At 42.6% G+C, this 72089-nt stretch overlaps 2 protein-coding genes across 7 annotated transcripts; both read right to left on the bottom strand.

The window, feature by feature from the left end:
- Positions 1 to 43114: 43114 nt before the first annotated feature.
- Positions 43115 to 52150, bottom strand: LOC111835581 (HMG box-containing protein 1-like). 6 transcript variants are annotated; one of them, XM_023796040.2, is made up of 11 exons: positions 52100 to 52150; positions 50459 to 50639; positions 49945 to 50152; positions 49617 to 49704; positions 49403 to 49514; positions 46570 to 46685; positions 46328 to 46484; positions 45937 to 46081; positions 45535 to 45828; positions 44570 to 44711; positions 43115 to 44215 (listed from the first exon to the last, which is right to left on the bottom strand). In XM_023796040.2, the coding sequence occupies exons 1-11, from the start codon at positions 52112 to 52114 to the stop codon at positions 44198 to 44200; spliced, it is 1476 nt and encodes a 491-aa protein (XP_023651808.1). In that variant the 5' UTR covers positions 52115 to 52150; the 3' UTR covers positions 43115 to 44197. The 6 variants fall into 6 exon arrangements, with proteins under 6 accessions (XP_023651808.1, XP_023651810.1, XP_023651811.1 ...); XM_023796042.2 differs by having other exon boundaries at positions 50480 to 50639; XM_023796043.2 differs by lacking the exon at positions 52100 to 52150 and adding an exon at positions 51426 to 52089.
- Positions 52151 to 54312: 2162 nt separating this feature from the next.
- On the bottom strand, positions 54313 to 70798 carry LOC111835583 (cAMP-dependent protein kinase type II-beta regulatory subunit-like). The gene is made up of 11 exons (XM_023796046.2): positions 70249 to 70798; positions 64288 to 64323; positions 61393 to 61445; positions 60041 to 60124; positions 59394 to 59500; positions 58965 to 59118; positions 58575 to 58676; positions 58409 to 58483; positions 58165 to 58233; positions 57741 to 57876; positions 54313 to 56332 (listed from the first exon to the last, which is right to left on the bottom strand). Exons 1-11 carry the CDS (start codon positions 70511 to 70513, stop codon positions 56199 to 56201), a joined length of 1215 nt encoding a protein of 404 aa, XP_023651814.1. The 5' UTR covers positions 70514 to 70798; the 3' UTR covers positions 54313 to 56198.
- Between the last annotated feature and the right edge of the window lie 1291 nt (positions 70799 to 72089).

Here is a 72089-nt window from a genome sequence, read left to right as displayed (position 1 = left end):
TTCTGACATAGTGACATCAGACGGCTTAGCCAATCGGACTCCTACCTGTTACATTGTATCACTAACATTAAGAGACCTTTTACACACGCATTTACATTTCCAGACAACAGATATTACTGTTAACCGGGTCATCCAAAATCACACTAAGAATGGCGTTCCCCATTCGCTCCTCCTAATTAAATATATTTATATATATTTTTAATGAGACATGGTCCACCCAAAGCTGGAGCAGAATATGAGCAATGGAGACTGGGAATTAATAGAGCAGAGCCAGTGCAGACTGCTGCCAGCCATGCACTGCACTTGGCTTTCTCCGTCGGAGGAGGTGTTGTGGAGTGGGCGTCACCCTGACTGGAGTGGGCGTCGCTCTTTTGGTGTGATCGCAGGAGTGCTGAGCTTATTGGCTCGATTCACAGGTTCCAGCATGGATGTATAATAATTATTCTTATTTCGGAATAAGGGGGGTTTAGCCGGAGGTGGGGCTGCATGTTTATTGGTACTTTCAATTACCCTACATCTCTGTGGTCTGTCTCACTACTGCAGTGTTTTCCCTATTCATCCATACCCAAGGAGGCAAAAATACAAGCAACAGCCAAAGTCTCAATGCCGCAGGAGGGATTTCCAACGGTTTCTCCGTAATCAAGAATTCACCCAAATTACAACATTTCAAGTCAACTAACTTAATTGTCATTTCTAAAAACATGGAATGAAATTGCAATTCTACAGAGCATCAGAAAGCTCGAAATAAGTGTTGGGAAATAAATGTAAAAATTTTAAAAATGAAACTATCCTAAACAACAACAATGACTAATAGTGCAAGTAAACAGTAGTGCAAGTGCATATTGAGAGTAGATAGTGAAAAATGTAGGACATTGTCTCTTATGGGCTTTGGGGAATGAAAGGTGGGCCTGGGGTGTACAATGCTGCCCCCAGCCCCCTTAGTGCAGAGTTCTCGTGTCCCCCCCCCCCAGGTGAATCGGTGTCCCTGCATTAGCCAGTGGTGTGTCATCACGTGTATAAGTGTGCGCGCCATGATGGACTGGAGTTCCATCCAGGCTGTTTCACTTCCTTGTGTCCCCTCGTCTGGCTCTGGGCCCATTGCCACCCCGATTGACAGGGACAGTTACCTTTGGCAGTCGTGGGTCAGAGACCCATCTGGAATAAGCCCAGTAGGAGGCATTTGCACTGCAGAGGGTAATAGCGATGCGTATTCCTTTGCTGCTGCTGGAAAAAGGTAACTGAGGTTACTGGACAGCCTGAGCTGATTGTGAGGGGGGGTTTGCTTAGTACATCAATCTGGCTCTTTCTAGAAAGCGATCAGTTTCTCTCTTTAACACGTGCTAAATGCAAAGCCATGGAGTCCCTAGCGAGTCCATCTTTGACTTTGTGTACAATCCCATCCCATGCAGCCCACTCCTGGATGCAGATTTCACTGCCTCCTCCTCACGGTTTCTAGTCCAAAAACATTACATCACCACTAATACGACATCAAATGCAAACATAATAATCCAAGCCAAATATCTCATTTTATTATGAAGCGCTGTGCCGTGTGTGTAGACAGATCGTGTTTGTCAATAACCACTCATGCATTTGCATGCAAATATCATCCTGAGCTTTTGTATTATGGGATGTCCTACGGGTGGCATTGTTACTGCGGCATTCAAAAGGTGAAATTTTGTGTAGAGGGTGTAAATAACGGTTTGGAATATTAATGTGGCATTTGCGCGATTATCCGAAGGGCAGGCGTCTTCCGACACAGCCGGCTTAATCAGGAATGTTGTACGGGCCCCATTAACGCACAGATCAATCTGGCAGGATCATTTTTCGATGGAGAGGACACGATGCGGTGTTTGTCCCCCAGCCAGTGTTCAAGAGGGCGATGGCACTGCTCGGGGGGGCCGGGGGGGGGCTGATTAATGCCACGTTGCCCTTGAGTGTTTCAACCAGACAAAGGTGAGGCTGCATTGGAATTCTGTGCTGCTACGAAACACTATGGCCTTTTCTCCTCCGGAAGCCATGCTGTCATCCTTATCTGCCCACTATTGTCCACAGCTCAACAACCATTTCCATTTATTCAAGCAGTCTGGGTAACCATTCAGCAACAGCTATATAATCTGGCTGTTTATTTATGGTCTGCATGTTGACACTTTCACCGTGGGGATCAACAAGCCGCACACAGACTACAGTATGTTAATACTGTCTACTAGAGTGAATTCTGCAAAATGACACGTGCGAGTCTAACAGATTTGGGGAGACACCTTCACCTGGAGACAATGGCTCACTAACTCATCGATCATAGCAGAGAATGCATTTCCTTTTTAAACTTGAGTAATTGTTCCTCCGTAGGTGTGGACACTGAGCACAGTCTGAGCATTTTAACGTCAGACTGAGTGGCCACACTCGGCTAGGCAAAGCCGGCGAGCTTTTCCATTTAGCACCCACTCTCGGCTGACGTTTCTTCACACATTTTATATTGTTCTTATTGCTGGTGGATGATTCTCATGCAGACACTGAGCATGTGCGCTAGTCCGGCCTTGGAGCTGTCAGTTTTTCCTGGACATTGCGTGTAGAAAATAACAACAAAGAAGTACCCTCAGGAAAAAGTACTTTTTCAAAGAAGACTAGAACAAAGAATCTCGTGGGAATATCAGCACTCCAAAGTGACTCTGAAGCCAACGTTAACCGACAGTATATTGAACTTCATTCAAAGCTTACTGTAAATCTAAATCCCATATCCACATTCAAAGGTACACTATAGCCCCGGGAAATTTAATGTATGCACACACATGTGTGATAAGAGAGATGGGATGTGGTCTGTGCTGTGCAAAAGTGACTGAGCAAGCGCTACGGCAGCCTTGCTGGTGTATGGTATCCACTGACAGGTGGGGGGATGGGGGGTGGGGGCAGAGCATGAAAGCCCTCCCCGGCAGCTAAATGGCAGATTAACGAAACGCACTTCACAATCCACTTCGAGTTTCCGCGGAAGAACGGCGAGATGACAGAACGGTTTTGTTCAAAAATTAAGCGTCTTTTCGTTATTGTTCAAGTCGTCATAAAAATAGAACTGCTCCTTTGGAGGACTGAAACCCAGCAGAGAGCGACTGTTATTGTTTCTATGGAAACGACACCTTATTCCCCTCCAACTGTGACATCTGTGGGTTTCTACACAACAGCTATATTTGCAACTAAGTTAGCACGCCTCTTTAGCTGGAGACAGGTTTACCAGGCTCGATAAGTCCATATATAGGAGAAATATTACAAAGTATAAGTAGGTGGGAAGAAAGTGGAACTGTTCACAAGAAGGATGACATAGCACTTAGTTTATATGGGTGTTTATAAAATACGAAAGTCACAGTGTTCACCATTAAAAAATCACTGCACCTTGGTTAACGGAATAGCAAAGTCTCTTCCGTGGCAGATGCTGCCATCTTCATTAATTTCTCTGATCCTCAAACAATGCTTTCGTTTGTATTCGTAGAAGAAGCGACAATCTCCTGACATTAGAGGGAAGGCAGCGTAGAAATGTGGAGTCCATTAGTGGCTAAACTTTGCGGTGGCAGGTTGGGAGTTAAGAGTGAACGTTTATCACGTGCCGAGTCGGGAAACTGCTTGTATTACCCATGTTCCAGGGTATGCTGTGTGTCTCTCAGATAAGGCCCAGTCTGGAGTGCGGATCGAAAAACGCCCCTGCTGAATAACTTACTAATCACTGTTCATGTCTCTGCATCTCTTGTTTTTGTGTCGTCCCTAGACTCACAACAACGTTCAATACCAAGCATGATTCTAGGACATTTGAAGGTGTGGGGCAAGAGTGGGTTCATAATTCATACAGAGGGGCCAACCGTAGCATTAGCTAATGATATGCTTTGAATTGGTGAGGGGCAGTGGCAGAAGCCCCGCGGGGGCCAATCAGCTTTCAGCTGGGGCCAGTGCCTCTGAGGTCCCGCCCCTATACACATCCCTGCTCAGCGCCTTTGGTTAGTACCGTGTTTCCCTGTCAGGGGATGCTGGGCCGCCTGTACATGTGTAGTTATTTTTGCCCCCGCCTCAGGTCATATATCGAGCTGAACCCAGCCATAATAACACCCCACCTCCCACCCCTTCTGCCTGTCACTCGAGTTATTAAAGGGCCGGATCGAGTCAGAACACACCAGATCTCTCCATGCTCTTGTTCTTCTTCCTTGGGCCAAAAAGCTGCCAGGACCCACTTTACTCTGTAATAAGATGGAGCATGACCACAGCCATCCACATGGGGGGGGGGTCATAATTCAACCTGGCACATAAATGCCTAAACGGGCCCTGTAGTTCAAACGTGAGTCCTCATGTCGGCCTGGAATCTTCCAAAGGCTTTCACCGAAACCATATCAGCTCCGGCTAAATCATGCTAAAAACGAGGGAAAAACAGAAGAGCTCTTTCCTGATTCTTTCAATTCAGAAAGAGCACAGTAAACTCTGAGTTATGACAAGCGTGAGAAAAGTCCCCAGTGAGTGATTGGCACATCGTTCAGAAACCGCGGCACGCTTGCCGATGTAGTCCGATGACAAATGTGGCGGTGGGCATGGGGGCAGCCTATCTCAGAGCGTGCTGTCACAGGGAGAGAGAAAGGCCACTCTGGGAACAGGTGAATTCTCATTGAAAGGCACTCGCAAGAACCATTGCGTGATCAACAGCATCGTCTTTTCTGACGAGGTAATTGTCGACCGAAAACTGCATCTGTTACCAAAACCCAAGTTGGCTGTATCCCGGTGGGGCCGGAAACTGTGGCACGACGTGGGGACACTCATCTGATCTGGTACAATGTGGGGACTCTCGTTTTAGGTACTATGGCGAGACATGGGGACTTTCATCTGATGCACCGTGGCACAACGCGGGGACTCTCATCTGATGTACCATGGCACGACGTGGGGAGTCTCATCTGAGGCACTGTGGCACAATGTGAGGACTCTTATCTGAAGTACCGTGGCAAGACGTGAGGACTCTCGTCTGATCTACTGTGGCACGACATGGGGACTCTTATTTGATTTGCCGTGGCAAGACGTGGGGACTCACCTCTGATGTACCACAGCAAGACGTGGGGACTCTCCTCTGATGTACCACGGCAAGATGTGGGGACTCTCATCTGATGTACCACGGCAAGATGTGGGGACTCTCATCTGATGTACCGTGGCACAATGTGGGGACTCTCATCTGATGTGTGGCAAGATACGTCATCAATGAGAAATGGAATAGTGTATATTTTACACAGGCGCATACCCATAAACGGAGAAATGAGTGAAGCTTAAAACTTTGCTATGGTCTCTTAATTTTTTCCAGAGCTGTATATGTGCATGAGTGTATATGAATGCGTACATATCTATAAGTATTATATATGTATATGTTCCTGAGTGTATATGAATGCGTACATATCTATAAGTATTATATATGTATATGTGCATGAGTGTATATGAATGCGTACATATCTGTAAGTATTATACATGTATATGTTCCTGAGTGTATATGAATGCGTACATATCTGTAAGTATTATATATGTACATGTGCATGAGTGTATATGAATGCGTACATATCTGTAAGTATTATATATGTATATGTTCCTGAGTGTATATGAATGCGTACATATCTGTAAGTATTATATATGTATATGTTCCTGAGTGTATATGAATGCGTACATATCTGTAAGTATTATATATGTATATGTTCCTGAGTGTATATGAATGCGTACATATCTGTAAGTATTATATATGTATATGTTCCTGAGTGTATATGAATGCGTACATATCTGTAAGTATTATATATGTATATGTTCCTGAGTGTATATGAATGCGTACATATCTGTAAGTATTATATATGTATATGTGCATGAGTGTATATGAATGCGTACATATCTGTAAGTATTATATATGTACATGTGCATGAGTGTATATGAATGCGTACATATCTGTAAGTATTATATATGTATATGTTCCTGAGTGTATATGAATGCGTACATATCTGTAAGTATTACATATGTATATGTGCATGAGTGTATATGAATGCGTACATATCTGTAAGTATTACATATGTATATGTGCATGAGTGTATATGAATGCGTACATATCTGTAAGTATTATATATGTATATGTTCCTGAGTGTATATGAATGCGTACATATCTGTAAGTATTATATATGTATATGTGCATGAGTGTATATGAATGCGTACATATCTGTAAGTATTATATATGTATATGTGCATGAGTGTATATGAATGCGTACATATCTGTAAGTATTATATATGTATATGTTCCTGAGTGTATATGAATGCGTACATATCTGTAAGTATTATATATGTATATGTGCATGAGTGTATATGAATGCGTACATATCTGTAAGTATTATATATGTACATGTTCCTGAGTGTATATGAATGCGTACATATCTGTAAGTATTATATATGTATATGTTCCTGAGTGTATATGAATGCGTACATATCTGTAAGTATTATATATGTATATGTTCCTGAGTGTATATGAATGCGTACATATCTGTAAGTATTATATATGTATATGTGCATGAGTGTATATGAATGCGTACATATCTGTAAGTATTATATATGTACATGTGCATGAGTGTATATGAATGCGTACATATCTGTAAGTATTATATATGTATATGTTCCTGAGTGTATATGAATGCGTACATATCTGTAAGTATTATATATGTATATGTGCATGAGTGTATATGAATGCGTACATATCTGTAAGTATTATATATGTATATGTGCATGAGTGTATATGAATGCGTACATATCTGTAAGTATTATATATGTATATGTTCCTGAGTGTATATGAATGCGTACATATCTGTAAGTATTATATATGTATATGTGCATGAGTGTATATGAATGCGTACATATCTGTAAGTATTATATATGTATATGTGCATGAGTGTATATGAATGCGTACATATCTGTAAGTATTATATATGTATATGTTCCTGAGTGTATATGAATGCGTACATATCTGTAAGTATTATATATGTACATGTGCATGAGTGTATATGAATGCGTACATATCTGTAAGTATTATATATGTATATGTGCATGAGTGTATATGAATGCGTACATATCTGTAAGTATTATATATGTATATGTTCCTGAGTGTATATGAATGCGTACATATCTGTAAGTATTATATATGTATATGTTCCTGAGTGTATATGAATGCGTACATATCTGTAAGTATTATATATGTATATGTGCATGAGTGTATATGAATGCGTACATATCTGTAAGTATTATATATGTATATGTTCCTGAGTGTATATGAATGCGTACATATCTGTAAGTATAATATATGTATATGTGCATGAGTGTATATGAATGCGTACATATCTGTAAGTATTATATATGTATATGTTCCTGAGTGTATATGAATGCGTACATATCTGTAAGTATAATATATGTATATGTGCATGAGTGTATATGAATGCGTACATATCTGTAAGTATTATATATGTATATGTGCATGAGTGTATATGAATGCGTACATATCTGTAAGTATTATATATGTATATGTTCCTGAGTGTATATGAATGCGTACATATCTGTAAGTATTATATATGTATATGTTCCAGAGTGTATATGAATGCGTACATATCTGTAAGTATAATATATGTATATGTGCATGAGTGTATATGAATGCGTACATATCTGTAAGTATTATATATGTATATGTGCATGAGTGTATATGAATGCGTACATATCTGTAAGTATTATATATGTATATGTTCCTGAGTGTATATGAATGCGTACATATCTGTAAGTATTATATATGTATATGTGCATGAGTGTATATGAATGCGTACATATCTGTAAGTATTATATATGTATATGTTCCTGAGTGTATATGAATGCGTACATATCTGTAAGTATTATATATGTATATGTGCATGAGTGTATATGAATGCGTACATATCTGTAAGTATTATATATGTATATGTGCATGAGTGTATATGAATGCATACATATCTGTAAGTATTATATATGTATATGTTCCTGAGTGTATATGGATGCGTACATATCTGTAAGTATTATATATGTATATGTGCATGAGTGTATATGGATGCGTACATATCTGTAAGTATTATATATGTATATGTGCATGAGTGTATATGAATGCGTACATATCTGTAAGTATTATATATGTATATGTTCCTGAGTGTATATGAATGCGTACATATCTGTAAGTATTATATATGTATATGTGCATGAGTGTATATGAATGCGTACATATCTGTAAGTATTATATATGTATATGTTCCTGAGTGTATATGAATGCGTACATATCTGTAAGTATTATATATGTATATGTGCATGAGTGTATATGAATGCGTACATATCTGTAAGTATTATATATGTATATGTTCCTGAGTGTATATGAATGCGTACATATCTGTAAGTATTATATATGTATATGTTCCTGAGTGTATATGAATGCGTACATATCTGTAAGTATTATATATGTACATGTGCATGAGTGTATATGAATGCGTACATATCTGTAAGTATTATATATGTATATGTTCCTGAGTGTATATGAATGCGTACATATCTGTAAGTATTATATATGTATATGTTCCTGAGTGTATATGAATGCGTACATATCTGTAAGTATAATATATGTATATGTGCATGAGTGTATATGAATGCGTACATATCTGTAAGTATTATATATGTATATGTTCCTGAGTGTATATGAATGCGTACATATCTGTAAGTATTATATATGTATATGTTCCTGAGTGTATATGAATGCGTACATATCTGTAAGTATTATATATGTATATGTTCCTGAGTGTATATGAATGCGTACATATCTGTAAGTATTATATATGTATATGTGCATGAGTGTATATGAATGCGTACATATCTGTAAGTATTATATATGTATATGTTCCTGAGTGTATATGAATGCGTACATATCTGTAAGTATTATATATGTATATGTGCATGAGTGTATATGAATGCGTACATATCTGTAAGTATTATATATGTATATGTGCATGAGTGTATATGAATGCGTACATATCTGTAAGTATTATATATGTATATGTTCCTGAGTGTATATGAATGCGTACATATCTGTAAGTATTATATATGTATATGTGCATGAGTGTATATGAATGCGTACATATCTGTAAGTATTATATATGTACATGTGCATGAGTGTATATGAATGCGTACATATCTGTAAGTATTATATATGTACATGTGCATGAGTGTATATGAATGCGTACATATCTATAAGTATTATATATGTATATGTTCCTGAGTGTATATGAATGCGTACATATCTGTAAGTATTATATATGTATATGTTCCTGAGTGTATATGAATGCGTACATATCTAAGTATTATATATGTATATGTTCCTGAGTGTATATGAATGCGTACATATCTGTAAGTATTATATATGTACATGTGCATGAGTGTATATGAATGCGTACATATCTATAAGTATTATATATGTATATGTTCCTGAGTGTATATGAATGCGTACATATCTGTAAGTATTATATATGTATATGTTCCTGAGTGTATATGAATGCGTACATATCTGTAAGTATTATATATGTATATGTGCATGAGTGTATATGAATGCGTACATATCTGTAAGTATTATATATGTATATGTGCATGAGTGTATATGAATGCGTACATATCTGTAAGTATTATATATGTATATGTGCATGAGTGTATATGAATGTGTACATATCTGTAAGTATTATATATGTATATGTGCATGAGTGTATATGAATGCGTACATATCTGTAAGTATTATATATGTATATGTGCATGAGTGTATATGAATGCGTACATATCTGTAAGTATTATATATGTATATGTGCATGAGTGTATATGAATGCGTACATATCTGTAAGTATTATATATGTATATGTTCCTGAGTGTATATGAATGCGTACATATCTGTAAGTATTATATATGTATATGTTCCTGAGTGTTTATGAATGCGTACATATCTGTAAGTATTATATATGTATATGTGCATGAGTGTATATGAATGCGTACATATCTGTAAGTATTATATATGTACATGTTCATGAGTGTATATGAATGCGTACATATCTGTAAGTATTATATATGTATATGTGCATGAGTGTATATGAATGCGTACATATCTGTAAGTATTATATATGTACATGTTCATGAGTGTATATGAATGCGTACATATCTGTAAGTATTATATATGTATATGTGCATGAGTGTATATGAATGCGTACATATCTGTAAGTATTATATATGTACATGTTCATGAGTGTATATGAATGCGTACATATCTGTAAGCATGGGCGACATTAGGGGGGGGCAAGGGGGGGCATGTGCCCCCCCTATATCCCGATCATGGAATTTTAGAATTCACTGTTAAAATACTGTTTCAGAATATGTATTTTATGTGTTGTAGGTCTCCGTGTTGATAGGGGGCGACACAGCAAATTAAGCAATAGGTTGCGTCTTTATTTTTTAAGTTAGTTTGTTGTTGGTATGAAAATTAGAGAAAACTAGACAATCGATCGGGCAAAATGGCTAAGTGCCAAAATGGCGAGTGCAGAACTTTCACTTTTCAACGCTATGTCAACAGGACAAGCGAGTTTTGATGAACGATTGTCACTGTTCAAAGAGTCAAAGCTAGTCCACAGTCTTGTCAACGTTGGCAATCTCTTTAAGCTCTTCTTAACTGTGCCGATGAACAGCGCATCGTGCGAAAGAAATTTTTCTTGCTTGCGCCGACTGAAAACTTATATGAGAAACACAATGTGCCAGGAAAGACTCTCGGACATTGCAGTACTTAACATTGAATGGACCATTCACGTAGATTTGTATAAGACCGTTAATCGCTTTGATGCCGCGCCTGGTGGACGACGTTTAGCCCTTCACTATGGTAGGATGTTGTTTTGATGCCTACTCGTTAAAATGTTTTTCTTGCCCCCCCTGACTCAAGAGTCAAATGTCGCCCATGTCTGTAAGTATTATATATGTACATGTGCATGAGTGTATATGAATGCGTACATATCTGTAAGTATTATATATGTATATGTTCCTGAGTGTATATGAATGCGTACATATCTGTAAGTATAATATATGTATATGTGCATGAGTGTATATGAATGCGTACATATCTGTAAGTATTATATATGTATATGTTCCTGAGTGTATATGAATGCGTACATATCTGTAAGTATAATATATGTATATGTGCATGAGTGTATATGAATGCGTACATATCTGTAAGTATTATATATGTATATGTGCATGAGTGTATATGAATGCGTACATATCTGTAAGTATTATATATGTATATGTTCCTGAGTGTATATGAATGCGTACATATCTGTAAGTATTATATATGTATATGTTCCAGAGTGTATATGAATGCGTACATATCTGTAAGTATAATATATGTATATGTGCATGAGTGTATATGAATGCGTACATATCTGTAAGTATTATATATGTATATGTGCATGAGTGTATATGAATGCGTACATATCTGTAAGTATCATATATGTATATGTTCCTGAGTGTATATGAATGCGTACATATCTGTAAGTATTATATATGTATATGTGCATGAGTGTATATGAATGCGTACATATCTGTAAGTATTATATATGTATATGTTCCTGAGTGTATATGAATGCATACATATCTGTAAGTATTATATATGTATATGTGCATGAGTGTATATGAATGCGTACATATCTGTAAGTATTATATATGTATATGTTCCTGAGTGTATATGAATGCGTACATATCTGTAAGTATTATATATGTATATGTGCATGAGTGTATATGAATGCGTACATATCTGTAAGTATTATATATGTATATGTGCATGAGTGTATATGAATGCGTACATATCTGTAAGTATTATATATGTATATGTTCCTGAGTGTATATGAATGCGTACATATCTGTAAGTATTATATATGTATATGTGCATGAGTGTATATGAATGCGTACATATCTGTAAGTATTATATATGTACATGTGCATGAGTGTATATGAATGCGTACATATCTATAAGTATTATATATGTATATGTGCATGAGTGTATATGAATGCGTACATATCTGTAAGTATTATATATGTATATGTTCCTGAGTGTATATGAATGCGTACATATCTGTAAGTGTTATATATGTATATGTTCCTGAGTGTATATGAATGCGTACATATCTGTAAGTATTATATATGTATATGTGCATGAGTGTATATGAATGCGTACATATCTGTAAGTGTTATATATGTATATGTGCATGAGTGTATATGAATGCGTACATATCTGTAAGTATTATATATGTACATGTGCATGAGTGTATATGAATGCGTACATATCTGTAAGTATTATATATGTACATGTGCATGAGTGTATATGAATGCGTACATATCTATAAGTATTATATATGTATATGTTCCTGAGTGTATATGAATGCGTACATATCTGTAAGTATTATATATGTATATGTTCCTGAGTGTATATGAATGCGTACATATCTGTAAGTATTATATATGTATATGTTCCTGAGTGTATATGAATGCGTACATATCTGTAAGTATTATATATGTACATGTGCATGAGTGTATATGAATGCGTACATATCTATAAGTATTATATATGTATATGTTCCTGAGTGTATATGAATGCGTACATATCTGTAAGTATTATATATGTACATGTTCATGAGTGTATATGAATGCGTACATATCTGTAAGTATTATATATGTATATGTGCATGAGTGTATATGAATGCGTACATATCTGTAAGTATTATATATGTATATGTGCATGAGTGTATATGAATGCGTACATATCTGTAAGTATTATATATGTATATGTGCATGAGTGTATATGAATGCGTACATATCTGTAAGTATTATATATGTACATGTGCATGAGTGTATATGAATGCGTACATATCTGTAAGTATTATATATGTATATGTGCATGAGTGTATATGAATGCGTACATATCTGTAAGTATTATATATGTATATGTGCATGAGTGTATATGAATGCGTACATATCTGTAAGTATTATATATGTACATGTTCCTGAGTGTATTTGAATGCGTACATATCTGTAAGTATTATATATGTATATGTGCATGAGTGTATATGAATGCGTACATATCTGTAAGTATTATATATGTATATGTTCCTGAGTGTATATGAATGCGTACATATCTGTAAGTATTATATATGTATATGTGCATGAGTGTATATGAATGCGTACATATCTGTAAGTATTATATATGTATATGTGCATGAGTGTATATGAATGCGTACATATCTGTAAGTATTATATATGTATATGTTCCTGAGTGTATATGAATGCGTACATATCTGTAAGTATTATATATGTATATGTGCATGAGTGTATATGAATGCGTACATATCTGTAAGTATTATATATGTACATGTGCATGAGTGTATATGAATGCGTACATATCTGTAAGTATTATATATGTACATGTGCATGAGTGTATATGAATGCGTACATATCTGTAAGTATTATATATGTATATGTGCATGAGTGTATATGAATGCGTACATATCTGTAAGTATTATATATGTACATGTGCATGAGTGTATATGAATGCGTACATATCTATAAGTATTATATATGTATATGTGCATGAGTGTATATGAATGCGTACATATCTGTAAGTATTATATATGTATATGTTCCTGAGTGTATATGAATGCGTACATATCTGTAAGTGTTATATATGTATATGTTCCTGAGTGTATATGAATGCGTACATATCTGTAAGTATTATATATGTATATGTGCATGAGTGTATATGAATGCGTACATATCTGTAAGTATTATATATGTATATGTGCATGAGTGTATATGAATGCGTACATATCTGTAAGTATTATATATGTACATGTGCATGAGTGTATATGAATGCGTACATATCTGTAAGTATTATATATGTACATGTGCATGAGTGTATATGAATGCGTACATATCTGTAAGTATTATATATGTATATGTTCCTGAGTGTATATGAATGCGTACATATCTGTAAGTATTATATATGTATATGTTCCTGAGTGTATATGAATGCGTACATATCTGTAAGTATTATATATGTATATGTTCCTGAGTGTATATGAATGCGTACATATCTGTAAGTATTATATATGTACATGTGCATGAGTGTATATGAATGCGTACATATCTATAAGTATTATATATGTATATGTTCCTGAGTGTATATGAATGCGTACATATCTGTAAGTATTATATATGTACATGTTCATGAGTGTATATGAATGCGTACATATCTGTAAGTATTATATATGTATATGTGCATGAGTGTATATGAATGCGTACATATCTGTAAGTATTATATATGTATATGTGCATGAGTGTATATGAATGCGTACATATCTGTAAGTATTATATATGTACATGTGCATGAGTGTATATGAATGCGTACATATCTGTAAGTATTATTTATGTACATGTGCATGAGTGTATATGAATGCGTACATATCTGTAAGTATTATATATGTATATGTGCATGAGTGTATATGAATGCGTACAGATCTGTAAGTATTATATATGTACATGTGCATGAGTGTATATGAATGCGTACAGATCTGTAAGTATTATATATGTACATGTGCATGAGTGTATATGAATGCGTACATATCTGTAAGTATTATATATGTATATGTGCATGAGTGTATATGAATGCGTACATATCTGTAAGTATTATATATGTATATGTTCCTGAGTGTATATGAATGCGTACATATCTGTAAGTATTATATATGTACATGTGCATGAGTGTATATGAATGCGTACAGATCTGTAAGTATTATATATGTACATGTGCATGAGTGTATATGAATGCGTACATATCTGTAAGTATTATATATGTATATGTGCATGAGTGTATATGAATGCGTACATATCTGTAAGTATTATATATGTACATGTTCATGAGTGTATATGAATGCGTACATATCTGTAAGTATTATATATGTACATGTTCATGAGTGTATATGAATGCGTACATATCTGTAAGTATTATATATGTATATGTTCCTGAGTGTATATGAATGCGTACATATCTGTAAGTATTATATATGTACATGTTCATGAGTGTATATGAATGCGTACATATCTGTAAGTATTATATATGTACATGTTCATGAGTGTATATGAATGCGTACATATCTGTAAGTATTATATATGTATATGTGCATGAGTGTATATGAATGCGTACATATCTGTAAGTATTATATATGTATATGTGCATGAGTGTATATGAATGCGTACATATCTGTAAGTATTATATATGTACATGTGCATGAGTGTATATGAATGCGTACATATCTGTAAGTATTATATATGTATATGTGCATGAGTGTATATGAATGCGTACATATCTGTAAGTATTATATATGTATATGTGCATGAGTGTATATGAATGCGTACATATCTGTAAGTATTATATATGTACATGTTCCTGAGTGTATTTGAATGCGTACATATCTGTAAGTATTATATATGTATATGTGCATGAGTGTATATGAATGCGTACATATCTGTAAGTATTATATATGTATATGTTCCTGAGTGTATATGAATGCGTACATATCTGTAAGTATTATATATGTATATGTGCATGAGTGTATATGAATGCGTACATATCTGTAAGTATTATATATGTATATGTGCATGAGTGTATATGAATGCGTACATATCTGTAAGTATTATATATGTATATGTTCCTGAGTGTATATGAATGCGTACATATCTGTAAGTATTATATATGTATATGTGCATGAGTGTATATGAATGCGTACATATCTGTAAGTATTATATATGTACATGTGCATGAGTGTATATGAATGCGTACATATCTGTAAGTATTATATATGTACATGTGCATGAGTGTATATGAATGCGTACATATCTGTAAGTATTATATATGTATATGTGCATGAGTGTATATGAATGCGTACATATCTGTAAGTATTATATATGTATATGTTCCTGAGTGTATATGAATGCGTACATATCTGTAAGTATTATATATGTACATGTGCATGAGTGTATATGAATGCGTACATATCTGTAAGTATTATATATGTATATGTGCATGAGTGTATATGAATGCGTACATATCTGTAAGTATTATATATGTATATGTGCATGAGTGTATATGAATGCGTACATATCTGTAAGTATTATATATGTATATGTGCATGAGTGTATATGAATGCGTACATATCTGTAAGTATTATATATGTATATGTGCATGAGTGTATATGAATGCGTACATATCTGTAAGTATTATATATGTATATGTGCATGAGTGTATATGAATGCGTACATATCTGTAAGTATTATATATGTATATGTGCATGAGTGTATATGAATGCGTACATATCTGTAAGTATTATATATGTATATGTGCATGAGTGTATATGAATGCGTACATATCTAAGTATTATATATGTATATGTGCATGAGTGTATATGAATGCGTACATATCTGTAAGTATTATATATGTGCATGAGTGTATATGAATGCGTACATATCTGTAAGTATTATATATGTGCATGAGTGTATATGAATGCGTACATATCTGTAAGTATTATATATGTATATGTTCCTGAGTGTATATGAATGCGTACATATCTGTAAGTATTATATATGTATATGTTCCTGAGTGTATATGAATGCGTACATATCTGTAAGTATTATATATGTATATGTTCCTGAGTGTATATGAATGCGTACATATCTGTAAGTATTATATATGTATATGTGCATGAGTGTATATGAATGCGTACATATCTGTAAGTATTATATATGTACATGTTCATGAGTGTATATGAATGCGTACATATCTGTAAGTATTATATATGTATATGTTCCTGAGTGTATATGAATGCGTACATATCTGTAAGTATTATATATGTATATGTGCATGAGTGTATATGAATGCGTACATATCTGTAAGTATTATATATGTATATGTTCCTGAGTGTATATGAATGCGTACATATCTGTAAGTATTATATATGTACATGTGCATGAGTGTATATGAATGCGTACATATCTGTAAGTATTATATATGTACATGTGCATGAGTGTATATGAATGCGTACATATCTGTAAGTATTATATATGTATATGTGCATGAGTGCATATGAATGCGTACATATCTGTAAGTATTATATATGTACATGTGCATGAGTGCATATGAATGCGTACATATCTGTAAGTATTATATATGTACATGTGCATGAGTGTATATGAATGCGTACATATCTGTAAGTATTATATATGTATATGTGCATGAGTGTATATGAATGCGTACATATCTGTAAGTATTATATATGTATATGTGCATGAGTGTATATGAATGCGTACATATCTGTAAGTATTATATATGTATATGTGCATGAGTGTATATGAATGCGTACATATCTGTAAGTATTATATATGTATATGTTCCTGAGTGTATATGAATGCGTACATATCTGTAAGTATTATATATGTATATGTGCATGAGTGTATATGAATGCGTACATATCTGTAAGTATTATATATGTATATGTGCATGAGTGTATATGAATGCGTACATATCTGTAAGTATTATATATGTATATGTGCATGAGTGTATATGAATGCGTACATATCTGTAAGTATTATATATGTATATGTTCCTGAGTGTATATGAATGCGTACATATCTGTAAGTATTATATATGTATATGTTCCTGAGTGTATATGAATGCGTACATATCTATAAGTATTATATATGTATATGTTCCTGAGTGTATATGAATGCGTACATATCTGTAAGTATTATATAGGTATATGTTCCTGAGTGTATATGAATGCGTACATATCTGTAAGTATTATATATGTATATGTGCATGAGTGTATATGAATGCGTACATATCTGTAAGTATTATATATGTATATGTTCCTGAGTGTATATGAATGCGTACATATCTGTAAGTATTATATATGTACATGTGCATGAGTGTATATGAATGCGTACATATCTGTAAGTATTATATATGTATATGTGCATGAGTGTATATGAATGCGTACATATCTGTAAGTATTATATATGTATATGTACAGTATATATGTATATATTGTCACTGTCTAATGAAAACCACTTATGTCCATTTTTTTACGACTTACGGTATACCTTTTACTGTAGACGAGAATATGCTCATTCTCCACTGTCTAATGATAGCGTTTGACATCTAATTGACCAATGAACAGATGTTTCATGAAGTCACATTTTTAACTAGTATTAATGTTTGTAACAAGTTAATGTTTTTATTCGCAATGCTGGTTTGTATGCATTACTTTATATCGCTAATTTTAACAACATAACGTTGATAGCTAGATAACTAACAGCTTTGTTAAATGTGAATATATAGTAAGATTAGTTGACACTGCCATATTTCCCTTGCTGACAACAGTCCGTGTACGTCCATTTAAAACATTAAACCGTTCCCTGACAGCTGTGTAAAGATAAGGTGTCTTAGAGAATGTTTTTTTTTATGCTCCAGAAACAGTGAATTTTTGGACATATGATTTTCATTGGACAATGACATTATGTCTATGTATGTATATTTGACACCTGCACTTATGTTATTCGTACTGTTCTGCTCTCTGTCGACTATCACTGTGTATGTGACGCTCGTACTGGGATGGCCTGCTACACAATGACAATAAAGTCCACTTTGACTTTGAAAGACAGAGGGTTCACTTTTGTGCATCCCACCGGAAAGGCTTGTCCTTGGCTTTGCAGGTAGGGGGCACCTGTGCTTAGGAAAAGGTCATTCCAACCTGCTTGTCCCTTGGTGGCCTTGCAAGAATCCCTCACCATTTCCGCCTCAGGTCATTTACAGACCAGAGAATTATGGGAAGGTGTCCTTCCCCCCTCCCCTCCCCCTGTTTCTGTCCCCCTTAAATGACAGTTTATGTCACTGACAAAGCCCCCCTCCCGCTCTCAGTGACCCAAGCCTGCTTCATCGTTCCTGCATAGTTCATTAGGCTCCTCTCGAAATCCCTTCTCTCCAATTAGTTACTGGGTCTCTTACATGTGGCTGCAGTATCTACATAATTGATCTTGTAATTTCATTGTCTGCCACACTCACCGAGCAGAGACATGCAACTATGATCCATGTTTAAAAAAAAAAAAAAATCACATTAAGTAAGGAGAGTTATATCCATCACACTGGGCTGCTTTTGCCAGCCATGTCCTAATATATGGTATTCCTTACGTCGGGTAAGTACAAGATTGGAAATCTGAAATATTATCATTACTTGGTTCCATCAGTTATATCGTAGCTGGTTGTGAACCCTTCACTGGTGTCACCATCAATCTCAATCTCAACGGTTCGCCTTGTTTGCAGATATATGATGTCAGTGGACATTGTTGTTAGGCACTAATGCGATTATGCCCCCCATCACCTTTTTCTCTTAAGCCCAAACAGATAAACAAACATCCATGACCTTGAGCTCCCATATTTAGAGTTTTATTGCAAATTCAACTCCTAGGAACGTAAGACAAACCAAACAGTCTCCACATCTACAGCAAGAAACCTAACACTCACAACTGACGTGATGACATAGGACCTTTGCTGAAATTCCTTACAGATAATTATCTTCCTGCCCTACCTGTTTCTGCAGCAACCATGAGCCACACACCCCTGTGAAGAATAAACACAGGATAATGGCCGTGAGATGAAGATGATTCTTCAAGCCCCCCCCCCCCCCCCCGATCCCTCGGAGGATCTGAGAAGCACAGGATGCTAGTTTGGTGTCAATCTCCAGCCACCATGCACATTATCGGCTGCAGTGTAAACATCCCCTCACCTCGAATTTAGAGTGGGGTGGTGGGGGGGAATAAGAGGTGTTTACAGCTCTAGATGTTTACTGAGAGCTAGGCGATATGCAGGCTCTTACAGGCAACCACCTCTGCAAATTACCTACACGTGCAAAGGGCTTCTGATTGTCCTGTGCATGTTGCACTCCCTTGACATATATGGCTAGCCGTGGATACCCACAGTGCCACCTGGTATTTTGCAGTTTGGTGAACACATGTGAGACAGGGAGATCCATGTGGTTTGGGCAGCAGGAACCTTCAGGAGCAGCCATGTGCAATCACATCCATGCCAAGGCCATTCTGCAATCAAATCCAGCAGGGCACCCTGACCAAGCTGCCAATGTAGAGGAAGCCTGAATGGTCCCAGTAATCATCTATGCCATCCGGCCCATGGTGTTATGGTTAGGATTTAGAACTACCCACAGAGTCAGGGTTAGGATTAGAGTTAGGATTTAGAGCTGCTCACAGAGTCAGGGTTAGGATTAGAGTCAGGATTTAGAGCTGCTCACAGAGTCAGGGTTAGGATTAGAGTCAGGATTTAGAGCTGCTCACAGAGTCAGGGTTAAGATTAGAGTTAGGATTTAGAGCTGCTCACAGAGTCAGGGTTAGGGTTAGAGTTAGGATTTAGAACTGCTCACATTGTTCATAACCAGGATGAAACCCTTAAATGGAGCTTCTGATTTCTCAGAGATTTTAGGGGTCATACCTGTCTTTTGTTAAGAGGCAAATAAAAAGAATATGAATCCCGTTTTCTCAAACCTTTCATTCCTGCATGGAGCAGTCTGACTTCTGAGTTACTTCTGCTCTGTGTATGTGTCACCTCACCTATAAACACAATATTAAAGCTATTCTGTCCTTCGTCAGAAACCCTGTAAAAATGTAGCAGTGGTACTTCCTGAGTGCTTCCAGAAAAAAAAGTAAAGTCTACTGTTAAAACATTTCACATTTCATAGCGGCAGGCTACCTTCACATTGGTAGTCAATGTCTTCATTTATCCATTGCAACCTCCCCCACTGGATGCCCATATCCCCATGGGTCACTGCCTCTGCAGTTCCCACTGAGCATGCCAATGGCTTGTTGTAGGAGGAGCTTTTCAGCTTCTTTCTGGAATGTTCTGCCTCACAGGTGCCATCTGATCTAAAATACAATATTTGTTTCTTCTAAACTGCTGGATAATGAATGAATGGCCTGCTTGAATTGTTGCCCTTAGCTGTCTGAATGACATGAAGACATTTTCTAGAAACTCATTACCTGCCCATGCAGGGATTACAAAACGTGTAACAGCTTAATTAAGGCTGGGGAATGTATCAGTGTGATGCTCTACTTCATGCCAGGACAATAAGGACTGCTTAATCACCTGGAATTTTTCGCCGGTGTTGCATTACCCGTGGCCCGCTTAAAAAATGAAAGCAGACGTATTTTACCTGGAAGTTTATTCCCAGAGCTCACCCCCCCCCCCCCGTCTGCTCATTATGGAGATGAAATGGGGAGCTTCCTTTCCTTGGACATGGTATCCTAGATTAGTCTTGGGATTGGGGACTGGGATTTTCCGACACGCTGATGTACTCAGGAAAGTTCTTCAAAGAGAAATTCATACGCATGTATACTCACACATACACTCAAAATAGATGGCCACTGTATTTGTTTTCTTCACTGGAATCATTTTGAGTTACCATGTGAATAAGAAGAATGGCCACCAAAATTTCACACTCAAACAGCAATTTCACTGGCAAACCAATAGGTGTGAACATTGAATGTTTAGATGGCTTTTTAGTATATAGAGAAACTATAGCCTGCATTTTACAAGAAACTATTAGGCAAAGGAAATTTGATTTCATAGATATCTGTTCTCTGTAAACCAATATCTGAAATCATTTCAGGTCAAGCAGCTATTTTTAGCCAGTTACAAGCCAGTTAAACTATTGAACTGCATCAAGTTCTATATGGAAATGAGTTTTCCACAAACGTTTCCTGACTGTCGTTTCCACAGGAAAATGAAAATCAAACAATATATGTCATCCTTCAGCTACCGACCTGAGCTCAGTGGAGTGTTTTAATAACCAGACATTTTAATGAATCGAAACCAAAAAGTTCAAGAGTACAGTCAGCCTTAGTCTTACGTTTAAGTCTCTTATCTTACATGTTCATGTAAAATCTCTTTCTGAAATCCATTTCAGTAAAGGTTGTAGCCCAAAGCTGATGCTGCAGTCAGAGCCTGTGAGGGGAGAAAGGCAGGACCTACACAGGTGACCGGGTACAGCAATGGAACGTCAGAACATCAGCCTGTGAACTGCTCCTTCCCCAGTTCGCCTGTGAGGATGCCATTGATCCACAAGCCGATGGTTACATTACAGCGTTTCATTGGTCCTGGTGACCTTTAAGAGCATGGTTTCCACTGTTCATCCATTGTTGCACTGAAGCATTTTTTGGCTCAGTAATTATACATAGTACCTTGTATAATTTTCCTATTGGAGGCACCTTGAAGCTCCCCTTTAAGACCTGCACTTTCCTATTGGAGGCACCCTGAAGCTCCCCTTTAAGACCTGCACTTTCCTATTGGAGGCACCCTGAAGCTCCCCTTTAAGACCTGCACGTTCCTATTGGAGGCACCCTGAAGCTCCCCTTTAAGACCTGCACTTTCCTATTGGAGGCACCCTGAAGCTCCCCTTTAAGACCTGCACTTTACTATTGGAGGCACCCTGAAGCTCCCCTTTAAGACCTGCACTTTCCTATTGGAGGCATCCTGAAGTTCCCCTTTAATGGAGGCCTTTTGAAGCCATTACTGGGCGGAATCTCCTCTTCGTTCATGTGAAACCTGGCCTAACCCAGTTAAACCAAATATTTCATGTAGACCTGGGGCCTGTACTATGAAGCGGGGTTACTGGCTTATCGGGGTAACTTGTCTGATTTAAGGTAGTCTGGGCAAAATGTAAGTGAATGAATATGAAGTCCATTTAAGCTGTGGTACCTTAAATCTGACAAGTTACCCCGATAAGCCAGTAACCCCGCTTCGCAGTACAGGCCTCAGGAAGGCCTGGGACAGTCCTGTAGACAATAGCTGGGGTTTCTAGCCACACTTGTGTACACATTCCTCTCATTCTCCACTCATTGATCAGCCCAGTGGTGAGGAACCTGCAACTGTTCAAAAAACAGCTTTTGAGCGCACAGAGCCACTGTGAAGACCTTAAAGGCAGAGCCCAGAAAACCACCGCAATTTTTTTGGGGGGTGGGGGGTGCAGAAAATAATGGAGAAATTCTTTTCAGTTCTGCATGGTTGGAACGACCATTAAACCACACAAGAAAAGAACAACGGTTTCATGATAACATTTCAAAACTGTACACCTTTCTGTTGAATCTAACATTGATATTTATGGAAATTTCCACGAAGGGATGGCGTCTTATTTTATGGGCCTGTGTCTCTCTAGCGCTTTAATAGCGTCTGTGTGTCAGTTTCGACTTTTGGCCTTTTAATAGGCGGCACTGCTCTAAAATGGAAAAGCTTACCTTGCGTTTACGGTGCAATAGCGAACTGATCAGATCAGAGTTGGGGCCGCTAAATATAGTGAGAGCGCCCCCTATGTGCAAGAGCCGGCTGCGCTTTTGTTTTTAATTCTTTGTGTTTAATTAGACAAATCTCTCCCACTCATGAAGATCAATGCCTTTACATTTATCTTGGCTGTTAAACAGAAGTGCTGTTTATTAGAGGTTTTACATTTGGATTTATTTATTCGACAGAGGTTTTTGTCAAAACTGGCACAAATGAGGCAGACAGCGTGTCACAAGCACGCAGCTGTCGAGGAGCTTCTCCTGCCAGCCCTCAGCCTCTGATCTGTGACGAGAAAAAGTTCAAGATAGTTGTCGGATCAGTGAGCTGTACAAGCCTTCATGAAACTGTGGTTAGGGGCCGAGCTCAGGGGCCCCCAGGCGAAATCACTCCACTGACCACAGGAGTCAAACCGGTGACCATTCCAATACTAACCCATTGAGCTACATACCACCCCAAACTTTTATAGTAAGAAATCCTATAAAACTCTTAAGTGGTTAGACTCAGGTACAGCATTCAATCAGCACACAATAATCTCCCAGGAGAGACTCTAGTAACTAAGTGCAAGGTACAATAGCACGGAAGGCCATGTAGTAGAAGCAAGTAGCGTGAGAAGCACTTGGTTGCCGATGGAAACTGTCCCACTGCTCTGATCTAGCAGCGGCCTGATTCCTGACCTCGGTCACAGCCAGTCAGCCTTAGCTGTGCCACCACACCATGAGGAGACTGAGAAAGTTGCCAGCTGGCCAACACTGTGTGGGATGCTTCTCGACCCGAGAAAAAGCCCGAGGTAGCTCATTTCCTGCCAAGCCGCTGGCGGTCTGCTTACTGCCGTAATGGCCATGGGTCTGTGGAGCACAGTGACAAGGACAGGCGGGTAAATGCAATATAAGGCCTCCATATAAGGAAGGCCTACATATAAGGAAGGCCTACATATAAGGCCTCCACGTTTCTGCACAGAGGCTGCCTCTGCTGGGCGGATGGGGGCTTGTTCAGAAATATTACAGCATTTATATTCTTCTTAAAGCATTTGATTTTGCTTTCCAACTGTTTTACTGCTAACACTTGAGAAATACGAGTGGTGTTAAAGGATCAAACCCCATTTTTTGATGTTCATTTTTTCAAGAAAAGAAAAGGGAAAAAATCAAATACAATTTTTGCTGCATAGTAAATGGGGGGTTGGACTTGTGTTACATCCATCCATCCATCCACTTTCCAAACCGCTTATCCTTCTGGGATCCTGGAAGCTACAGGCACGAGGCAGGGAACAACCCAGGACTGGGGGGCCAGCCCATTGCAGGGCACACACACACACACGCACACACACACCTATGGGCAGTTTAGTAACTCCAATTAGCTTCAGCATGTCTTTGAACTGTGGGGGGAAACTGGAGTAAACCCCATGACGACATGGGGAGGGGAGAACATGCAAACTCCACATACATGTAACCCAGGCAGAGACTTGAACCCTGCTCCCAGTGGTATGAGGCAACAGTGCTAACCACTGCACCACCATGCCTCCCTCCTATATTACATAATGACGTAAATTGCTACAGCAGGTTGTCAGGGAGCTGGTCCCTTAAATGGGGGGGGGGGTGGGTGGGCAGGGGGTCACGGGAATTAATTTAGTGGCCTTGTTCATCTCCCCTATGTGCCATTTCGGAAAAAGGACAGTAGTCCTGAATTACAACCCAGCGGGGGTGGGGGGTGCGCAGACCCCTGCCAGCTAATATGCGGGAGGGACAGGAAGACAGCGGTGGTGCTTCCTGTTTGTAAAAGCTGTTCAATTATGCATGAGAGGACACCTTAAGGGCAAACCTCCTGGTGATACTAAAAGCAGGTTTACATATTTTTATAGGCTATAGGAAACCTAGATTGTTCTGATTGCTGAGGCTTTAATACAATGGCAAAGAAAGGGTTAAAGGATGGGTCTTAAAGTGAAAGTGATGTTCTTGTGCATTCAGCAGTTCCGTCGATAAGTGGTGGAAATGAGGTTAAAGAAGCACTCGAAATCTGTATTTTAAGAAAGCGGAGCCTCATCTCAGCAGGATTATGGGGCTGAAATGGACTTGTACAACTGGAAAAAAAGGCAAGCCTTAATTCTTCCTGCTGTGCAAGCATTTCCAGTCGGTTCATGATTACATCAGCACCCAAACCCCTTAATCCCAGCTGAGAGGCATGCAGAGTTAGGCCCCCGTGACACGCAGCGGAGGGCTGAGGGGGCGATTTTAAATTCCATGTGGGTTTGGGATCTGAGGAGAGCCACCACTGCAGAGGATGGTGTGGAGGGTGCGGTGGGTGTGGAGGGCGCAGTGGGTGCGGAAGGCACATAGGGCGTGGAAGGTGTGGAGGGCGCAGAAGGTGTGGAGGGTGCAGTGGGTGCAGGAGGTGTGGAGGGTGCAGTGGGTGCGGAAGGTGTGAAGGGTGCAGTGGGTGCGGAAGGTGTGGAGGATGCAGTGGGTGAGGGAGGTGTGGAGGATGCAGTGGGTGAGGGAGGTGTGGAGGATGCAGTGGGTGAGGGAGGTGTGGAGGGTGCGGGAGGTGTGAAGGGTGCAGTGGGTGAGGGAGGTGTGGAGGATGCAGTGGGTGAGGGAGGTGTGGCGGGTGCGGGAGGTGTGAAGGGTGCAGTGGGTGTGGAAGGTGTGGAGGATGCAGTGGGTGAGGGAGGTGTGGAGGGTGCGGGAGGTGTGGAGGGTGCAGTGGGTGTGGAAGGCACATAGGTCAAGGAAGGTGTGGAGGGTGCAGTGGGCGCGGTGGGTGCAGAGGGCTTGCTGGGTGCGGGAGGTGTGGAGGGTGCAGTGGGTGTGGAAGGCACATAGGGTGTGGAAGGTGTGGAGGGTGCACTGGGTGCAGGAGGTGTGGAGGGTGCACTGGGTGCAGAAGGCACGTAGGGCAAGGAAGGTGTGGATGGTGCAGTGGGTGCGGAAGTTGTGGAGGGTGCAGTGGGTGCGGGTGGTGTGGAGGATGCAGTGGGTGCAGAAGGCACGTAGGGCAAGGAAGGTGTGGATGGTGCAGTGGGTGCGGAAGTTGTGGAGGGTGCAGTGGGTGTGGGTGGTGTGGAGGATGCAGTGGGTGTGGAAGGCACGTAGGGCATGGAAGGTGTGGAGGGGGCAGAAGGGTGCGGTGGGTGCGGAAGGCACGTAGGGCAAGGATGGTGTGGAGGGTGCAGTGGGTGTGGAGGGCTTGCTGGGTGCAGAAGGTGTGGAGGGTGCAGTGGGTGCGGAGGGCGCACTGGGTGCAGAGGGCTCGCTGGGTGTGGAGAGTGCAGTGGGTGATGGTGGGAGGTATGGAAGGCACGTAGGGCACAGAAGGTGTGGAGGGTGCGGAGGGCATGGTGGGTGCTGCGGTATCCCCTTGCCAGGTGACGACATGTGATCCCAGTGATGACAGCGGGGTGGACTCAGCCCAGGCCACCTGGTCACCCTCAACGGGCTTGCAGGTGGCTGGTATGAACAAGCAGCCAATTACATCAATGAATTCAGGAGCCTGTTTCCTGGAAGGGAACACTCTGCCCCCCCCCCCCCCCCTCCACTGATGCCCGGAGAGGGGAGGGCTGGAGCAGGGCTTAATATGTCATTAACACACCCCAGGGAAAGGTGGAAGACTCAGGCTAGAGACCTGCACTCCCGCGGGACCCAACGCACCGAGTGCGGCGCGGGACAAGATTTGATGGGTGGATGCGGGTGCGGGCGGTAAGATCCTCATGTATGTGCGGGTTGCGGGAGAATAGAATTAATCGCGGGACTCCCGCAAAATGGAATTATCTTAAAATTAATTTATTTAAAACAAATACTCTATTATTTATCTACTGCACAAAAGCAACAAGAACGACTAAATTAAAATAATAACAATTTACAGGCGAATCGTCTACAGAAACTACAATTGTCGCGCTCTGAGTGCCGGGGGACGTAACCGGACTCCCCAAGAATGAATCAGCCTGGTGCTTGGACGAGATGGCATGTTCTGAAAAGCTCCTCGTTCATGTCCATGTTCATCATTCCATTTAATTAAACTCAAATAAAACGAAACATATTTGTTTATTTTCCGTTTCTTTTTTATATACAGTATACTCAAATGACAGAGTAGCGGGAAGAAGCGGTAAAAATAAAACTACTTATATGTTTACCTGCGGGATTTTGCGGGCGGGAGCGGGACAAAACTTGAATACTGCGGGCGGGAGCGGGAAAAAATAATATATATTTTTTGCGGGAGCGGGACAGAATCTTGCGGGAGCGGGCAGGAGCGGGACTGAAAAATCCGTCCCGCGCAGGTCTCTAACTCAGGCCCCTAGAACAGGATCCCACTGCACAGAAAGCAGGTTGTGGGAGATGTGTGTGAGTGTGGGGTCTTTCTAATGTTTTGGCGAGAGTCTTTGCTGCAGTTCACTTCTGGCCTTATGGGCAGAAGGTAAACCCAGGAACTGTATGTGGGGAGAAAGACCCCAAAGTTTATCAGCTCGCTACTGTGTAGGTCCAGGAGGTGAAATTGTAATAAAATGCAAGGATGTGATGTAACAACCTGTCTTTGGAGCCACCGGGAAGTTTCCCAACATTAAACTCAACAAGCCTCTTAATAATAAAAGAGCAGGTTATGGGGGGGCAGCAGACGGAGTTCAATTCACTAGGGGAGGCTCTCTGGAAATCACCGCGTTTGTGTGCTTTTTCAGCTTCACCTGTAGAGTCTGACACAGTAGCTAAATCGTGGACAGGAGGTCCGGGCCGCACCGGCTGATGCAATAACACTGTTTGGTTAAAAATGTGCTTTACGGCCAAATAAATACTGAACGCGGCTTTTTGAAATACAGTACGGTGGTTTAACATGATTTTGGCTGCGAGCCTTATCTTCTGACGAGCAAATAAGCAGAGAGGCAGCTGGCCAGCTGACAGACGGCTCCATTTCGTTTTTTTAAAATGATATTTATTTTCATGTCATGCTTCCTGCATGCGCACACACACACACACACACACAAGAAGCTTGAGACCCATCTTCCACATTACACCAAACAACGGTGGGGTTAAGGGCCTTGCCTGAGGGCCCAAAAAGAAAATCACTCAGCTGACCCTGGGATTTGAGCTAGTGGCCACACACCAGAGGGCTTCAAACCTGGGTCCACTGCATGATAGACAGGGACTCTCCAATCATTCCAACAAGGACTTCCTTTGAGGGATGAGACTCCCATACTCTACTGCTGGCAACACCAGTGTGATGTTAGTGTGAGACCCCAACTGCCCCCCCTCTCCAAGTGCTTCTGACTTAGATCATGCTTTGCTGTGGGTGTCACCTCCCATAGGTGATAATGATCATTCCTGTGTGATATCACATCTTACAGATATTCTCCATTTTCCATCTGTGCCCTGAAATGTAAAAATCAAACCTGTCAAGCTACTTGTGTTTCCATCTTTGCTGGTTGGCACATTTCGAGCTGCCTCGCCTTCGCCTAGAGAAATCCTCTGAGCTCCCTGTCACACCAGTCTTTGCACACCGCCATGAATCAAATAGCCGGTGCTTTGTGGTCACATGACCGGTCTGCGGTGGCTTGTGAGGGCCAGTCAGCAAAACGAACCCCAGCAAATGGCACAGGGGCCTCTCAGGTCGGCCTGCATTGTGCTGGGAGAGCCTGTGGGGGGCAGCACTGATGCCTTGTCATGCCAGCTCCATTTGCATGTGTCCTCTTGAGCTTGGATCTGGACAGTCATTACACTACACAGACACTACGTGCAGAGCTGGTAGAACAGCAGCACTAGGGGGCTCTGTCTGTGGGTTTCGGAGCAGCATGCATCGGAGCAGCATCCCACCAGCTTCCTGTCCCTTGCTAACCAATGTTCTGAGTGTCATGTGATCTCTCGCTGCTCCCAGGTCATGTGACCAGTCTCACCTGGAGCAGCAGGGCCAGTTCGCATGCCTGTGGTCTTGCAGGTAGGCCTGAATCGCACGCAAAGCTTTTTACATTATGTTACACCTCAAAGCATTACAGCAATTCACTCATGTGTGACAGAGCAAACCGCGTCTCATTCCCTTTTAAATTATCTGCCCAGCAGCAATGGCTCTACTTATTTCAGTGATTTCTCATCTTATATATTATTAAACCCGTTTTCATATATGAATCTGGAGTGGTCCATCCATAATCCCCATTGTGAGCGTTGATGGCATCTAGGGTCTCTATTATCTCTCCAGCTGTTCTTCGTCTTAAACAGTTGGATGTCCTGTCCCCCTAACCGCGATAGATAGATAGATAGATAGATAGATAGATAGATAGATAGATAGATAGATAGATAGATAGATAGATAGATAGATAGATGGATGGATGGACGGACGGACAGATAGATAGATAGATAGATATATTGCTGCTGTTTCAGTGTTACAGCCATCCTGGAATGAGCAGTTTGTGCTTCTTGATCTGGCACAGCTTCCCCATAGGCCTGTTGGCTGAAATGAAACCCCAGGCCAGTCCAGTTGGTCAGAACCACAACACCAGTGTAGATTTCACACTGGTCATGACAGTAACCTACATGAAATCTACAGACTGTCATCACAGAATGCGAAGAGGAACCCAAGAGCAGCGCAGCGAGCTCGACGTTCGCGCCCGGAAGCTGTCGCCTTGCTCTCGCTGAAAAACGTCGCTCTCTTTCACAGGCGGCCGTGATTAATAACGTCATACGAAGGAATTACTGTCTCCATGAAATATTTAGAAGTGCAGCTTGTCAGGCTGTTAGTGTTTAAATGGGAAATGGCAGCGTGGTCAGGAACGAGCAGCAGGGGGGAGGGCAGAGGTGTCAGGGATGGCCGCACCACAAGCCTGTAATTACGGATGAGGGCTGTGTGGTGAACACACTGTGCTGCCCCCCCCCTCTGGCCCTGTCCTCCCTGACTGGCGACATATTGGGAGCCGTATCTGACCAGGTCTCCATAAGTGCGGACTGATCCCAGAGCAGTTCTCCTTCCAACATCAGTGCCAGGACCTGGAGAATCAGATGAAGCAGTATAAAAACAAACACAATTCTTCATTATAGTGCAAATTTACCTGGCAGTACTGGGAACACAGTCACAGAAGCTTCTGGAGATCTTAGATCAGTCGGTTCATGATGGCAGCAATGTTTGGGCATTGAAACTGAATCCTTGTATAAGAAAGTGAATCTCTTCCAGCCACTGTGGGATTTTGTCTCCATTCACAGCTGCCCTCCAGAGTGAAAATTTAGCACAAAAAAGTGACTCGCAAACGTCAGACAGATATCCAACTGGGTCACATGACTTCCCGTGGTCTCAGGTCACATGACTTCCCCTAGTCTCGGTCTTGTTTGTGCTGCACTCTCATCCAATATTCACCTTCTCATTTCAGTGTTAGATTGGCTTTCCCCAAAGTAAGCACTGTCCTCCTCGTTCACCTTCCTCTCTCTGTGCGTGCGATCTTCCAGGCGATTGGTGCTGTGCGACACCTCGCCCTCATGTGCTTGCTGCATCAGGAATTAATTCCCCCCAAATCACGAATCTCATTTTTTTTCCCCTTTTCTGACGCTGACTGTCCTCACCATTTCAAAGTGTCATCAGCCCTCGCAAGTGGCAAAGATTCGGTTTTCTAAACCAGTGCCGAAACACTTTTATTGCCATGTTGAATTGAGAGGTCTGTTTTTGTACCCTCAGGGATGAATAGAGAACTGCGATTCGATTTAGGACACAATCTTAACTTCATTACATAGGAGTCTGAGCAGATGTCAATCTATATGGACGATCTGTTTATCTCACTGTTGCAGGAGAGGGCCTGCTGATGGAGCCCTGCAGACCGACAGGTACTCTATTGAGTTCAGATTGATCCCTCAGGAGAATGAGTATTAGATAAGGAGATCAGAACCAAGGTTCTGCATGTGTCCTGATGGAGCAGTTAGTCCAAGGAGACACACCAGATCTTTGGTGAGATACGACATGGCGATCCCGCAAGTCAACCAATTAACTGATCACATGGAAACCTTTGGTGGGCATATAATATAATATTTGGTGGACATATAATATCCCTGTTTTATACGTTCCAGGGTCTCCCTGATTCATACGTTCTAGGGTCTACCTGTTTCATACGTTCCGGGTTCTCCCTGATTCATACATTCCGGGTTCTCCCTGATTCATACGTTCCGGGTTCTCCCTGTTTCATATGTTCCGGGTTCTCCCTGATTCATACGTTCCGGGGTCTCCCTGTTTCATGTGTTCTGGGTTCTCCCTATTTCATATGTTCCAGAGTCTCCCTGATTCATACATTCCGAGGTCTCCCTGTTTCATGTGTTCCAGGGTCTCCCTGTTTCTTATGTTCCACAGTCTCCCTGTTTCATAGGTTCTGGGTTCTCCCTGTTTCATACATCCCAGGGTCTCCCTGTTTCATACATTCCGGGTTCTCCCTGTTTCATACGTTCCGGGGTCTCCCTGTTTCATACATTCTGGGTTCTCCCTGTTTCATATGTTCCAGGGTCTCCCTGTTTTTTATGTTCCACAGTCTCCCTGTTTCATAGGTTCTGGGTTTTCCTTGTTTCATACATCCCATGGTCTCCCTGTTTCATACTCTCCGGGTTCTCCCTGATTCATACGTTCCGGGTTCTCCCTGTTTCATACATTCCGGGTTCTCCCTGTATCATACATCCCAGTGTCTCCCTGTTTCATACGTTCCGAGGTCTTCCCACTCACTTGCAAGGCACAGATGCCATGATGTAAGTAATGTGTCTTCAAGGGGCAGCACCAAATTACTAAAAGAGGCCGTATTTTACCACTTGGCTACACAAAAATAATAATAAAGCATTTTCTCAGAAACTACAACCTAATGAGATCCTAAAATGATCCTATTTGTGATGCTCATCCCTAATACATCACAAATAGAAACCTTTTTTTAAACAGCCATCAGTGAACGGTTTAATGCTGCAAATGGACTTACATGGATTGTTGTCAGTGAGGCAAATATGTCAGTGTTAACAAGCCACAAACTAATCCTGCTTTATATTCACATTGAACAAAGCTGTTAGTTATCTAGCTATCTAGCTATCAACATTAAGTTGTTAAACTTGATGATATAAAGCAATTCATATAAACGACCACCATGAATGCAAATGTTAACTAGTACAAATATAATTACTAGTTAAATTGATAACTTCATAAAACATATTTTCATCAGTAAATTACATGTCAAATGCTATCAGTAGCCAGAGGAGAATGGGCGTATTCCATATATAGTAAAAACTCACAATTGTCAAAAAGTGGACCGCGACGATACACAAAGGGTTAGTAGGGGAGACAGATCAGTGGTATGCAAGAACCAAACTACATTTCCCATGAAGCTTCTCAAAACTCCTCCCCCTATTGCAATGTAAATGCCTGTGGACAAGGGCCATGGACATTTTAAAAGCTCACAATGCTAAGGTGACCAGATAAGCCATGTCAGGGAGAACACTTTGAGCTAGGACAGAATTTCAAATAAAAACCTGGGGCCGGTTGCACAAAACACCTTAAGTTTTCCCCTTAAGTATGACACTTAAGGTTTAATTTCTCCTTAGCTAAGGGATTTATTTAAGGGTGTTGCACAGAACCCCTTGAAAGGTTTCCTTAGTTAAGGAAAAACATTAAGGGATTTACAACATTGAATGACGTTTTACAGTAGTAAAATTGTCCCGTTTCCATGGAGACCGTTCATATGCTTGCACTTGCGTCTGCTTGTGATACCCGTTATCGCCTCGCAAAGTTACTCACAAAGTAAAAAAATGGGAGAAAAGAAGACAAGAAAGCTAAATTGGTCAGCGGAGGAAAAGATTATACTTTTGGAGGAATACAATAAAAGAAAGAACATACTAAAAAGTAAATTTGATCCGCAAGTAACAGCAAACAGAAAACAACGAATGTGGGAGGAAATTGCAATGAAAATTAATTCAAGAAGTCTACACTGTGCTACAACGTTAGTTATTTTATGTTCATGATTGCAAGCTAACTGGACATTGATTGAATATAGATTTTTTTCTGTTAATAAATTGATCTTCATATTGTACAGGAGCTTGAATCCTGATGTGGGTCCCATCTATCACCCCGCACACTCTTGGGAAGCCGGCTACATTAAAGAAGTGTGTCGCTATTTCATCCTCTTCTTGTTTAGAGGGGAATTTAGAGGGGAATTTCACCACGGTGTTCAACAGACGGGCAATGGTGTTTGAAATTCGGTGAATGACGCAGCACACAGTTTACTTGTGGACATGAGATACATCGCCTATTAGTATTACAGCCCGGAACGATCGAGCCCGTAGCATAAACCCGCAGATCAACACAGCTGGGACAGCACAGCTTCGGATTGTGGAGTGATCCAACTGTAGACTGTCGGACAAATCATAAATTGACTGCCGGTCAAATTTATAAAGCAAAATCAATTGCTCGTCATTAAGCGTATGTAAGGGGTTCTCCCGGTCGCTGAACACTCTTTTTGGGATTCGTTCATTTTTGTTATTTATTATCATAAACTCGGCCATGTTGCAGTTAAGGTACGGTTAGTTTGATGCTAAGATCTTTTGTGCAACCGTTAAGGGATTCCTTAAGTATAAGACCAAGATAAGGAGAAAAACTTAAATACTTAAGAGAAATTTTTAAGGAAACCTTAAGGAGGAGACTTAACCCTCAATGGGTCCTTGTCAGAAAGTTACGTTCCAGGTCCTTGGGGTTCAAGTTGCACCCCTATCCATTGGCATATATAATTCAATGGTACCAAGCTCAAATTCAATTAACTAAAGTTAAGATACATTTATTAGTTAACTGAATGATGCTTGCACAGCTTACGCAGTGAGATAGTGCAGTTAAAGGGGTTGCGGCAGTGGGGGGGGGGCAGCAGAGGGGACTGGTCATATAATGCACATTCCGACTGTATCCTCTTGCAGAATGTGTCGAAGAGCTTCAGCTGTGGAATACCTAGCCATGGTGTTGTATCTTTTCTAACAGTTGAAATGTAAACAAAACAAAATGGCTGACTTTTTTTAATATCCGAAAATGTTCTAGAATATAATAACATAAAAAATAGTAGCAATTATCACTAATTAAGGGGGTTTTGTGCAGCCGACTTTATTTTTAGGAGACCTTAACTCGGACTTTAAGGAAAATCTTAACTTAAGATGTTTTGTGCAACCGGCCCCTGGATTTCACTTCAGCACTGAGTTCTTGCTCTGTGCTGATTGGTCAGTTTCCGATATGTTAACATCTCCTAATGTTAACGTGAAACAGCTTGATGAGTCTTTAAATCAAGGAAACAAAGCAGTAAAAATGCAAGAAGAACTGAACTAATTAGCCAAACACAGGAGTCTTTCTGTTTTAAAGTAGTTTGTAAAACCTGAAGTAGCTCAAAGTGTCCTCACTGACATGGATAAGGTAGTCACCTTCTACATTGCTGCTGTAAGCTGTTGCATTCCATACACTTACTCAGCTTTGAGCGATATGAGGAGGCGATATCTAGACGTGTGTGTGTGTGAGTGTGTGTGTTATTTAATAATCTTCTGTTTTTAAGTAACTGGAAACTGTGAGTGATATCTGAAGGCTGGTGAAAATGGAACCAGAAATCACATCTTCTTCTTAGTAGGTTTCCTAGACAACCCTCTGTGTCGTGTGTTACTGAGGTCAGGAGAAACAGCCAAGGGAAGAAAAAACACGTGAAAACAAAGAAAAACGAATAGAAAAAAACAGGAAAGGATGCCGCTGCCTGAGCAAAGCATTTCTGCACATAACTGAGGACGCACCATAATATATGGACACGTCTTTGGACCAAACACTCCTTCCTCCTACTGCAGAGCAATGAATGATGACCGTCTCTAGGAGAATGGACAGATCCAAGAGATGGATAATTGCAGCCAGGCCTCATGCATGATTGAGGACATGCAACAGGTCCAAATACTGCTGATATATTTGGCCAAAATTGTCTGCCATGTTTCCCAATCGAGATGCACCCCTAGTCTTCACACGGTTCTCTTCCTGTTACCCATAATTCCCTATCATTTTAAACTCTTCACCTGCCTATGAGAAATGGATCACGTTTCGCTGTTTTGCAGATAAATGTGTGCGGCATCACCAGTGACTAATGGTTCTGCAGGTGACTGAAACTTGTCACTCATACATCCAAGATCTCATTATCTCCTGTCAACTCCATCTTTCTGTCCTTCCACCATTAGTGACAGAGTGTGCTGTCACAATCCGTTAGGGTTAAGTGTCTTAGAGGAGCTTTCCTGAAGACTAGCTAACCCATTAGGACCTACATGTCCACTAGTATCTGAACTCTCGGTTACATATATCCCACTTGTGTTTTTTACCAAATCCTCCACTAGCCAAATCTCCATGGTGATCGAAGGATTAGCTTCAAAATGACTTTTGTATTGATATTTCTGAAACTATTGATGTTTAATTAACATCCTAGAATGTTCTCTTATATGAAGGACAAGATGCGAGCCAATGTATTGATCCAGTTAAATGTTTTGATTTAGGGATTAGGAGAATTAAAGGTCTTTCCATAAGGATTGTTTGTCTTTTTAGCAGAAGATTGTGTTAAGGATGTATTTTGGATTAAGAATCTCTCCCTGGGGTTACAAGGTCAGGGTGTTATCTAGGGCTGCATTGGGCAACTTTTCAGGCAAACGTGCAGGGCTGCTATCCCATAATGCTGATGCGCTTACTATGCTTGTAGAAGTACAGTGAGGTGTTTACATATACATCTGAGCAAAGATTGTAGAAGAGGGAGATCAGGTCTCAGCTGTGTTCAGAAATGCTGAAAGGAGAAGGTGGGATCAGGCTCGGAATACATTCTGGGTGGTATCTCTCTAGGCCCTTATGCCACGCGTCCATCACAGCCTTTATCCAGAGCGGGGTGATCTGAGGCCCACGGTATTAACATCCAGGAGAGGGATTGCTCCACGGCGGCTAAAGACTGGCAGCATCACGCTGTGTCTGGCAGAGATGCAACAGGAGTGCACACTGTTCTTTCCCCCATGGCGACAATGCATGTCACATGGCATACAGAAACACATGTCGACACAGACACAAGGGAACGGCTCAGACACAGGGGAACGGCACAGACACAAGAGAACGGCACAGACACAAGAGAACGGCACAGACACAGGGGAACGGCACAGACACAGGGGAACGGCACAGACACACAGGAACGGCACAGACACAAGAGAACGGCACATACACAGGGGAACGGCACAGACACGGGGGAACGGCACAGACACACGGGAACAGCACAGGGGAACAGCGCAGACGCACGGGAATGGTGCAGGCACAGGGGAATGGCACAGACACCGGGGAACGGCACAGACACACGGGAACAGCACAAACACACGGGAACGGCACAGACACACGGGAACAGCATAGGCACAGGGGAACAGCGCAGACACATGGGAACAGCACAGACAAGGGGAACGGCACAGACACAGGGGAACGGCACAGGCAAACCAGCAGCCACAAACATGATCCTACTTAATCTGGAAAACCAAACGGCAGTGTGCTGTGTGCAAAGGTGTTCTGCATAAAACTAGGGATTAGGGCTGCATTGTGCAACTTTTCAGGCAAACGTTTGGGTGTCTCTCTGTCTATTAGGCTGTTTCTGTTTACTTGTCTGTCACTCTGTGTGCGTGTGTGTGTGTATATCTGTCTGTTAGTCTGTGTGTGTGTGTCAGTCTGTGTGTGTGTCTGTCTGTCTGTCTGAGTGTGTCTGTATGTGTGTGTATCTGTGTCTGTCTGTCTGTCTGTGTGTGTGTGTGTGTGTGTGTGTGTCTGTTAGTCTGTGTGTGTCTGTATGTATGTGTGTGTGTGTCTGTCTATCTGTCTGTGTGTGTGTCGGTGTGTGTGTGTGTGTGTCTGTCTATCTGTCTGTGTGTGTGTCTGTGTGTGTGTGTGTGTGTGTGTCGGTGTGTGTGTGTGTGTGTGTGTGTGTGTGTGTGTGTGTGTGTGTGTGTGTATCACTGCTACCCCCATTAGTTAGGATTGGCGCATCATGTCATGCTGAAATACAGAAATGGCCCCAATAAACACATCAGCTTCCTGTCTGAGCTGTGTTTTACCTGTCAGGGGGGTGAGAGAAAATTTCACTGAGAATTAGCTCAGATACAGGGCCACAGTAACTTTCAGATACAGGCCTACTGACGTGTGAAGCACCAACAGTGCGTCAGAGAACAAGCTGACGGCAAAAAACACGGTAAGAGCACTAGCATCGTGTCAAATCAGCCGGCATGATTATTCTGTGATTGGTTTCAAATTACAATCAGACGGACAGAATGATGTAATGATGCCTGTGATGGTGCTACTGTGACATAGTGCTGGTCGCCATAGAGATCCGTCATTTGGAAGTCTGCGTGTGTGCGGGGGGGGGGTCACCTAAGGAGACTGAGTGACAACCGCTGTGCAGCCTGCTCTCTGGAGCGAACGTCTTTCAAAAAATAACACCTAGCTTGAAAAGCAGCAGCGGTGCGGGAGGTCAGGCTGAGCCGTGTGCCACACAGCAGCATATGCTAAAAAACCAGCTTGGGGCTTCATTTCCCGGACTCTCTAGAAAAACGAGAATTCGGAATTCTTGGCCCCCTGTCTGCCAGACACGGAGTTGGGAAAATGTGTTGCTGGTAAAAGAGGAAAACCTTTGCTGGGAAGAGACTTATGATGAGATTTTTAAACCTTTTCTCCTGCTTTAATGCCCTTGCTGGCCAAATACACCATTTGGCTCATTATAATTATTCTGTGTTAATATCATTCCCTCAATTCAATTATGTCAATTTTACGTAAGTGTTGGTTGAGTTTAATCACCTTCAAGAGCAAACAAATTCAGCAAAAATGAAATAAACTGTAAAATGGTACGATATCTAAGTGAGGGGGTTAACCACGGGGGTGAGGTGAGCAGGTGCGTAATCACGCACGCGTGTTTGACGTCACACGTATCACCATTGGGTCACTGCTCCTTGCCCAGTGTGCACGTTTACAGTGCATGAAACAGACCCGCCTCAGACCCTTTCTGTGCTCCCTGTGAGTGCGCTGAGGTTTATGGTGTCATTAGGGCTACAAACTGGAGACTTATTGACGGGGAAAGTTAATTATGTTGAAGGAACATCTTAGCAAACAATCTCTACTGCATTGAAGGAAATTAGTATTTAAAGCTGATTGTTTTCTCTGATTCGGGTTTGGTTTGGCCCTGGTGTAGAATCCGCTTTCGCGTCATTAACCTTATCGAGTCTTCTGCCATTTAGTGATTAAGGCCGTACAGGAAGATGTGGCAGTGCCATATTGGAGCTGTTTGCCAGTGTGTAAACAGCGTCTCCAGGTACTGTGGGTGAGAGAGAATTGATGGGGGCTCCACACACTGTTTTTAGTCCCATGATGGGGAAGTCATCGAGCCAATAAAGATTTTCACATCCCTTCCCGACAGATTAGCAGAGGGCTGGACTGAAACAGACCATTTTTCTGACCCATTCTTCATCATCATCATCTTCCTCATCACCCCTCACTAGTAGCCTCTCCACAGTCCATCCTCGCTGCACCGCACTACAATGAAATGACATTGTTGCACAGCACTGACCTCTAAGCATCCTAAACGACTCTCTGTTAAAACGAGCCTGGTGCATTTAACTTCACAGAGCCTGAATCCTATTTTATAAATCCCACACTTTCTCCTTTTGGCAAAAGGCACCGTAATATACTTGGCTTTGAAGTGTAGGCTGTTAAAATCGACTGCTGCGGCTTTAACACCACCAACACAATAGCACTCGGCCGTACAAAGGATCACCGATTAGAATTATGGCGCCATCACGCACTACCCCTCAACGCCTCTGGGTGGCTTCACCCGGGTCTCATTTCACGGTTCTGTTCTTCCTGGCTGTCAGCCAGCCCGACTGTGAGGTACTAATTTGTGACTCCTTTCCAATCTGGCCCCTTGCGGCCAGGGAAAGGTGGAGTCAGTACCCACAGGGTATCCTGTTGGTTCAGGGAGGGGCAGATGGATGGAGCGAGGGAGGGAGAAGTGGGAGGAAATGGAAAAGATGAAGCCAAGAATGTTGAGGCAAGATATAATGAGGAGGATCGTGAGAAGGACGAATGACAGAGACGCAGCGCCTTGCTTTCCTGTTTAATTCAGTCCCACTCGATCTCCTTCAGCCAACACTGACCTTCGACCCGTGGCAATTTACAGCTATCCATAAAAGTCAAGCCAACCCAGCTGGATGTTTGATAGGGTTGGGGGCTGGTTTGAAGGTATCATACATTCTTTCCTTCCTGGAGACTCGTTAACAGTCGTATGCAGAGTTACTTCTCATCATTACCATGTTTAATAAATCAAATGGAGAATAATGCTGGCCCCCAAAACCCAGAAAAAGCCATTAGTTGAACATTCTGAGTATATTTTTTCTTAATTGGACAAGTGCACCTTTAAAGCTAGCAATTATACTGTGTTGGTTACATAACAGACATGCCATCCTGTCACCCAGCTGTGAATGTCGGTGGACATTTGAATGCGTTTGATGGGTTTCCTTGAGTCTGCGCACCTATTACATGATGTCAGTTCTGGCAAATAAGGCAGCGCTGAGGTTCGTTATAATTAGCAGCCAGCTCTATTGGTTTTTTAATTAATGCCAATGAAGGCTATGATTGTTGTCCAGCTGAGTGGGAAGCCAGTCCATCACAGGTCACACTCTGGAGCTGCCAGTTCTCCTACTTATGTGTTTTATGGGAGAACCTCAGACCAAAAGGTGTGAGGCTTGTACCACCCTCTGAGCAACCCTAGAGTTATGAGAGAAGCTAGGTTCCCAACCCATTGGTGGAAAGGATTGACCTGTGCCACCAATTACTCACACCTTATTGGTTAAGTGGCTGTGACAGTACCCAGTAATCCCGCCTTCTGTGGCTTTGAAACCACAATATGGGCACCTCTGTCATGGCTCCATAGATCCTAGGATCTTGCTGTGGAATGTAAAGGTTGGGTGTAGAACCTTCCAGTCTAGCATTTCAGCCCCTCTGTGTTCTGTGTACTGCTCCTCTGACCCAGCCATCTGCCACTATACATCAACATCTACCATCCCTATTTAACACCAGCTTAAGTCTTGACTTGGCTTTATGTTCAGAGCACATTTGCTACTTTATTCCTCTGAGGACACATCCTGCCTAAATATGTCCCATTTGTATCTTTTATTTTGGAAATGATGACGACCACGGAAATAAACATCTCATTGGGTTCCATTGCTCCTTCCTCCCATGAACACAGACAGACTCCTTGGTTCGTCTCGATAAGCAAGAAACAAAGAGTCTGACGTTCCCTGCTAGATTATTGTTTCTGATTGCTTCTAACAAAGAGCCCATAATGAAGATGCAGGTTCGATTAGCACAAGCCATCAGTAACATCTTCTCCGTCTGAGAATACTCCTTTCATTTCCGAGTTCATTAGCTAGGTTAATGGCTTTCTTCGAAAGTACTTCATGTAAACATTTGGAGAGCAAACCATAGCATCAACCAAAGAAATTTGTCTCATGACAATTGTTAAGACCCTTTATAATCTAGCCACTTCTCTAATTAATTAGCAAGGTCCCACAAAAAGCAGAAAATGCTAATTTGAAGATTACACCCATTTTTTGGTCACTGGTGGCAAATTGTCATCTCCCAGTTTGCAATATGTGCCTCAGAAATGAGTGAGTAAAATTTTGGGCCATATTCTGTAAAACCCAGCCAGGACCTCAACTCAGGACAGTTACTATGAAAACAAAAGGTTGTTGATACAGCTCTTTAAAGCAGATCCAGTGGCTCTTCTGTAAATAATAGCAGAGGTGGACATTTCAGGTCCAGAATGTAAAAATCCAGACCAGGATTTTGTTTCAACCAACTAGTTGAGCGTCAGTCACAGAGTACTGCTTGGTTGAAACAAAATCTTGGTCTGGATTTTTACTTTCTGGACCTGAAATGTCCAACTATGAATAATAGTGACTTTGTTTTGCCAAATTTCTAGAAGACAAAATTTATGTTTGGATGGCACAGTGGGTAGCACAGTCTCGTTTAAATTCCACAGTATAAACCTCAATTTTTAAAAATATATGTGACTGCAATAAAAATAAAGAAAAATTGACAAAAATCTTGTATTTTGCTTGGTTCCTTATGGTTAAGGTAAGAGCTGGATAGGGGTTAAGATTGTCATAGTTAGGAATAGGGTTATGCCCATAAAAATGGAGAGTCCCCAAAATGATAGGAATATATGAATTTTGTATGTCAGTGTGTGCGTGTGTGTGTGTGGAGTTTGTGTGTTATCTCCATATCACACAGGGTTCCTGCAGCAAGTTAAAGACCTGCAGTCAGCTAATCAGTGTGGACTGGTATCCCATACAGGGTGCCCTGTGATGGACCGGTATACATGAATTACTAATGTTAAAATAATAATGTTAAAACTCTCTGTGCGTCTTTCATTTATCACTGTTGATAACCAAACTGACCTTTAATTATAACAGCCAGTCATATGATTGATGAACTGATGGATTTGTAATTATTTTTACAGTGATTCCCATAGTTTGACTGCATATGGGACTACCTGCAATTGCAGGGAATGGAAATGATCCCAAAACGGTCAAAATGTTGTGTCTAAGTTGAAATTTTATTGCATTTCAAATGTCATTTCAAAATGCCTTACTGTATAAAAGGGCTAAGTGTTAACCTATAGAAATTCTTTAAAAAAAATGAACACTAAGTGATAATTATTAGTTTAAAATAATTAACTAATATAAGTAAACATGAAGACAGAGGAGAGCTGTACAAACATTGTAGTGCCAGTCGACTGACCTCAGACACATAGTCCCTGGTCCTGACTGTCATGTGACAGCTGCCACCACTGCAACAAAATTAACTTTTGAAAATTTATGGAGAGGTGAGCGCTGTCACCATGACACAAGAGGAAAGGCAGCTGTGAAGCTTATGTGTACATAGTCTACAATCTACACAGTGTGCTATAGGTGTATTCGTGTATATTTATAAACAGTGATGTAAGTGTGCACCCTAGTGGCAGAGGAGAGAATACGCCTGGCATAAAGCTGTCCTCATTCACTTACTCTTTCCACTTTGAACACATACAGCAATCGTTTACTATGGGAAAGCAAGATGCGGCAGGCTTTAATTCGATAAGGCCTCCCCTTTCCTTTCTATCCTGTCCCTGCCTGGCACGGAATGTATTAAAAGCCTCAGAAGTCGGCCCCTCCGTCAGAACACCGCACAGTGTACCGGGCAACTGTGAGAGGATTAGATTACACATGCATCTGGATTGAGGTTTTACACCAAAACCAGGAGCACGGTGTCAGGCCGCAGCAGGCCTGCCATCACCATAGCCATGGAGCCTCCGGCGAAGGCGCTCGCACAGGCGTGGAAGCTAACATCTGCTGGATGAAGGGATGCAGGAGACTGGGCCCATCTAACAGTTAACAGTTCCCTTACAGTTCCTACTGTAGTATCAGCCCGCTGTCGATGGCACCTTACTGATGCAGGATTAAGCTTCCTGGATGCATAAATCACAGGTCTGACAGAGGGTCCCCGCATCGGAATGCAGTTTGTCTCTCTTTGTGATCGCTAACAAAGTTAAGGCATTTCGAACATGTACACTCACAGTACAATGACACACAAGAAGCGAACAGATTAAGTTTAAACTTTTATTTATAATATAATACAAGATCATTCTGTGCAACAGTTCTGTTGGACAAGGAGCTGTACATTATTGACAGAAAATTAAAAACGCAATGAAACTCAGCAGTACGCTGGAGTCACTCAGTTAAGCGACGATTGTGTCTGAAATTATTCCAAAAAACAAAACAAAATCTTAAAACACAGCTTCCATTGTTATAAATTTGTTAAATGACTATGTGTATGTATGTGTGTGTTTGTTTGTGTATAAAGTGCAAAAACATATAGGGCAATAGTATAGACCCCAAGTACTGCGTGTATGTGTGCCTCTATATTAGCGATGGGAGATTCAGGGCATTGAGAGTGGCAGTGGGCGGGACCGCTCACTGTCAATCACCATCCGGTTCAGCCAATGGCATGTGAGTTTGACAAGTCGGTGACTCATAATCCTGCCCACCGGTTTCAAAAGCCCACGTCTCCCATCACAGCTGTATATAATACATCAGTGTATGGCATCTTTAGTCACACACCCAGAGTATATAGCAGAAGCCTCAGCTAAACAGGTTTCGCTACATTATACACCCCCAGCTCTTCTGCAAATACAAAGTTAAATGGATTACTATATATTGCAATTACATAGTGAGTAATACAAATATAATTATATGAACAGCTGAAATAAAGCAATTTTAAATTCCCCTTTTTTACATTTAAAAATAGACATTTGTATACAACTCCGTCTCTCCCTAGTGTAGCACCATAGGGTCTCGTGTTTCAAGCCTATAAGTATGAAATTACCTGAAAAAAGAACTGAACGGTTTCTTACTTTGGAAGAATAAGGCAATTCGGTCAAATAATCACACAAAACATCGAAGCAGTTATTTACTGGATTATATCTGAAAGTTCGGCCTGTGTTCGGCCTGCCCCCTGCACCCTGGTGTCTTCCACTGAAAAGCCTCCTTAATAAAACAACGGTGTTCATTGTCACAGTAAAATCACGTCGACCTTACGGGGGGGGAGGGGGGGGGGAGGGGGGGCAGGCGGTCCTGTCCACGACTCTGTCCAGTTCACATTTTCTCCGTGTCTGGCTGCGTCTGTGACCTAGTTCTGCTGCGAGCCCTGCGTGGGAGGGGGGCAGAGAGGCCAGGGTGAGCTGCAAAGGACAGATAAGGCTTCCGGAGCCCTGCCCCACTTTAGCTAACAGATAAATACCCTCCCCCGCCTCTGGGACACCCAACTTCCCAAGCAGCCCCCATCTGGGCAAACAGTGTAAAAAACTGCAGGATTACCGACTGGCCAGGGCATGCTGCCTGGGTGATATGATGAACGAGGTTTGTAATTGGTCCTTGTCTAGAGGCTCCTCCTACTGGCCAACTCTGCCAATGACTTACTACTGAGAGAGTGTCTGTGTAACTGGCAGTGGGTAGAACCATTCAGTGTCTACCACTGCACAGTTTTTGGTACAGTGCTCACCGAGTTAGTTCTCTTGCGCTTCCAGCAGTCAGGGTTGAGGCGCTTTTGCTCCTCTGCCAGGGCTTTGGCCTCCATGGTGTATAACTTCCTCTCCTCATTCTTCATCTTCTTCCACTTGTCACCCAGGATCACACTGATGGCTCTGTGGGGGGCGGGGGGGCACAGGGATCAGGGCTAGGGGATAAGTTTCGTCCTGTGATCGCAAGCTGGACCAATCGGACTTTCCACGATGGCCCGGCCGGCATTGGCAGTGCAGGACGCTGCCTGTGGACATGGAGTCTGCCGCAGTTTGGCGTGGAAATTCAGCAGAGAAACATCTCAATGACGGCATCATTGGCAAAAGGGACAGGGTGATTCAGAACTTCTCAGGAGAACGAACAGTGCGTCAATAATGCAGAAGTGCAGTAGTGTAGCGGTGAAGTAATTTAACACTGTACAAGTGTTATACTGTAGCGGTGAGGTCACTTGGTCCTGTACTATTGCAGTATCTTAGGGGTGAAACAACTTAATAATGTATTTGGGTTATACTGTCATGAAGTAACTGGTACTGTACTAATGTGGTACTGTAGTAATTTGTTACTGTACTTGTGCAGTGAAGTTCATTGGTATGGTATTAGTGTAGGAGTGTAGCAGTGAAGTCATTTGGGACTGTAGTACCTTAAAGATGAAGTAACGTGTTACTGTAGTAGTGTTGTATTACAAACTAACTGGTACTGCACTAATGTAGTACTGTAACAGCATAGTAACCTGATACTGTACTAGTGTAGTGCTGTAGCAGTGAAGTGATGAAATCCTGTACTAGTACAGTACTGTAACACAGTGTAGCAAGATAATGCAGTAGTATACTAGTGAATGCTGTAGTATTAAAGCAACTCTACTGATAACTTCACAACCTCCGTAAATCAATGCGCGCGCACACACACACACACACACACACACACACACAGACATACACGCAGACAGACCTGTTGTCCTTCCCTGGGTACATCTGTGTATATTCTACCCTGTACTTCTTGGCGAAAAGCATGAAGGCGTTCATTGGCCGCTTGCACTTGGTGGGCGTGGCACTGCTCCCGGTCCCTGAGGTGTGGCTTTTGTTTGATTTGGGTGTCTGAGTGGCGCTGCACGGCTCCAGGTCCCGAGCCAACTTCTCACAGTCGGGGCTGACGGCGCCCCCGCTGGACAGAGAGGCACGCCTCTGCCGAGCCATGCTGCTCAGCACATATACAGCTGATGAGTCCAGGGGGGTGAAGTCATAGCTGGGGAAGGGGGGCACAGCACATATTACAAGGCACAGCCCAGCCACAGGGGAAGTAAAATGCCAGCGACCACAACGACCAGCTGGGAGCTGCACATAAGGTCCTCACCTTCTGAACGTGTCAAAGACAACCGAATCGTCACAGTTGATGGCGTCTGGGTGTCCTGGTGGCAGACACAGGTCTCCCACCTGGACCTCATAGCAGGGAATCCCGTGCTGGACGACGGTGAGGCTCGGATAGAAGGAGGACCACCCTAGGAGGAGGACACGAGGAGGACATGAATGCATTCATGCGACTCTTCTGCGATGCTGTTGCCAGCTTCTCCATATGTACAGATGTTAGGAATGTGATAGTGATACCTGATTAAATGACGGTTATAAACAGTAACCACTAAGAAAGCCACTGGAAATATGACATCACATCCAGGACATAGGCAAGTAAACATACTTATTCACGCGGTACAAACTAGCCATTTTCTCCTGGCATTTCCTGTCTTTACCTTTACTTTTCACGTAAAAGGGATGGTCCAGTCTGCATTCTGCAGTCAAGAGGCCATCCTCCGGCGAGCCGGGGTCAAAGGTCAGCTTGAGGACCGACTGGCCAAAAGAAACGGTCTCCTCGTGGGCGACTAGCTTCAAGCCGTCGGAGCCATACCTCTGCAGGGGGACATGCCAGAGAGAGAGTCGATGATGGCCTCTGTGTCAGCCAGTGGTCCCAGTGTTACCAGAGATGACATTTCACCTTGATGGAGCGACATGGTGGCTCCCCCTCATCGCCGGAGTCGTCATCGGAGTCGGCAAGGTCCTCGGCGTCCTGCCACTCCACATTGGGGCCCTTGTGGAAGCGCAGACGCGTGCCTGTGGACAGAGGAGCCAGGAACCCATCACACACCGCAGGGGAAACAGTCTCTACTTCTTCCTTACGAAATGAAACTGCATTCTTCTCCGTTTAACTTTGGAATTTGCAGTGTTTTTGGCTCCAAAATCAAATAATTTAGTATTGAATTCATATATATGGGGATGGTGTGTGGATTAGGATGGCGCGCCTGTGATCGGAACGTTGCTGGTTCAAACCCCAGGGTCGGCACAGTGATGTCACCATCGGGCCCCCCCAAGTGCCCCAAAGAGTGGCTGACCCTGCATTCTCAATCGTATGGCTCTTTGGATAAAAGCCAAATAAATAAATGTGTAGCGTTTTTGTTTTTGTTAAGTCAAATCATTTATTGTTTACTTCATACATATTTTGTGAGTCATTAATAACTTTTTTAAACTGAAATATTAAGTGGTTATTTGTTTGAATGGCTAAAGGTCCTGCCATGTTAAGTGCTGCTCTTGTCCCAGCGCTGTCTTGTACTGGTTTTGGCCCAGCTTAGAGGCACTTGCCCCAAAGTCGGCTCCTCGACAGCTGCATGCCAGTGACAAACTATCTGCCTTGCCTGAACATTGCTTTGCTGGCAGCTAAATAAATAGATCTTTTAATGTAAATGAGATGATAACTGCTGGTAAACAGACTCAGCCAGAGGAACTGCTAAATGTCTGGGGCTGGTTGCACAAAACATCTTAAGTTAAGATTTTCCTTAAAGTCCGAGTTAAGGTCTCCTAAAAATAAAGTCGGCTGCACAAAACCCCCTTAAGTCTCCTCCTTAAGGTTTCCTTAAAAATTTCTCTTAAGTATTTAAGTTTTTCTCCTTATCTTGGTCTTATACTTAAGGAATCCCTTAACGGTTGCACAAAAGATCTTAGCATCAAACTAACCGTACCTTAACTGCAACATGGCCGAGTTTATGATAATAAATAACAAAAATGAACGAATCCCAAAAAGAGTGTTCCGCGACCGGGAGAACCCCTTAGATACGCTTAATGACGAGCAATTGATTTTGCTTTATAAATTTGACCGGCAGTCAATTTATGATTTGTCCGACAGTCTACAGTTGGATCACTCCACAATCCGAAGCTGTGCTGTCCCAGCTGTGTTGATCTGCGGGTTTATGCTACGGGCTCGATCGTTCCGGGCTGTAATACTAATAGGCGATGTATCTCATGTCCACAAGTAAACTGTGTGCTGCGTCATTCACCGAATTTCAAACACCATTGCCCGTCTGTTGAACACCGTGGTGAAATTCCCCTCTAAATTCCCCTCTAAACAAGAAGAGGATGAAATAGCGACACACTTCTTTAATGTAGCCGGCTTCCCAAGAGTGTGCGGGGTGATAGATGGGACCCACATCAGGATTCAAGCTCCTGTACAATATGAAGATCAATTTATTAACAGAAAAAAATCTATATTCAATCAATGTCCAGTTAGCTTGCAATCATGAACATAAAATAACTAACGTTGTAGCACAGTGTAGACTTCTTGAATTAATTTTCATTGCAATTTCCTCCCACATTCGTTGTTTTCTGTTTGCTGTTACTTGCGGATCAAATTTACTTTTTAGTATGTTCTTTCTTTTATTGTATTCCTTCAAAAGTATAATCTTTTCCTCCGCTGACCAATTTAGCTTTCTTGTCTTCTTTTCTCCCATTTTTTTACTTTGTGAGTAACTTTGCGAGGCGATAACGGGTATCACAAGCAGACGCAAGTGCAAGCATATGAACGGTCTCCATGGAAACGGGACAATTTTACTACTGTAAAACGTCATTCAATGTTGTAAATCCCTTAATGTTTTTCCTTAACTAAGGAAACCTTTCAAGGGGTTCTGTGCAACACCCTTAAATAAATCCCTTAGCTAAGGAGAAATTAAACCTTAAGTGTCATACTTAAGGGGAAAACTTAAGGTGTTTTGTGCAACCGGCCCCTGGGCTTACTGATGTATGACTGAACTACTGTACTCATGCTTGTGTCTTCTTGTGCAGTTTAATACCGTACAGTAGAGGGCGCTATTGACTTTAAATACCAATACTTATACAAAATGGCTGGAAAGTACTAATAGGACTAAGGAAACATCAGGTATCAGTCATTTATCCAATCCAGTCCATCACAGCATACATATGCAAACACTATGGGCGATTAGGAGATGCTAAGCAGCCTGTGTGTGTGTGGTGGGGCAGCTAGCAGGAAGGAAACATGCCAAGTTCACTGACAAACAGGGCAGAGACACCATTTAGCCTGCAGCTAAATGGTCTACAAGTATCTAGCGGAGCTGTCTAGGTAGAGTTCCTCCATTTACCTTATGTTTGTCCTAATACATACAAATGTATTTATACTCTACAGATCTCCATATATCGTATTTCTATGTATCTGGAGTTTATGTGCATATGTGCAGGGGGGCCGTGGAGATTTTGGGCCCTGTGACATTATATCATATTGGGCCCCCAACAAGGACCAATCCAACTATGTTCCAAATTGTTTAGGACCCTTCGTCCTAACTTTCTTCCCTTTAAGGTGCCCCTGTAAATACGTACCACCTGTATATACGCATGTATTTATTTTTCATCTTTAAATTTTCATTTATATTTCGTCATTTTAATGGCACAGTATAGCCTGCATTCCACTGTATGCTCCATGTAGAAAGAAACTCAATGGGGAATCGAGTGGTGCAGCCTTATGTGGCCCCTCCCTCGGCAGCTGGTACCTTTCAGGAAGCAGTGCCAGGCGGTAGGGGGCCAGGAATGGGACCACCCCAAGTCGTCATCATCAGAGAGTGAAGACGTGCAGAAGACCCCCGACTCTGACTCGCTGCTCGCCTGGGGGGGGAGGCAGTCAGGAACACAAATGCAGTCAATGATATATGGTCTGCTTGTCGCAGGGGCTCCACAAGGGGGCGACAGCACCACCTCGGGTCGTACCCGCACACGCCTGCTGCTGGAGGCCTGGGGGGGGCGGGCGTAGGAATGTAAACTGTTGCTGCTGGCGAAGATGTGGACAGGGGAGGACCTGCAGTGACAGAGGAAGGCGAGACGAGTTAGTGATTCATCGGCAAGCTGGAGAAAGACAGGCGTGACACCTGGGTCTGGGGAGAAGGCGTGTGCTGACTGTGCCGCTCTCCTCGCTGGCTGTGCATGGAGCGGCACTGAAATGACTGAATGGTGAACACTAGTGAACTTCCTTGAACTCCATCAGCATCCATTGCGTGATAATTAGTGGAGGACATGGTGTGAGGGGGGAGGGGCCCACCTGGGGTGGGGGGTCTGCAGGAGGGGACTCTGTGGACTGGTGGCGATGTTAGCCAGTTCGGCCAGCCAGTTGGTATCAGGAGAGCCGCTGTCGGCAGCTGGGCTCCAGGCTCCCTGCCGGCGTTCCTGATGGGAAACGCCGGCTGACAGCTGGAATACGGCCGGCGAGCCTCTGCCCTCCTGGACCTCCTGCAGCTCCGGGAGATCATCTGGGGGGGGCAAATTGAGAATGCTAATGACGACACCACTTTGCAGAGTCAAAGCAAGACTACAAAGCAGCTCCTTTTAGAGCATTTTCAGTGTGTGAAACCTTGCAAATCGTATTGCTCATTAAACATACATTTGATCATATTTTAAATGACTTTTACAGCAGAAGTGCAGAACTGGATAAGCTGCATGTGCTAAAATATGATTTCAGCTGCACTCAGTCTATGGGGCATAATTACAGATAGGAAAGCCTGGCTCGGCCCTGTGCCTGCCTGTGTATACGTGTGTGCATGCCTGTCTGGGATTACCATACTCCACGTGACTCTCACTGGAAGGGTATCCGGGAGAGGATGGCAGGTCCTCGTTGCACTTCAGCATGTCAAAATCGTCACTGATTCCTGAGGCACTCTGCAGCTCTACCAGCTGGCTTCGGTCTGCTCTGTTGGGCACCACTTCCCAGACCATATTACGCCATGTCAGCTTGCCGGACTGCAGAAACACGGTGGTCACCACAATCAGAAGTGATTCGTCGGCTGAAGCCCATCCAGTCCTCATCAATATAAATTAAGAATATGACACCTTTATTGAGTGTATTTAGGAATTACATAATGTAAATAAGTATTTACAGTAGGGATTACATAACGGCAAACGTGATATCACAAAAACACAAAATGCCCATTACATCATATTTACATAACATTACAAATAGCTTCATATTTATAACGCATACCACGGTTTCTTTTGTTTAAAGAGAAAGACGTCATAAAAGGTCTCAGAAAACGCTACATGCAAAAAAGAAAAAGCTTCCCATTCTGTATTTGGAGGCAAATATACATTCAGGTGCATGTCCGCGGAGTAGTTACACACATTTTTGTGGAAAATGCATGCCGCGAACTATGGTCTATTGTCTCAGAACTCGGTGTCTCTGTTCGCAGGAGGCGTCATGTGACCCTTTGCACGCAAACCTTGTTTATAAACTTTTGGAACTTGGCGCATGCGCTCCAGGGCTCATTCATTCAGAACTGCGTAACTACGAATGATCAATAACACGAAAGAATTACCGTAAAAGGTTCAGCTCAAAATGTTTTCACAATGAGAAAAGAACGTGCGATCTTTTTGCCTTACGTGTCCCATTCACTTTTATAATTAGGTTGTGGCAGATCGTCGATCAAATGCACGTAAAAAAGTGCATTAGAATGTTATATCCGAACAAAATCAGTTTAAATACGTATACGGAATGTAATAATACATTACATTAAAACAAAAGTTACACACTTTTCCCTTGGAAGTGTCCTTTTGTCTCGAAAGTCCTCGTCTTTATCTTCTGCAGGCAAAATTTTCATACAAAATCATATGTTTACAAAGACACACAAACGACGGTCGATTAAATTTTTTTTACAAAAATTCCAAAATTAGACAATGGTGGTTTTAGGTGTTTCAATCGCATTAATCTAGTGACTTTCGATAACAAGACGGAACTCTTTTGTTGGATGGTTAATCAGCCATTATAATGTCAACAACAAGATAAAGAAAAAGCGGACTACAAAACGATCCGAGTTTAAAACTTCACAAAAATATGTCGACAAGTTCAGACACGAAGCCCCGACGACTTGTCATTCACGATGGTGAAATGAATGAAGTTAAAAGTCACGGATCGACAAAGGTACACGTCTCGGGCTGAACCCCAAACTACCTCCTGAGAGCTAAACCAAAACAAAACTACCCAGCTAGCTAGTGAGCTAACGGCTAGCTACCAAAACAACAAACGTTCACAATGAAATTTTCCACCCTGGCAGGAAATGTCATTCGAAGGCGACACTGTCGGCGGTACTCTTTCGCCCTCTGACGTTCACGTCCGCAGAAAGAATTAAAGTTATTTTATCGTTTCATTGTATTTCCTTCAACCTTTTGTTTCGCTCCGTAGCCAGACAGCTAACTTTGTCACTTACCAAATCCGTCGCCATTACCGAGTTTCTCTGGCATTCACTGAAGGGGCGGGAGTGATTACTTTTAGATCTGCACATCTATTGGTGTTACAAAATGTCAATCTTAGCCACGTTCCTTTATAATTGGTTTAGTTTAACCATACTTCCGAAAATTTTAGCCCTCATTTTATTTTTGTATTATTATTGGTTGAACGGCACGTTTGTCATCTGTATGCCGCTATTTATTGGACAGAGCTCCCCCCACCCATTGTGTTTTTTTTGTTCTATGATTTAATATCAAGAAAACTAAGTGTTAATGTTTCGATACAGAATCAAGCAATGGCAGGAGAGGCGGGTTATAAAGTAATCCATTTTCGTCGTATTTTTGTGACGCCTGTCTTTTATTTACCAAATATTAAGAATGGGTATCGCCCGATTCATATAAACGGGCCGTTTACACAACGTGTATAGAAAAACAGCTCTGGTCATATTAACATCGCCAGTTTCTTCCTAGTACGCAGTGCACCGGCATTGTTTTCCATATTGTCTGTTTAAAAAATCATACATTATATTTGTTTAAGTAGATAATTTTTTCGTTTTTACTATTCGTTACATTCACCAATATCAAATAGCTGTACAATGCTACACTTTGAGTACAATAAAAAAGTTGACTAAAATTATATATATATATAATTTCCCACATATAAATTAATACATTCATAAATAAGTGATAAGTGATATCATTCATATAAGAATTCAGTATTTCACATTAGGGCTAATTAACTTTAATCCTCATTGCTGATGGCTGTGCTTATAACTAATGCTAACGTGAACAGTATGGTCATCTTCATAACTACAAATGACGCAACGATGAATAACAGCTTCAATTATTATAGGAGACCTATGTGATTGAATTGCAGGCAGAAATAAAAGTCAAACAGAAATTAAGTAAAACGTGAACGTGCGGGGTTTGTAAAACAAAACGCTTCTTTGTCTCAAACAAAGATAAGTGGAATAAAGTAAGTGTTACACGTGAGAAGCAGACTACGAGCTGCTAGAAGGAAATGGAAGTTGGTAGGAGTTTCGGTTACAGCTGATTATCGGATGGAAAGAAGCTGCCAGCTGACGGCAGTAGGGGGCGCCCGCTCGCACTATAGCAGCTAAGTTTGCAAACTCCCCGTTTGAACACCAGATAATTTGTCGCCTTTAAAAAGCTATGATCATTTTCTGGTCTATTCCCGGCCTTCTCTGCATTTTTTCTTGCATCAGGAGCGAAAAAAATACAAGGTCGTAAACTCCACTGTAGTGAGAGAAAAAAACTTGTGCAAAATTTCAGCTGAGTTACACTATTTCATACAAAATAAAACTACACTGCCCGTCCAAAAAAAAAGTCGCCATTTGAATTTATATCAGCAAATACTTAAAAGCCAATGACTAGATCATTATTACAGTCCTGCAACGTTATGCAGCAATAAAGTCAGCTGAGTACCTGAATCTACTGAATGGCCAGGTTACACCTCCATCCATCATCAATGGATTTTTTCTTCCCTGTTGGCATGGGCATATTCCAGGACAAGAATGCCAAGATTCATTGGGTTCGAATTGTCAAAGAGTGGTTCAGGGAGCATGAGGAATCATTTTCACGTGTGACTTGGTCACCACAGAGTTGTGACCTTAACCTCATTGAAGGTCTCTGGGATGTGCTGAAGGAGGCTTTATGGAGTGGTTCAACTCACTCGTCAATACAGGATCTTGGTGAGAAATGAATGCAAATATGGATTAAAATAAAGGGTGAGATGTTGCTTAAGCCTGTGGAAACAATGTCATGACAAATATGCGCCATAATCAAAGCTAAAGGCGGCCCAACAAAAAATTCAAATGGCGACTTTTTTTTGGACGGGCAGTATATTTACTTATACTCCACACATGGAGTTTATCAGTGTGTATGACACTTAACCGCCCAGTGTACATGCAGTGACATGCTTCAGCAGTGCCCCTGGCAATAAAAAATTAAAAATTCATCCTTCACTGACAATTATTCAAACTACAAATACATACAATTACATAAAAAATGAATTTCATTACATTAAAGACTGACCTATATTGAACTGAACTATATATTTTTTAATAGATCACAACAGAATATACAGGATCAAGTGTAAATATTCACAAATATACATTTGTCAAATAAGTTGAATAAGTCTTTTTTAATAAAAAATTGTACTTTATTGTAATGAAAATTCAAATATAATCAACAATATCATACTGAAAATACTCTTTAGACCTTTGAACTGCATTACAGGGAACATACAGCACTGCCAACACCAAACTAGTCCAAGAAGATGTCAACTGATTAACATACAGAAAAAAACATACCTTTAAAAAAAGCTACTCTCCATTAAACCTGTGTACACTACTTTCCATGACATGTTCACACATTAAAGTCTGAAATTATGCGGTTACATAAATACTACAAAACAAGAAAAATCGTATCTTCTGAAAGATGAAGGTGTAGACTTCTATAAAGAATATAGGGAATTGTTGGTATGGGAGTGCAGAGGTAGAGAGTGATGAGCCAATCGACGGTCTGTCCTCGGGAGTGACTATCAAGACGGCAGCAATCTGCCCTTTGCTGACAGTAGGAAGGCTGTCGCTTCAAGATTAAAGACAATTCAGTAAATATGACATCTGGGTAAAAAAAAAAGCTTGTCTAAAGGAAAATTGATTAATACTGTATCTAATGAACTAATTATTAAGCATCTCGATTACCTTCCTGCCACCCAAACTCCATCAGTTCCACCATAATACCCTTATCATTAAGTATTATTCCAAAAAAGCAGAAAACACAAGCTATTTATCATTTATAAGAAATATGAAGTCCATGCCCTCGTACATACATTAACACACTGGTGAGTCCACCCATCACTTAATAAACACTGGACAAAATGAACAATGGAAGCAGCAGTAATACTGCAGATTTTGGGTTTGGACTGGAGGTATTAAACTCAGAACTTCAGTGGGGGGGGGAGTAAGGAAAATACTGTCCTGTAAAAGAATTACATGACAACACACACAGAACTTTCAGTCACCCATCTACAGGCAGGAGCGATTCTAGGATTTTTTAAGGTGAGGGGCATAAAAGAGGCCATAATTCATACAGAGGCGCCATTCCTTATCATTAGCCAATGATATGTTTTGAATAATTGAGTGACAGTAGTTAAGCACCAGTCAGCTTGCCAGTATAAATGTCAACATATCATGGCATAAATATGCTCTATAGAACCTTAATACATATTCCATTCACGGTAAAATTTTTAGATTAAACGAAATTCAAGTATTACATGTGTGCAATGTGACATGAAGGATCTGTCACAAAAGCCTGAATTCAGGCCGTAATCATTCAGGGGAAATGTAAAGCTCTTTTCAATCTGTTGGAATTATCTTCTGTGACGTTGTTCTTTATGACAAAGACTAGAAAGCATTACGCTGAGGGATAACAGAGATTCACCTCCGCAGTCACCAGAATGTGTGGAGACACGTCACCTCGAGCACGTCGTGAACCTGTCCACCTCACAGGTCTTGGCCTAAAATCTGTGCAAAACTGCGCCAGTCCCAATATCAGAACGCATCAACACACTAGCATGAGAGGTCATAGCCCTGTCCGGATAGTCAGCAAAATGAGAAATGAAACGAAGAAGAAGCAGGACGATACCGCAGGTAGCCTCGCTAAAATGTGGTCTTTAAGCGATTAGTGTTATCAGAGGAGGATTTAAACAGACAGCATTTATCCAAAGACTAACAAAGTCACAGACGTGATAATTCATGAAAACAACAGCAGGGAAATTAAGAAAGTCAAAAGTGGGCATGAAACCAGTAAAATAATAACTGTACCATTTCCTGCAGATAACTTTTTTAAAGCCTTCCCACATGAAATGTGGCAGTATATTAATGTGTTGTTTTTTTTTTTTCAAAAAGACCTACATCGCTACCATTTACATAATGTTTCACATTTCTGAAAGCATACAAATGAACAGGAGTCACGGGAACAAGCTGATGGGACTGGGGAGCCAGCTCAGCTTCCCCCTGCAGGGGGCGCACATGTCCCCTCCAGTTTGCAGATCCCTCACGCCTCCTGATCCTCGACGTCAGACTGGCTCCCGAAGAGGACGGCCAGTTGTTCCTCATAGTTGGCGATGTTCCGCTTCATGATGATCATACAGGGGCCCAGTAGCCTTTCAAAGGCCTGGACATCCATAACTGTCAAGACCAAGGAGAATGGGGTCTTAATGGGCTACTAATAAGATTCAAACACATTATAGTACATATTCATCCACTTAAGGTGACCATACACAAGAGCTTATAAGGATCCACAAAACAGCACCAAAAAGGTCTATTATTCACACAGACATGGACGTGCTCATCAGTGCTGCTGTAATATTATTGTCAGGGTCAGCCCCGTTGTTCCACTCTGTGTCCCTTCCCCGTTTGACCAGCAGGTGTTGCTGCTCATCCCATCCATCATGTTAGTCTTTGTGTTTTCCCCCTGGTTCTCTGTTAGCCTCATAGCTCAACATGTTGAGCATCTGGTTGTCTGTGAACCTTCTGTCCTGTGTTTGAATCCCACTGCCTCTGTTTTTGTATTTTGATCCCTAGTGTTTCATTTGAGTTTCTCTAGTTCTTGTGTCTGATTTTGTAGTTGGTTGTTTTGTTCCTTGTGCCCCTGCTTGTGTCTTTACCTGTTTGTAATTCCCTAGTGTTGGTTTCTGTTTCCCTGTGTCCTTGGTTAGTTCTTAGTTTCCCTGTTGTGTTCCTTTGAGTTATTAGTTTCACCTGTGCCCTGTTTTCCTGGTCTGTTAATTAGTCTCACCTGTCCTGTATTAGTCTTATTACCCAGTTTTGGTTTCTGTATTTAAGTCCCTGCTTCTGTTCTGTTCCCTAGTGGTTCATTGTTGTTGTTTGATGGTTGTGATGTTAGACAGTTTGATATTCTCAGTTAGATGTGTATTCGGTTTTTGTTATTTAGTCTTTGTTAATCCCCTTTAGTTATTGGCCCCTCGTGGTCCTTTGACTTTGCTGTGTCCGCAGTGGTCTCTGTTTTGTTTAATAAACCCCGCTTGGAGCCGCCAGTGGGTCGTCCACCTTTTTTTTGTGCCGGTGTCATGCCACGTTCCCGCACCAAACCCGCCCGGGTCCATGACAATTATAATACTACACTGGAAGTAGAACAAGTTACAGTCTTGTTTAGAGTATCGGAATCTAGAATTGACTTAATTGGCCAGGAACACCTGCATGTACTATGAATTTGCTCTGGCGGTACTGGTGCATACATTCACAGACAACATAGAACATAAGTTAAGAAAAATGGTATAAGGAGGAATAAGACGATGTAATAAAATAGTGCAAACCGTGCAAAGCTGTGCAATTACTATCAATAAATATAAACTTAATGGGAACAGAGATATACTGAGTGCTGAAATATAAAAATACACGATGCCCAGTTAAAGATGGATGAAATGGATGTGCAAAATCACATGCAGAGTCAGTAGGGCTGACTCTGAAGCACATTTTCAAGTTTAAACTTGTACCCCTAGATATCCATTGAAAATCTTCATGGAAACCTACAATCTACTGAGTGTCTTCTGGGAAGTTAGGAGAGAGTCACTACCTAAGCACTTGACGCTTCCCACAGCATAAGCTGAAGCTGCCCTTGGCTTGTTGGTGACCAGCGCCAGTTCCCCAAAGTACTGTCCTCTTGAGCACATGGCAATTTCCACCTCTCCATTCTCCAGGTCCTTCTTCGACTGTGAGGGGCACAAATAAGTATCACACAAAACACCTCACTTGCCTGCTTGAGCATGAGCTGTTTGGCCAAGGCAAAGCATAGATTTTCATGCAAACCCAAGTTGGGTCATTAGGGTTCCTGGTGATCCACACTTCCAGATTTCTCAGAATATACCTCAAAATTTGGACTGAATCGGAAGCTTCATTCAAATTCAGGGCCTTGTGCTTCTTACCCGGAGGTCAGAGGAAGGGCATTCGGCCATGAAGTTAACTACACAAGCAGAAACCAGCTAGGTGATCTCACTTACCCGGCTTCTTCTCATGGTAATCCTAACCTGCCCAGATTCCACAATGTAAAAGCAATCGGCCATGTCACCCTGAAATGAGCAGAACGGGAGTCGTGGTGATACACCCATGTGACCCCAACTCCCTAAATCTCACGGTCGGGGTACATTTCAACTTTCAGCTATATTGGACAAGTAAATTCTGCAGGTAGCACTTTGCATTTTTAAAATCAATAAGAAGTAGATATCATTTAAGTGTTTTATTTACCTGTGCAATAATTTGCTCTCCATCGCTGTAAACTTTAGAAGACAGTACATCTACGACTTTCATTCTCTCCGAGGGCTGCAACACGGAGGCATAACGTGTAATTAAATGTCTCCTCTCGTAAGGGAGAACCCAGAAACACAAGAGAGGAACAGAGAAGAAAACTAACTTCAAGTGACTTGAGCAACGGAAGTGTCTCAATAAAGGCTTCGTACATTCTCCTCTTCTTGGCGTTATTCTTCACAATTATTCTCCTGAACGTTAGTCGGTCCTGCAGAGCAAAAAGCAAGTATGTCATCTTTCAAACAGGGAAGACAAAAGGAATCTACTAACACTGAAGCAACACTGCACCACTCTGTAATTTGATGAAGTTTTTATATTGTAAATTTCAGTCTATTAAAATTGCAATTAGCATCTGGCTATTGAACATTTCCTTCACCACTTCTCCAGCAGAGGGAGCTATATCTAACTGTTATTATTTATAATCATATAACGGGGACAGACCAGTCAATGCATGGTAAAACAGATTAAGTTGCTGTTCAGCAAGCTGACCACTGACCAAGCACCAGAGGGCTCCTGTCGAGGTGGCAATGATGGTGGCGGCCCTGGGGGTGTTGTACATCAATGCCAGCTCCCCAAAACTCCCACGGCTGTTGTATGAGCCCACCAACCTCTCAGCACCATCAGTCTTAACGTAGATGTCAAAGGTCCCTCTGAAAAGGACACCACATGAACTCAACAGCAGATTGAGAAGAGCGGCCTGTAGATACACTTGCTTCTTTGTTAGTGCTATCACAGTTCATTTAGAAATTGTGGCACCGTGATTCTGCACTCTTCCATCAAGTTCCTGTCACAATACTCAAACTCCAGTCATCCAGTTCATAAGGCTACAATAACATTTCATAGGTTATATTATTCATCATTAATGAAAATAATGTAGCAGAAAACATCAAATTAATGTCCACATTCAAGCATGGCATCAACTAACCTTTCAATGACATAGAAGTTATCGCCATCGTCATCTTGCTCAATGATGTGCTCTGCTGTCTCCACAGGTTTCTCAAACATGGCATCCAGGACCTGAGACATCTGCTCCTGTTGCAATCCCACAGAAACACAAGGCAGAAGCAGGTTATAGCAGTTTTAACATCGTTCATTTACCAGTGTCCACATTACTTCATTAAAACATCTATCAACAAACTAAAGAGATGCTGAAAGATCTGAAGATGATGTGGCTCCAGCATATAAAGGAGTCTGACCTCTAGAGGATGAAGACGCAATGAGATTATGCAGATAATCTGACCTTTAAACAGAGTGAAACTGTGCAGAAGACTTAAGTCTTGAGATCTGTTGAAGTTGAAGATAAACCTTTGGTATGCACAGTGACTGGATGACCATTGACCTACTGAGCATAAACCATCTCTTCTTTTAGGCGATTTTCATTATCATAACTGCCTTAACCTTCATTACTAGGCCTCAAAACAGGACTCAGAATTAACCATGAATCTGACAGTATCGTTACCAAAAGCAAAGCACCAATAAACAATTCAAATAAGCACTGTAATCTGTAAACACTAAGCGAGTGCCACCATTCTAAATTATGTTCAAATTACTCCTCCATACAACACATCTTACCTGGTCCAGGTTTTTGAATAAAAGAATGTCCCTGCACGCTTCCTGTAGTCGCTGTCTCTGCTCGTCTGTTTTGGGATAGGTAATCTGAAAAGAAAAGCTGAACATCAAGAGACTGACCTATGAAGTGTGTCGTTAAATACACTGCAAGCTACATTTCCCAAGATACTAATAAGCAGAGCTTACAAAGATGAACAACCTCCCTTCCATAGGAATACCTTGCTGCATGAGAGCTTATCCTGCTGCATGAGGGCTTACTCTGCTGCATGAGAGCTTATCCTGCTGCATGAGGGCTTACCCTGCTGCATGAGAGCTTATCCTGCTGCATGAGAGCTTACCCTGCTGCATGAGAGCTTATCCTGCTGCATGAGAGCTTATCCTGCTGCATGAGGGCTTACCCTGCTGTATGAGAGCTTACCCTGCTGTGTGAGAGCTTATCCTGCTGTGTGAGAACTTACCCTGCTGCGTGAGATCTTACCCTGCTGCGTGAGAGCTTATCCTGCTGCATGAGAGCTTACCCTGCTGCGTGAGAGCCTACCCTGCTGCATGAGAGCTTACCCTGCTTTGTGAGAGCTTACCCTGCTGCATGAGAGCTTACCCTGCCGCGTGAGAGCTTACCCTGCTGTGTGAGGGCTTATCCTGCTGCATGAGAGCTTACCTTGCTGTGTGAGAGCTTACCCTGCCACATGAGAGCTTACCCTGCTGTGTGAGAGCTTATCCTGCTGCATGAGAGCTTACCCTGCTGCGTGAGAGCTTACCCTGCTGCCTGAGAGCTTACCCTGCCGCGTGAGAGCTTACCCTGCTGTGTGAGGGCTTATCCTGCTGCGTGAGAGCTTACCCTGCTGTGTGAGGGCTTATCCTGCTGCGTGAGAGCTTACCTTGCTGTGTGAGAGCTTACCCTGCGATTGAAAGCTTACTCTGTTGCATGAGAGCTTACCCTGCTGTGTGAGAGCTTACTCTGTTGCATGAGAGCTTACCCTGCTGTGTGAGAGCTTACCCTGCGACTGAAAGCTTACTCTGTTGCATGAGAGCTTACCCTGCTGCGTGAGAGCTTACCCTGCTGCGTGAGAGCTTACCCTGCGACTGAAAGCTTACTCTGTTGCATGAGAGCTTACCCTGCTGTGTGAGAGATAACGCTGCTGAGTGAGAGCTTACCTTGCTGCGTGAGAGCTTACCCTGCTGCGTGAGAGCTTACGCTGCTGAGTGAGAGCTTACCTTGCTGCGTGAGAGCTTACCCTGCTGCGTGAGAGCTTACCCTGCTGCGTGAGAGCTTACCCTGCTGAATGAGAGCTTACCCTGCTGCGTGAGAGCTTACCCTGCTGAATGAGAGCTTATCCTGCTGCGTGAGAGCTTACCCTTGGCTCTTTGTCTTCCTCATCATCGTCGGGATTGAAGGCTTCTGCACACACTGCAAGACACAGATCCCACCACTTTTCAGATAAAATCCAGCCAGTTCTGCAACTAATGCATACAGTTTCTAAATTCTTCTGTAGCTGAATTTGTCCCAGTGTAGAGACTGAGGTCTCCTGGTGACATAAGCAGTTTACGGGTTGGCAATGCAGGCCTGCTGCTTATATATGAAAGTCGCTTGGGAACCATTTAGCTACAGTGCACATGGCAATGCAGGCCTGCTGCTTATATATGAAAGTCGCTTGGGAAGCATTTAGCTACAGTGCACATGGCAATGCAGGCCTGCTGGTTATATATGAAAGTCGCTTGGGAAGCATTTAGCTACAGTGCACATGGCAATGCAGGCCTGCTGCTTATATATGAAAGTCGCTTGGGAAGCATTTAGCTACAGTGCACATGGCAATGCAGGCCTGCTGGTTATATATGAAAGTCGCTTGGGAAGCATTTAGCTACAGTGCACATGGCAATGCAGGCCTGCTGCTTATATATGAAAGTCGCTTGGGAAGCATTTAGCTACAGTGCACATGGAAAATGGACTTACAGCCTGCTGATTCCACCATGTTACACTCACCGAGAAGTTTTGTTTCATAAGATAAATATTCACAATTTTTTATTTATCAGATGCTTTTATCCAGAGCAACATTCAGGTAAGGATGAGAGAACAGGGCCAGACTGTCCCTGGAGCAACTGGGGGTTAAAGGTCACGCTCAGGGGCTCAATGGTGACATCACCCTGCCAGCCACTAAAACTATAAGAGCCAAAGTTAACTGAAAATCATACATTTGCTTAGGTTCCTTGTTGACATGCTAAACCAAATTCCACAGTGAGACACATGACAACAAGCAGACGTGTTTATATTATGCTTCCTGTATGAACCCTTTCCCAGTCAGGCAGCATGCAGAGCTGCTCGGCTGCCACACACTCTGCAGGCCTACTTTCCATCAGGCCTGCTTTCCATCACTCACACCTTCTCCTGGCTGCTCCTGTCCAAGGGCCCTTCCCTGCTTCATGTGTCCCACTTCCCTGCTTGAAGGCTCTGGTCCTAAGTTATTATAACAGCTTCTGTACTAGTGTCTAGCTCTGCGATGCTCTAAGCTGGTGTTTATCAGCTGGTCCTCGGGGACCCAGAATCCCTCCATGTTTTTGCTCCCTCCGAACTCCCTGCCAGATGTGAACGCTCTGTACATCCCTGAGGACCGGACTGAGAAATGCAGCTTTAAACCATCGACCTGAGCAATTCCCAAGTCCTCTGTAACGAGCATGAGGTCACACTGGCAGTAGTGCACAAATAGAAGAATTAAATATAAAACATTATGATAAAAAAGTAAAGGATATGCTACTCTGTGAAATTCTCTAGTGGAAATAATTTGATCTGTTTTTTTTAAGAGACTGACCTATGAAGTGTGTCGCTAAATACACTGTAAGCTACATTTCCCAAGATACTAATAAGCAGAGCTTACAAAGATGAACAACCTCCCTTCCATAGGAATACCTTGCTGCATGAGAGCTTACCCTGCTGCATGAGGGCTTACCCTGCTGCATGAGAGCTTATCCTGCTGCATGAGGGCTTACCCTGCTGCATGAGAGCTTATCCTGCTGCATGAGGGCTTACCCTGCTGTGTGAGAGCTTATCCTGCTGTGTGAGAGCTTACCCTGCTGCGTGAGAGCTTACCCTGCTGCATGAGAGCTTACCCTGCTACGTGAGAGCTCACCCTGCTGCATGAGAGCTTATCCTGCTGCATGAGGGCTTACCCTGCTGCATGAGAGCTCACCCTGCTGCATGAGAGCTCACCCTGCTGCATGAGAGCTTATCCTGCTGCATGAGAGCTCACCCTGCTGCAAGAGAGCTTACCCGGCTGCATGAGAGCTTACCCTGCTGCATGAGAGCTCACCCTGCTGCATGAGAGCTTACCCTGCTGCATGAGAGCTCACCCTGCTGCATGAGAGCTTACCCTGCTGCATGAGAGCTCACCCTGCTGCATGAGAGCTTACCCGGCTGCATGAGAGCTTACCCTGCTGCATGAGAGCTCACCCTGCTGCATGAGAGCTTACCCTGCTGCATGAGAGCTCACCCTGCTGCATGAGAGCTTACCCGGCTGCATGAGAGCTTACCCTGCTGCATGAGAGCTCACCCTGCTGCATGAGAGCTTACCCTGCTGCATGAGAGCTCACCCTGCTGCATGAGAGCTTACCCTGCTGCATGAGAGCTCACCCTGCTGCATGAGAGCTTACCCGGCTGCATGAGAGCTTACCCTGCTGCATGAGAGCTCACCCTGCTGCATGAGAGCTCACCCTGCTGCATGAGAGCTTACCCTGCTGCATGAGAGCTCACCCTGCTGCTTTTTAAACATACAGAAACAGGAAAAGCTCATGTCCCAGATCAGGCACTATAAAGGTATAGATCTGTGTGCCAAACTAGAGGATACTATACAGCTGTGTGAGGAAAAGAGAAAAAGGTACAAATTACAATCTGCTTGGTCTAAAAAAATAGCTGAAGACAAAGAAGTGCCTCCCCCTCATGTGGCAGAGCCTCCGATCCCGATTGGGCAGCCGCTTCCCGGTGAATGGCTCTCTCTCATTCATGTGACTAAAAACAAACACGCAGAGGTTCAGCGGCCAGCTGCCACTTTTGCAACCAAACCAACCAATCAGGTCTCACTTCTCCATCCATAACAACCGTGAGGAGGACATCTCACAAACGCCAGCTATGTGCTGCATTTCAACTTTGTCGTCCGTTGAATCCCCTCCTATAAACCCGCAGGGGCGTTAACGTGGACGCTGAGGTGAATGTGGGCTTCGTGGCTGTGAAGGGAGAGAAGTGAAGCTGACCCACTGCTCACCTGAAGCTCTTCTGTTAAATCTGTTGATCACTGGAGCTGAAATGAGAAAAATGAGACAGGTTTCAGCAACCAGAAAAGACATGGGTTGAGTCATCACTGTTTTAGGAAATTAAATTCACTACTGCATAGCTGCTGAATAGTTCCAGGCTCACTCTTTGCAACACTTTGCTACATATGTAATTGTCTCATAAAATATAATCAATTACATGCAATAGCAGTACAATTGCTCCTGTCAGTGCCATAATTTTTAAACCCTTATTCAAATATAGTCAATGCACTTTGATATTCACAAATTTAACTGAAGAAAAAAAGGCATTATTTTGCAAGAATATCATTGCCATCGTTTTTAAATTAAACTGAATTTAAAACAACAGGCAGGTTATTCCACAGCTTGTGTGGTTAATTAGCCAAAATCAAAATAAACGGGCTTTATGCAATTCCTGATTGCAGATCAGATGACGGACTTCACACTAGTGACTGAGCAGGTAGTGAGTCTGGAACCCGGGCCAGGAAGTGCAACTGTGGACAGAACAGCAGTGCTTCTCCGGGGACCCACAGACACTACGGGCAACAAGAGACATCTAAATGTACGTTGTAGGACTGTGTGAAGAAACTCTATACACATAGAGAGCAGCAGTGGGACTCAAACCTGCAACCCTGTAACTGCGTGGCCGATTTGCACCCTATTACATTTCTTATTATCAATGCTACAAGAACAGGCATGTTTGGCCGTAATGCGCGTAAAATGCCCAAGAATCCTTTGAAGCCTACAGTACTCCCTAATTAAATCTAAGTAAAGAAAAAAAAATGACAGCCTCCTCCGACCTAATGAAAGGCCTCAGAGGTGAAACAATACATCCTTATGAAAAGCACATGAGAGCAGGGCCTTATTTGTATGTTTCTTCGACCAGCTCATCATGGCTGCATCGTGCTTATGGCTGGTTTTCAGGCTGATTACAGCTTGAGCAGGCCGGCTTTCCTGAAACAATGCCCACTCGGGCTCATCAGAGCCGCACTGTCTGCGTGTGATTTACATCAAACTGCCCGCTCGCATGTCATTACACGAACACGTTTAACAACCGTTATTTTAGCCACTTAGCAAATGTGTTTACTGACTCCTGTGACATGTCACTACAGCAAAATTACTAACGAATCCACACACTATTATTTATGTTGCCAGAAAGGAGAAATAAATGAATAACAGTGGCTCTGTAAAACAAGGGAGGCAATAATACAATCTAATGTACTCTCGCAGGCTATTGATCCAGGACATTGGTGCAGCTTGTTGTGGTGCAGGCAGTGTGGTGAGAGCAACGCTCCGACCAAATAATACTGTTTATACAGTATGCAACGTCCATTTCCTAATACACAAGCCCACAATCACACTAACATTGCCTACCTTCTTTGGATTTTATTTATTCATATGTAATATTCAATTTGCTTATGTAAACCGCGGCGATCGTGTCAGGTCTTGCATCACGTGACTGCATGTCACGTGCTTGCATATCATATGACTGGATCAGGATTAATATGATTTCAATTTAGTCAGTGGACAAAGCTTTAGATGTAATTGGAATCGCAGTGGAAGGAGATAGATATGACAAATCTGGGTATTGCATTGTTGCATTATATTATGTATACGCCCTGTGATAGACTGGCATTCCTCCCAGGACGTTACTTTGACTTTTTCTTGGGACACGCACCAGGCTGACTGCAGCCCTGCACAGAATTAGTGAATGGAAGTTCAACAGATGGATATATTATTTAATATATTTCTGTTTGCTCCTGCATCAGAATTCAATTTAGGGTTCCGTAGACACCCCCATAGGAAGTGGAAAGAGTACTTTAATGATGTTACTCATTATATCATGTACATTTAAAATAAGACAAGACAAGACAAGACAAGGCAAGGCAAGGCAAGGCAAGGCAAGGCAAGGCAAAGCAAGGCAAGGCAAGGCAAAGCAAGGCAAAGCAAGGCAAAGCAAGGCAAGGCAAAGCAAGGCAAGGCAAAGCAAGGCAAGGCAAGGCAAAGCAAGGCAAGGCAAGGCAAGGCAAGGCAAGGCAAGGCAAAGCAAGGCAAAGCAAGGCAAGGCAAAGCAAGGCAAGGCAAGGCAAGGCAAGGCAAGGCAAGGCAAAGCAAGGCAAGACAAGACAAGGCAAGACAAGACAAGACAAGGCAAGGCAAGGCAAGGCAAGGCAAGGCAAAGCAAGGCAAGGCAAAGCAAGGCAAGGCAAGGCAAGGCAAGATAAGATAAGATAAGATAAGATAGGAGCCTTTATTAGTCCCACAGGTGGGAAATTTGCATTTTACGGCAGCAAAATGGACAGTGCAACAGAAATAAGCAGAATGCAGAAAAGTCCTTAAGCAATAGCAGTAATATTAAACAATAGAAAATAAAATACTATATATACAATAAGTGAATAAGATAATCAAAAACTGTACAATATGCCGAAAAATAAAGTATAAATGTAATGCAGATTATATTGATTGATAAATATAAATATGTACATATACATGTTAATAGCAGCAAGAAAAGGAGTATTGTAACATAAAAACATAAAAACTGTCTCAATATATGTGTGGGAGTATATGAGCCTGGGATTTGATATGTGTTTATCGTTTGTTGTAAAGTCTGATAGCAGATGGACGAAAAGACCTGTGGTTTCTCTCTGTCACACACCTTGGGTGCAGCCTGTCACTGATGGTGTGACAGTGTGTCCTGTAATGGGTGGGAGATGTTCTCCAACAGGGAATGTAGCTTTGCCAACGTTCTCCTGTCGCTCACCATCTCCACTGAGTCAAGGGGACACCCCAAGACAGAGTTTAATAAGTATTTGTTTGACACGGATCTAATTTTAATTCAGTGCCTTTTAAAGGTCAGACCTAACAGAAAGATTTAAAAATGACAATATATTTGATAAAGTAGCTCTTGACAACAGTACGGAAGTAAACTATGTGTCCAAACACTTGATCAACCCAGAACCATGCAGTTAGGTGAACTGACAATGCCCACAGTGTGTGACAGTGTGCCTGGAATAGACTGACACCCCACCCAGGGCGCCCCCTGCCGCATGTCCCCACTCCCCACCCAGGACGCCCCCTGCCGCATGTCCCCACTCCCCACCCAGGGCGCCCCCTGCCGCATGTCCCCACTCTCCACCCAGGGCGCCCCCTGCCGCATGTCCCCACTCCCCACCCAGGACGCCCCCTGCCGCATGTCCCCACTCCCCACCCAGGGCGCCCCCTGCCGCATGTCCCCACCCAGGGAGCCCCCTGCCGCATGTCCCCACCCAGGGCGCCCCCTGCCGCATGTCCCCACCCAGGGTGCCCCCTGCCGCATGTCCCCACCCAGGGCGCCCCCTGCCGCATGTCCCCACTCCCCACCCAGGGCGCCCCCTGCCGCATGTCCCCACCCAGGGCGCCCCCTGCCGCATGTCCCCACTCCCCACCCAGGAAGCCCCCTGCCGCATGTCCCCACTCCCCACCCAGGGCGCCCCCTGCCGCATGTCCCCACCCAGGGCGCCCCCTGCCGCATGTCCCCACTCCCCACCCAGGGCGCCCCCTGCCGCATGTCCCCACTCCCCACCCAGGGCGCCCCCTGCCGCATGTCCCCACTCTCCACCCAGGAAGCCCCCTGCCACATGTCCCCACTCCCCACCCAGGGCGCCCCCTGCCGCATGTCCCCACTCCCCACCCAGGAAGCCCCCTGCCACATGTCCCCACTCCCCACCCAGGGCGCCCCCTGCAGCATGTCCCCACTCCCCACCCAGGGCGCCCCCTGCCGCATGTCCCCACTCCCCACCCAGGGCGCCCCCTGCAGCATGTCCCCACTCCCCACCCAGGGAGCCCCCTGCCGCATGTCCCCACTCCCCACCCAGGGCGCCCCCTGCCGCATGTCCCCACTCCCCACCCAGGGAGCCCCCTGCCGCATGTCCCCACTCCCCACCCAGGGAGCCCCCTGCCGCATGTCCCCACTCTCCACCCAGGGAGCCCCCTGCCGCATGTCCCCACCCAGGGCACCCCCTGCCGCATGTCCCCACCCAGGGTGCCCCCTGCCGCATGTCCCCACTCCCCACCCAGGGCACCCCCTGCCGCATGTCCCCACCCAGGGCGCCCCCTGCCGCATGTCCCCACCCAGGGTGCCCCCTGCCGCATGTCCCCACTCCCCACCCAGGGCGCCCCCTGCCGCATGTCCCCACCCAGGGCGCCCCCTGCCGCATGTCCCCACTCCCCACCCAGGAAGCCCCCTGCCGCATGTCCCCACCCAGGGCGCCCCCTGCCGCATGTCCCCACCCAGGGAGCCCCCTGCCGCATGTCCCCACCCAGGGAGCCCCCTGCAGCATGTCCCCACTCCCCACCCAGGGAGCCCCCTGCCGCATGTCCCCACTCCCCATCCAGGAAGCCCCCTGCCGCATGTCCCCACTCCCCACCCAGGGCGCCCCCTACCGCATGTCCCAGGCTTCCTGGAACAGGCCCCAAACTCACCACAACTCTCTACTGGATAATCAGTTATGGAAAATGCATGGAATATTTCTAGTCATCTAAAGAGTCATTGAATAACAGCTGTAGCTGGAATCCAAACAGCAGCATTATCATTTCTTAAACATCCATTAACCAGAATTCATTTTGCAAATGTTCTTCTTATGCCCCAAACAAAGTATTGCTGTCCTTATTTTTGTCATTTGATGTGCTACCCTTTAATCATGTCACCCAGCCACAAAGTGACTATGACAAGAATTTCAAACTAAAGACCAGTTCTAGAAGGAACCTCAGCTGCTGTCCCAGTGAGGAAGGTGGTCGGAATTAATCGCTTCAGTAAGCATGCAGCTCAATAAAACTGTAATTTTACGCGAGATAATAATAATAATAATAATAATAATAATAATAATAATAAACATTATATAAGCAAAAATAAATACGACACCATATGTCAAAGTTATCTTGAGCGTCTTTTTGTTTTACTACAACGGTTGAAATATCTGGAGTTGGATAATATAAACAACACCTCCCCCAAGCACCTTACACAAGACGTCCCAGGATACGTTCCCTGACCCCTGTCCCTGTTCCTAATACACCACAGGGCGAGTGCCGCACTGTATAAAATCAGGTGGACATCCGCTGTATGACCCAGTACATTCGGTCACTCTCCATAGAGCAGATTCAGCGGAGGAAGCACTAAGGCTGGACAGCTCCAGAGCGCCTGCGGCTGTCACGTGACAGTCTACGATTTGTTTGTTTTTTTATTTATTTATTTGTTTGCGGAGCGAATTTACCCTGATCAAGTTTCATCAGCCTACATTCCTGAAAATGCATTTTCATTTACTTAGTCCCTCTTGACACTCACTATTACATTGCTATCTACAGCGACCATCTCTGTATATCCATACACTGTGTATGTTCTCTTTAATTTCATAAATAATGATCCTCAAATGTAGATACACACATAAATGCGTTGGGTTGTTTGAGCGGTTGCCGTAAACTGCGATGGTTACAACAGGCCTAACATATACGGCCTGCTTTCATTCAATTCTTTTTCAATTAGGCTACTTTGAATAGTTACACACCATTACTGTATAATTAGGAAATGAAAATGCAAACTGTCGCTCCATTTGTAGGATCTAATGTGTAAATATACCACGTTAATAAGAGGCATTTTAATACACTTACGGGTTTTTTGTGGATCATGTTGCATTTTCTTCATGTGGTCAGGCGAGAAAAAAAGACTATATAAGGCGCATCCTAGTTATAAACAGATTTTCACAATTTGTTTCACGTCTCCTTTCACGTTCTGGGAAAATGCGGAATCATGGTCGCTAGCTTCATTACGTTTTGATCGCACGTTCCTCAACTCTTTAACCAAGGATAGCCAGCTGCCTGAGCTCGGTATCAAATTAGCAAATCAATATAAGCTATCGATAAAAAGATAGCAATATAAGTTATGATTATAGGTAATCTGTTACCTACGAATTCTTCGTCGTCGTCGTCATCATCCTCCCCGTTTTCCGAGTCGATCTGCATGGCTTCCTCGATAAAGTTGACAGCCTTGCCATGCCTAGTGGCCGGGTTTTGGTCATTGCCCAAGGCAGCGCCGGCGTTCTGACTTTCCTTCAGATTAGTGAAATACTGCAGCGCGAACTCCAGCAGATCTCTCGGCTGGTTCCTCAGCACTTCAACTGTAAAGCTCTGCAACAGCTCCGTCAGTCCTTCGGGGATTTCTATACTCATTCCTATTGTCAGTCTCCGGGAGAAATCAGAACAAAACGCAGTTTGTGGTTAAATAACGTGACTGTTTTTGAAGGATGGCTCTAAAAGCTAAGGTATTGAGGGGGATTAAAAAAAATATGTAAAATAAAAGATCCGATTAGGCAGCGTTACAGATGTGGCCTCATTCCCATAGACACCGCAGAATGTGAATATTCTGCCTTCTCGCTACTATGTCGCTACTGAATGAAAATGGCAGGGCGAAATGTAGCATCCTTTGCTGCTGGCGCTAGGAAACCCACGCATGTGACCCAGGGAAACCATGGCAACCGACCATTCAGGGATTGCGTATGCGAACCGCCGCAAAAAGAAAAGGGGGAGGAAAGAAACGCGCATTGGCAAAACTGCGCGTTCGCAGTACAGTTCTGGCACAGTGGCGGCGGATTCTGCCACAGGCTTGCATGCATCTCATCGTTACAGCGCAAAATCACCCCAGCATGCAGGAATTCGTTCAATGAGAAGTACGTAACACACTATTTCTCAAGTAACAGTTGCAGGGTCTGCTATTTGAAGACCATTGTGAAAGGCATTTGCATACATTTTAGGGTATAAGCACGGTTATTACAGATCCTCAAGATTTAACGACACGGGAAAAGCAAATGCTTGTGTTTTGTGGTAAGGACAAATGCCCTTCATTTACGGCGAGTCCCTGGCCTATTTCCTTAGGAAATCTATTTTAATGGAAATCTAAATACAGTAATTGACCCCCATAGAACTAAATTAAGTCCAAAACTAGGTTGACACATGAACATCTTTACTTTTAGGTGGGAAAAAATCCAATTAAAATCATTTCTGACAGCGATTATATGATTTTCAAATATATATACTGATATACAGAAGTAGGGGATGCCATTAAGGTAATTCAAAGGGAATTTATAGATTTGACATTTTAATAACAATTCGTATACAGCACGCTGATACTTTCTCATGCATTAGAAAAGGAATATTATTGACCAAACTGGCTTTTTTGTGATTTGCTGAGTGGCATTTGTATGTATATATATTTGTATGTATATATGTGTATGTGTGTGTGTCTGTATGTGTGTCTGTGTTGCTGTCTATTAGTATGAGCTTTATTGTCATCCCAACAATACACAATAAGTATACAGTGAGACAAAATATCATTCTCCATGACCGTATGTGCAACATAAAACACAACAGCACACAATAAAGGAATAGAAAGGCAGTGCAATGACATGGAGAATACGTCCATTTGTGTGTGTGTGTGTGTGTGTGTGTGTGCGTGTGTGTGAGTGTGTGTGTGTGTGAGTGTGTGTGTGCACGAATGTGTGTAAATATCACCCTCACCCCCCCTGTAGACCAGGCCATTTAGCACAGTCTTATCGCTAATGCAGGTAGTGCAATCAGCTCTTTTACTTTCATGATGATTATTATTATAGTTGTTGATAACAATTTTTAAAAATATTTCTTTAAAATGTCCTTATGTTGTTTATTTTTCTTTACTCCAGTACATATTATATTGTGGTTGCTGGAAAAATGGACAAAAAGTTAATCAATGAATCAATATGCTTCCAAAGTG

This window comes from Paramormyrops kingsleyae, chromosome 1, assembly GCF_048594095.1.
Source record: "Paramormyrops kingsleyae isolate MSU_618 chromosome 1, PKINGS_0.4, whole genome shotgun sequence".
Lineage (NCBI taxonomy): Eukaryota > Metazoa > Chordata > Actinopteri > Osteoglossiformes > Mormyridae > Paramormyrops > Paramormyrops kingsleyae.
The sequence above is the reverse complement of the archived record's forward strand: the minus strand, read 5'-3'. Positions and strand labels throughout refer to the sequence as shown.

Excerpts from the sequence above, each read along its gene's own strand:
- LOC111835581 (XM_072713223.1), bottom strand. Across the intron at positions 49,705-49,944 it reads CTGCAGACCCCCCACCCCAG|GTCCTCCCCTGTCCACATCT; the intron begins GTGGGCCCCTCC and ends CTGTCACTGCAG. Across the intron at positions 44,712-45,534 it reads TACCCAGGGAAGGACAACAG|AGCCATCAGTGTGATCCTGG; the intron begins GTCTGTCTGCGT and ends CGCCCCCCACAG.
- LOC111835583 (XM_023796046.2), bottom strand. The coding sequence starts at position 70,513 with ATGAGTATAGAAATCCCCGAAGGACTGACGGAGCTGTTGCAGAGCTTT. Across the intron at positions 61,446-64,287 it reads ATTTAACAGAAGAGCTTCAG|TGTGTGCAGAAGCCTTCAAT; the intron begins GTGAGCAGTGGG and ends TGTGTCTTGCAG. Across the intron at positions 57,877-58,164 it reads TTACCATGAGAAGAAGCCGG|TCGAAGAAGGACCTGGAGAA; the intron begins GTAAGTGAGATC and ends TGCCCCTCACAG.